General features: G+C 38.9%; 1 protein-coding gene and 1 pseudogene across 1 annotated transcript; one reads left to right on the top strand and one right to left on the bottom strand.

Annotated features, from left to right (window-relative positions):
- Positions 1–10,519: 10,519 nt before the first annotated feature.
- On the bottom strand, positions 10,520–11,892 carry LOC118934469 (PWWP domain-containing DNA repair factor 4-like). Its single transcript, XM_036929974.2, is given in 2 exon segments — positions 10,520–11,170; positions 11,173–11,892. Coding segments are annotated over 2 exon segments (1,371 nt in total).
- Positions 11,893–43,944: 32,052 nt separating this feature from the next.
- Positions 43,945–45,216, top strand: LOC118934490 (receptor expression-enhancing protein 3-like; annotated as a pseudogene).
- Positions 45,217–72,089: the final 26,873 nt, after the last annotated feature.

Below are 72,089 nucleotides of genomic sequence, written 5' to 3' on the forward strand. Positions count from 1 at the left end.
ACTCCCTGTTGGGAGTTGAGATTTGGATGTCATTGGGTGGGCCCATGGAACTCACAAGACATCTGTGCAAATGTCTGCTGGTTAAAATGAGGAAATAGAACTTGGGTGTTTCTTGGATTGTTGGCTCGGGAACTAGGCCAGAAACAATCACATATTGAGACCCCTGACCTGCCTTAACTCTCCCTCCTCCTCATGAGCATTTTAAGCCTGATGAAATCCCTTAAGGTGATCATTTGAGTTAAGAGGGTAAGCCAGAGAGAAAAAGAGAAGAGACACCTATCCTGCTTGACCTTGTGATGGGCCAGGCTGTGTAAAGTGTTAGGGTCTCCAGTACATTTGAAGCTGAGTTCTGTTTTTCCTTTCTGCTATGCAGTCCAGCTGGAGGATCACTTTCTTGTGTCCCATTGGCTAGCTTCCAGCAAAGCTTACCCCTCAGCTCCCTGCACCTGAACAACAGCTCTGTGCCCAGCCACTGACATGGATTTTCTCCCCCTAGATTTCCACAGATTTCTTTCCCCGCTCTGATTTCAAAATATTCTTTTTTTTTACTGTGATCAGAGGGGAATGGGACAGAGACTTTTCCTTGGTCTACCTTGCCTTCATTTTCCCCCCTAAACTGAGATTCTTTGGTGAAGTAGAAAATGTGTCCCAGGCTCTGAAGTTCTCCTGGAGGCCCTAGTTCTGTCTTAGCACAGTGCTTTGGAGGGGGCCCTGAATAAAAATCACATGCCTGAGTACCACCTTTTAAATCACTGTGTCCCCTTGTTTGTGAAGCACAAAAGAAGGTGCTTTCAATGAGTCTTTTGTATTCCTGTTGGCACAATGAAGGTTTCCAAGCTGTCCACCAGCTTTTCTAAAAAAGTTAATTCAACACATGTGCAGTAGGTGTATGTCATTCATGAGTTGTGCTGCCAATGGGTAGGCTCAGCTTTGCAAGTGGATTGGGAGATGTGATGGCTATTGTAGTGGAGTCACCTCAGCCTTTTGTAAGAAGAGGACAAACTGCATCACTCTGTCAAGGCTCTGTGGTTTGGTATGTGAAAGTGAACACCAGGATGCTGTAAGCCTTATGTGGGGGAAGGTGGCTGGGTGCTGAGTCTGTGAGAAACCTTGTTAGCAGTCCTCTGTAAAAAAGTTCTGTGCAGGATGGCAGTATTAAGTGTTGAATTGCTGAAACTGGGTGTGCGCTGCCCACATGTGGACAGCTCTGCGCCCCAGGGGAGGACATGGCCACCCAGAGGCTGGCCTTCTCTGGGAGGAACTCTGCATGCTGCATATCTTAAATATGTCAAGAAATAGAAAGTTATTTAATATTGTTGAGCTGGAGAACAACATAAGGAAAGGCACGTCTAAGCAAGGTGTGTTTGATAAGAATGAGTAGAGCTGGGTTGTAGAGCAATGAGAATGGGGACAGGGAGGCCAGTGAGGAAGATGTGGCAGTGATCCAGGTCATATGGGCCAGGACAAGAGCAATGGCAGTGATGGAGGGAGGAGAAGCAGCATAGATAAAGGAAACCTTAAATAGGGCTTATGAGGATTGGCCAGCTGTGGGGGTGAGGGGATAAATAAAAGAAATCTCACTGATGACCCTAAGTTGTGACTATTCCTGTTTTGTTCCTGATTTTGTTTATTTGTATACACTCTTTTTCTTCCTGATGGCTAGTCTGGCTAGGTGTTGGTCTATTTTATTTATCTTCTCAAGGAACCAGCTCCTGGTTTCACTGATTGATTTTTCTCTATTATTTTATTCTTCTCTATATTATTTACTTCTGCTCTGATCTTTAATATGTCCCTCCTCCTACTAACATTGGGCTTCATTTTTTCTTCTTTTCCTAGTTTCTTTAATTGTGGATGTAGACTGCTTATGTGGCATTGTTTTTGTTTTTTGAGGTTAGCCTGTATTGCCATGTACTTCCCTCTTAGAACTGCCTTTGCTGCATCCCATGGGTTTGGGGCTGTTGAGTTTTTGTTTTCACTTGTCTCCATGTATTGCATGATTTCTGTTTTAAGTTGTTCATTGATTCACTGATTATTTAAAAGCATGTTGTTTAGCCTTCATGTGTTTGTAGGTTTTTGTGTTTTCTTTGTGCAATTTATTTCTAGTTTCATACCACTGTGGTCTGAGAAGCTGCTTGATACAATTTCAGTCTTTTTGAATTTATTGAGGCTCTTCTTGTGGCCTCAATATGATCTATTCTGTGATCATATTGTCATCTATTCTGGAAAACCTTCCATGAACATTTGAGAAGAATGTGTATCTGGATGCTTTTGGGTGGGATGCTCTGTAGATATCTGTTAAGTCAATCTTATCTAATGTATTGTTCAGTGCCTCTGTTTCCTTACTTATTTTCTGCCTGGTTGATCTGTCTTTTGATGTGAGTGGTGTGTTAAAGTCTCCTAAAATGAATGCATTGCATTCTATTTTCCCCCTTAATTCTGTATTTGTTTTACCTATTTAGGTGCTCCTATGTGGGGTGCATAGATATTTATAATGGCTATGTACCTTTGTTGGACTGACCCCTTTGTCATTATGTAGTGTCCTTCTTTGTCTTATGTTACTTTCTTTGTTTTGAAATCTATTTCATCTGATGTTAAGTACTGCAACTCCTGATTTTTTCTCCCTATCATTTGCATGAAACATTTTTTTTCCACCCCTTCACTTTTAGTCTGTGTATGTCTTTGGGTATGAAATGAGTCTCTTGTAGGCAGCATATAGATGGGTCTTGTTTCTCTACCAATTCTGCCACTCTGTCTTTTGATTGGTGCATTCAGTCCATTTACATTTAAGGTGATTATTGATAGATCTGTACTTATTGCCATTTTATTGATTGTTTTCTGGTTGTTTTTATAGCTCTTCTCTGTTCTTTTTTTCCTCTCATAATCTTCTCTTTTTATGTGGTGGATTTCTTTAGTGTTGTCATTGGATCTTTCTTTCTTTCTCTGTCTCTTTCTCTCTTTCTCTCTTTCTTTATTTCTTTCTCTCACTCTTACTTTTTCTCTCTTTCTTCCCTTGACTGATTTTCCAAGTAGTTGATTTTGCTTGTTTTGTTTTAATTTTGTACTTGCTTGATAATTAATTTGTCAACTACCTTTACTGTGAGTTTATTTTCACTGGTGAAAGCTATTTAGCCTTAGGGTCATTTCCATCTACAGCAATCCCTTTAACATATCCTGTAAGGCAGGCTTAGTGGTGGCGAATTCCTTCAACTTTTGTTTATATGAAAACTGTTTAGTCCCTGCTTCAAATTTAAATGATAATCTTGCCAGGTACAAGATTGGAGGTCCTTCTGCTTTAATACACTAAATATATCATGCCACTCCCTTCTGGCCTATAAAGTTTCTGCTGAGAAGTCTGCTAATAGCCTGATGGGATTTCCTTTATCAGTAATCTTTTCTCTCTCTGGCTTCTTTCTGATACTCTCTCCTAATCCTTGATCTTTGCCATTGTAATTATTATATGTTTGGTGTTGTCTTCCTGGGGTTCTTTTTGTTAGGGGCTCCCTCCACTTCCGTGACCTGAGTGCCTATTTCTTTCCCCAGATTGGGGAAGTATTCAACAGTTATTCCCTCAAAGAGACTTTCTATCCCTTTGACTCCCTCTTCTCCTTCTGGCACCCCTATTATGCAAACATTGTTCCATTTGGTTTAGATTGGTCACACAGATCTCTTATTATTCTTTCATTCCTAGAGATCCTCTTTTCTCTCTGTTTCTCAGCTTCATTGTTTTCCTGTTCCCTAATTTCCATTTCATTGACAGCTTATTCAACCCATAATAATCTACTGTTAAATCCTTGCATGGTAAAATGTTTCATTTCAGATACTGCATTCTTCAGTTCTGAGTGGCTCTTTTGTAGGTCTTCTATCTTTTTGTTGGTGTCCTCTCTGAGATCTTGAATATTTTTCTGTAGATTCATGAGCATGTTTATGACTTTTACTTTGAAATCTCTATCAAGAAGATTGATGACTTCTGTCTCATTGGGCCCTCTTTCTGGTGTCTTGTCTTATAGTTTTGTTTGGAATGTATTCCTCTACCTCCTCATTTTATCAGGGTTTCTGTGTTACTTCCTTTGTATTAGATGTCTCTGCTGCTTCCTGACCTATGGGGTAATGGTAATATCTTTATGAAGGAGGCACCCTCTGATGCCCAGAAGCTCAAGGCTCTTTACTTTTCAGTGCGGGAGCCCCAGCTGTTGGAATGCAGTGAGCGGAGCCACCCTCTGCCTGGCCTGCAGCTATGGTGGACCTGCAGAGTTAATGGGGTGGGCAAGCTGAAGTGAAGCTCTTCCCAGGCAGGCCTCGAAGCACCTGACTTGGACACCCATGAGGAGAATGGAGGAGCTCTTTGGGCTGGCTCCTGCAGGCACTTCCCTGGTTGGGCTGAAATGGAGCTGAGAAAGCTGGGAGGGTCTCCCTCTGTCTACCAGGCAGCAAAGTCTGACACTCCAGCTGGGCCAAGTGGGTTTTCTGCTGGCAGCACATGCAGGGAGGAGCCATGGGACTGTTTTGCCAGCGATGGGGATGGAGCATCTGGGGCTCCCGAGAGTTCCCAACCTGTTGGGCTGAGGGAGGGCTGGGGACGTATCATCCACCTGCTATTTCTCCTGTGAAGAGAGTTCCATCCAGCACTCGCCCTTGTGGCACCTCTCCCGCTGCTGGGAAGTCTTTCAAACTGCCTGCTCTGCTTTCATCTCAGAGGGATTGGTGGAGCTTGTGGGTTTTCTGCAAGTGGCTGGGATCTCATCTTCCCCATGTGTTCCACCTGTCTTTGTTGTCCAGCCCTGCTAATCACCAGAACACCATGTAATGTGGACTTGTGCTCCTGGAGCAGGTCTCCTGGGGCAGGTGTTCAGCAATCCTGGGCTCCCACCCACTCCCTGCTCCGTTTCTCTTTCTCCTGCCTGTGGGCCAGGGTGGGGGAGGGCTTGGGTCCCACTTGATCTGGCTTTGCCACTTTACCCTTTTCTGTGAGGTCTTCTCTTCTTCCCCAGGTGTAGATAGTCTGTTCTGCAGTCTTCATGCTGTTTTCAGATTTGGTTATATTTGCTGTATTTTAGTGTTTTATGTGTTTTTGGGAGAAGGTTTCCTCCTTGCCTTCCTACTTTGCCATCTTTTTCTCAGAATCTATCCCCATAGGCTTTCTTCACTCTTTAACATTCCTTTTTATTTTTTTCTCCTCTGGCTGGAAAATTTCCAGTGACCTCTCTTCAAATGCACAGATTCTTTCTTCTGCTTGATGAAGCCTGCTCTTGGTGCTCTCTATTGAACTTTTCAATTTTATTTTTTGTTTTTCTCTGTTGAATTTTTTCATTTCATTCACATCTCCAGCTCTTGGATTTGTTTGGTCCTGTTTTATGATTTCTATCTCTCTGTTTTGGCCTTCCATTTTGTTCGTGTACTGTTTTCCCAATTTTGTTGATGTGTCCATCTGTACTCTTGTAGCTTGCTGAGCTTTCTTACAACAGTTGTTCTGAATATGTTGTCAGGAATTCATAGCTCTCCATTTCTTTGGGTTTGGTAAAATTATTGTGTTTCTTTGATGTGTCACGTTTCCTTGATTTTCCATGTTCTTTATAAAGCCTCGCCTTTCTGTCTTACATTTCAAGAAGCTGTCACCTCCTCCAGTCTTTACTGGCTGGATCTGGGAGAGAAATATCCTCACCAGTCAGTCTGGCTAGAGATCCTGAGGTTTTGAGAACAAACCTTTCCTTATGGATGAGCCTGCTCCACACTTCCTGTTCCATTTTGGGAGGGAATTTTTAAGATTGTATCCCTTCTCTCAATCCTGCAAAGCCAGGCAGCGTGATGAGGGCCCTTCTTTGTTTTCCCCTGAAATGCTCAATTTTGGGAGCTTTCCTCCAACCCCACGGAGTCAGGCCCACTTTCTGCATTTGCTTACTAACTCTCTGCAAAGGCATTCGCTTACTGTCCACGGGAGTGCACTCCAGGAGCTGGCCACTGGGGGAGGGGGTGGGCGTGGGGTATGCAGGGTGTTGAGGGTGTCTGGGCTAACTGGATGGGGGTGGGGAGTGTGCCTGTGCGGTGTCCATAACATCTCACAGAGGGCTTCCTTGCAGATTCCATGAAGGGGTTAGTAGAATGAACCGTGAAGTGGTTAGTACTGTCCCTTTGTTGAGTTCCAGGCCCTGATTGCTGTTTCCCAAGCTTCTCCCCAATTCCTCAGCCATGCTGATCACCTCGCTATTCTGTGAGCGATGAGACAGGAGTGGTCATCATGAGCAGCATCCCACACAGCTGTGGAAGCTGGGCGCTCACTCGCGTGCTCTTACTTTTACCTTTGTGGGAGAAATAATAGACTAAGGGAGCCTCTCTTGGCACTGAGCTGTGCCACCTTAGGTGAGGAGTGACACAGGTGAAGTGGAAACTCTTCTTCTTATCCTCTTGAGTGAGTTTAATCTCTGATTTTTCACTCCAATGGTGTGCAGGCACTTGTCTGCTGGACTCCTGAGCTCTCACAAAGATATTCTCATCTGTGGTGACTGTCAAAATCAATGTTCTCTGTAGGGGTGGGGATTAAGGCAGAAAACTCCTATCTGCCATGTCTTGGCATCAAATGGCTATTCTAGTTATTTATAGTTATCCCACGTTAACAATTCATCTAAGTAACATTAGTCATCTATAGCATTAATGTCTTATTCCAAAAATAAATAAAAATTTAGAGTTCAGAACAGCATGCTTTTCAGCCTCTAGTCTTTATCTCTCCTAATTATGTCTAGTAATTTCTATTTAGCTAGATATCTAGAGGTACACAGTTATGTAAAACTAACTCACTAATTTAAAAAATCTTATTTGTGAAGAATATGTTTCCAATTCCTTGCTTCTGCTTGTTATTCCAATTACCTTTGGGGAACTACTTGCCTAGGCACCACAACTTTTCTGTAGTACTAATTCTTCATTTCAAACAACTTTTCTGTAGTACTTACTCATTATTTCAAGTGATTTATCTATAGCATGAATTCGTTATTTCAACAGTAAATAAAAGTTAGTGTTGAGAAGTGATTTCTAGAATCCTGTTTTCAACTAGTTACTCTAGTTATCTTTAGTCATTTCTCATTAATTAATTTCCTAGGTTCCACTAGGTATATATGAAAACAACCCATTGTAAAACAAGAAATAAGTGTTTACACTTGAAGAAAACAAAAATATTTCAGCTTTTGGACTTCATGTAAGTATTCTAATATTGTCCAGTTTTTTTCTAGTTAACTATTTACCTAGGTCTTAAGATATTTAGGTATTTCTGACTTCACTTATATTTTAAATTACATGTAGTTATGTCTTTAACTGCTTATGCATAGCTACATCTAACCGTTTAAAATATAGTGAGAATTAACTCTATTAGATTATGAATTCAAATGTAGAGTACTTAACATTGCCTTTCACCCTTCCTCTCTTCAACTATTCACTATAACACTCTTTCCTAATCAGAAGAGAGCAAACACTGAATCTATGCAAGTGCCCCCCGCCCCTACCCCGCCCGGGCACCATCACATTCCTTGTTTTAATGCTGTCTTCTCCACCTTCCCTGGGAACAGAATTCAGAGGTAAGAGTCTGGGGCTCACAGAATAAATGTTTTACATGAACAGACTTCCCTGGATATCCTGACCAATTCCTCCTTATATTGCTAAGGAAATTCCTGAATCTGTATCCCCATTACTACAGGCTGCTGTTCCCAGAGTTTAAGGTGCCAGCCTAGGAGCATGTTAGGCCAGTCCTTGGATGTGGAACCCAAAGACACAGCTCTGGGTGCCCATGTCAGTAAGTACTCCCCTACGTGGGCTTATATTTTGTCCTGTCTTGCTGATTCAGTATCTTCAAAATCCATTGGCACATATATTATCCCAACTAACTCAAGTACACATCAGCCAGGCCCTGCATGTCTTCTGAACATGAGGTATTTCCCATCCAAACAGAAACTGTATTTTCCTCCTCGTGCTATGATCTTACCTAGTAGTACTTACCCTTGCAATTGGTTCACTAGCAATGAGAGTTAGCAGGGGCAGATGTTGAATAAGAGAAGCAACATCTGTTCAAGCAGCTGCCTTAGAAGAGGTTTTTGCAGGGCCTCCAAGAACAAGGAGGCCTCTCTTTAGTAGCCCAATTTTAGAGGGCTGCTAATGCCCAGGTGAGGGTTCAGGGGACTCTGGGCAGTCAATATTCTCAAGCTCATCACCTCACGCCAGGTCTTGGGGCTCCACTTTTTCTTTGTCAGATCCATACATGGACATAGAGACCTGTAAATGCTGTGCATGCTGTCTCTGTGCAGCCAGGTCTTTCCCCTCTTCCCCAAAGTGAGACACCCACGAGCTCACAAATATGGGGAAGCCTGGTGCCACATGTGTGCCATCAGTACATATACTGATAACTATTTCTCACTAAGAAGGTGAAGTAGTGCATCCCAGCCACCTTAGGAATCAGATTGTCACCTGGGTCACAAGATCATCATCTCCTTTCTGTGGCACCTGAAACTTATCCTCAGAGCAGAGTCTTAACCACATCTTGCTTGCTCTACTGACTCACAATGCTGTGAAGGACTGAATGAATGACATAGTGAAGACAGTGTCAGCACATAGAGATAGATAGGGTTCCATGGGAAAGCTGAAGTTGAGTCATACATTTGACTCAGAGAGACAGGATATTCCAGAGGGACTAAAGTGTGTTGCTTCAGCATGTAGGGTTCACATAGAGCGTGGAGAGTGTGTGTCTCCAAATACTTCCCAGGACTGTGAGGATATCATGTGTATTGGTGCAGGAAAAATGCACCAGGCCTCTTGGCCTCTGACAGGTGGAGTCCAAAGAGGCCTTTGTTGGGCCTGAAGCTTATACAGTTTGGAAGGCCCTCTTCTAAAAATCACAAAAACGAGCATGAGGGTGAACATTTATTCAGAATGTGAAGAAAATTCACTATGAACTCTAGAAGATGACAACTAGACCACCCAAATTCCAAAATACTACATATATGGATATGTACATACATACACATATATGCATGTGGAGATATGTATATGTATTTGGATGTTCCAGCTATGCAGTTGTATAATTTGAAGTATGATGGAGCAGAGGTTCAAGGTGAAAGATACAGTGCTTTTATTGTGGATCAAAGCAGCTAATTTTTGCACATTTTGAAAGCAAAAAACCCACATGTTATGTGAACACATAGCATGGGTCTGTGAGTGACAGCTGACTCCCTGTAAGAATAAAAATGCACTCAGCTTCATGTTAACCATTTAATGTTTATTTTCATGTCTACTTAAAAGTAAACCAGCTTCTCTAACTTTCATTTTTCTCAAAAAGAAGAAAAAATCTTGTTTCAAAAGATAGGATAAACATTCATGGGCTTCAGAATTTATCTCATAGTGGAGACTTTTTGGTAACCCATTTCCCAGTTCCCAGGTCCTGGTCCATCTGCATGACTTACCAGTCTGCATTTATACTGTTGGAACCTGTTGGAGTTAGTTGGTAAGTCAAGAGATAAAAAAGTCACTTGGTTTGAAACAAATGACTGCTTTTTAGGGGACACAGGTCCAAACCAAAGTGCTTGCTTTCCTACAGTTTATGCCGTCTAGATGGGCTCCTGGCCCTCTGCCTGGACTCCTAGGTCCAGAGTAGCTAGACTGTGTATACGATGACTCTAGTTGTCCTTCACATGGGGACAGATGGCTGTGTGTAGAGGATCCAGTCAGTTAGGAAGACAGCCAGAAGCCTGTCTGTCTGCTTTAGGAAATAACGCAGCCCCTGATGGAGAGCTACTTCCCTAAATGGAATCTCAGGGAAACGTAGAGGTAACAGTCTTTCACAGGCTGACAAAGTGTTTACTGCACGGTGAGGTTTTCATACACCCACCTGTGGACTCCTTGCAGCTGATCTTAACTTTGGATTTCAGATTGCTTTTCCTACAACCACTTGAAGGCAGTGGTCATATATGGAAAAAAAAGTCTCTGTCATTGGTGTCACCTCTCAGGGCTCTTTTCCCAAACAATTTAAGCATGGCAGGGGAAATTCAGGAATCATCTTAAGAGGGGATACAATTATTCATACCGGCGTGTCAGAAGAAGAATGAGAAATCTATGTGATATTTCTGTAAAACACGCACCTTAGATTTTACAAACGATTGTTGCTTAACATCTGATCCCAGGGCTTTTCCATGTAATAAAAGAATACACTTCCCATACTAAAATGTGAAGCACAGTCAAGAGCAATGTTATGAAACTATCTGAAAAATTACATATTCAAAGTAAGTAGAGGGAAGCAAAAGTGTTTGCCATATTTTAACAAACCAGTTTGTGAGGAGTTTGGGAGCAGGAAATGATCATGACAGTGGCACCCACAAGTGCTAGTGATGGATCCAAAATGAATTCAGTGCATTGCCAAGGCCTCAAATTTCCAGAACGTATTTACATGCCATAGATAATGGAAAGAGTACACATTTCATACACACAGGGTTTCTCATTGATGATGTAAATGAGAAGTCTCCCTGCCGAGGTGTGGGCCCATTGGGCCGAGCTACTTAGTGTTGCTCCTTGTTACTGCTCTCTTTCTCACTATCTTTAAGATGTTTTCATCAAATAGTTCTTTTTTCCGGTAATGCACAAGTGGTCCTCCCAGGTACTTTTCCTCTGCCTCCTTGGGCTCTAACCCATCAAGTGCAGCAATTGAGCAAATGATTGCCTCTGGCAGGAGAACTTCCACAACAAAGCTCACTTTGTCATCTCTTCTCAGAGCCAGCATTGTCTTGTCTATTTGTTTGTAGATTTCTTGTAAATGTCTTACCACAACATCCAACTAGTCTTCATCCTGTAGGTATGTTTCAGTGCAGATCACATACCTGCCTGAATTCCGAAATGATGCCAGCCACCTAGACTGTTTCCTGCCTTTTACAATGTCCAGGAGATGGTCGTCGGCCCCCTTTCTTTTCACGATGAAGTCCACTAGCTTCTGGTTTGCTCGGTCTCAAGCAGCCCTTGTCCAGTCAGGCAGAATTTTCTTACAGGGTGTCTTCCCACCCAGAGAGGTCTCCTCCTCAGAATCTTCCAGGTCGGTGTAATTCACCTTTGGGAAGTCAGTCTCCACAACCCACTCGTGGATGGCTTTCCTAATTGGGTAACTGATGTCAGCAGCATAGTAGTCCAGGAGACAGCCTGCAGAAGACCCCTGGCCGAGAGCCCTTCTCTGTAGTGGAAAATCAGGGAGAAGCACCAGTTCACACTCTGCCCGTACACTTTCCTGGCTCTGTTCATTAGCGTTCCTTTCTCTTTGCAATCCAGATGCTTTAATCTTCGAAGAGGAACTTGAATGCCACTCTTTTCACAGAGCATGTTTGCCTCGATCAAAAGCACCATTGCAGTCTGTTCTGCTTGGCTGACACTCTGTACCATGGCTGGCCAAAATGGGTGACTTTGAAATTTAAACCAGACCATCATTCCTCCTTCAATGCAACATGGTTTTTGTGGGAAATCCATGCTCGTTGGCTGTCGCGCTTCCTTGCTGATGTCCTTTTCAGTAGCGGTATTAGGGTTAACAGCCTGTGAATCAACTAAAGATTGAAGTTCTTCCAGTCCCTTCTCAGGCTCTGGTACCTGCAGCTTCCTTTTTCTGTTTTCCCGATGGAGGGATTGATGCAGCCTAAGGTTGGGGGCACTGGAGGATGCTCCCGCACCTTCCAAGCCTGGCTTCCAGGCACCCTCTCCAGGGTGCTCAACATTCCCAGAGAAGGTAGAACATTCAGACGAGGCAGCCAGGGCCTTTGGGCAGGTGTCATGTGCCTCTTCTTTCAGAGCCCTGGGCACAGTAAGGATGAAATTTGCTGGCAGAGATGGAAGGACACCTCCATCTTTAGCATCTGCACCTTCTTCCTTGACCGTGCAATGCAAGGGCATAACTCCTGAAGTACCTCCCTTTTTCTTACCCTCTTTCTCATGATCATCTTCCGAGAGTGATGGGAAGTTTAGGCACATGCCGGAGCTTTGTGAGGACTGTTTGCATTTCCCTTGGAAGAGAAGTGGCGATAGCTGTGTGCACCCGCAATTGGTCACTGTCTGGGGCATCCTCACACCTGGGCCATACCAGCAGTGATTTGGGGTTTTCATTCTTCTTAAGACTCCTCAGTAAGTCCCCTTTGGACCCCCGGTACTTTTTACGAGGCCGATTTTGCGGCCCCTTGGGAGACTGCATAGTGGTCTCTGGAGCACCTGATGCTCTTACCAGACCCCAGTTAGCTCTCTCATTCAGAATCTCCAGTGTCACCGTGAGGGCCCTTCTGTAGGCCGCTTCCTCTCCTGGTGGGACACTGGCCTTTGACTGGACCACTAGTGTGGAGGTAATGGATTCAATCTGAGACTCACCTAGGATCTTTACGTCTGTGCTCTTCACTTTAATTTTTTCATGCACTGAGAGTATTTGAACATCTAGAGACTGTGCCTTTTTCCTGTTAATTTTTGGTGAGATCCCAGATCTGGACAAAACCTTCGCTGGCCAAAGGTGGCCTTTCCAATTGCAGAGGGCATACTCGGCATCCATCATGATTTGAGTTTCCTGTCAAGAGGTAACTAATGACAGTTGGGGGGCCTGGCTGTCATACCCACAGCTATGGCAGGTCTTCCCTAAACCAACGTTCTTCACCACACCTTTTTGCAGAGGACCACCAGGGCTTTCCAGCTTATGTGGCCTGTCTTTCTCCTCCTGAATCTCTCAGGGACATTGGAACTCATGCTTTGAGCGGACTATACCAGAGAGCACTGGAACGTGGGAAAGGGAAACCAGAAATGTATCAGAAAAAAAATTCCTTTTGTGGAAGTAGAAGAATGTTTTGCCAATGAGAAGTGATAAGAGGTAAAACAGGGAAATATAAATAGAGTGTCTTGGCTGTTCTGATACATGGGTAGATACGTGGGCAAGTATTTGGGGAAAAACTTGGAAGATACCAGGAGTGTTTTATAACCCTCCAAAGCCCAGCTTCTGGCCCTACTTGTTACTGCTGAATATTAAAGAGCATCTGTGTGGGGACTTGTGTGTGACGTCCAGTATCTCACTTGTGTTATTGGACATCCTGTGCCTTTGGTGCTCCTGGGGGCTCATCCTAGAAGAATGCTTCAGGTTTTCCTTCCTAGGGTGCTAGGGCCACCCTGTGCACCCAAGGAAGCCAGAGGTGATCTCCAGCCTACAGATACTGGGTGTCAGCACAATGGCGTGTGCAAGAGCATGAGCTTAGAATCCAGAGGTTCATGAAGATCACTGTGGTGGCTACTGATATCCCCCTCCATAAGGATTGCTGTAGGTGCAGGCCACTGGATGTGACCTGCACTTCTTCATTTTTCTGTGCAGACAGATAGCAACTGCACTAGCAGGGGTGAGGATTTAATAAGGTATTTCACTGTTGAATCATTGTGTTGCATACTTGAAACCAATAGAATGCTGTATAGCAGCTATACTTTGATTAAAAAAGATGAAAAGCTTTTCCCTCCCAGCACCAAATCCAAGTAAAGGGGCTGTAGGGCGAGGAGCAAAATAATCACACCCCAAGTTTCAATATGAAACGATTGTAAATGAAGTGTTTAGTAAAGTGGAGAGTCTTACCAAACACTGCATGGATCATGGTAGGTGTGGTTCTGAGAGCTGCGTCCCTTGATCTGCACACTCTAACTGCTCTTCCGGCAGATCCTTTATGCTGCCCTGTGCTTCTCAAGTACACTGTTTTCCCAGGAATCAGATGGCCTCAAATGCAGATGGATACCCAGGGCCAATGCACCTCTAATGTTAATCTAAAAAGGTCCAAAACAGATAGGAAATTAAGCCAGTGAATTGGGGATTGATTCATCATTTTCCCTTCCCCAGTTGTGGAATGCATGCCATTCTGAACTAGAAATGTCAGTTAAACTTCCTATTTTTCAGAACAATGGGAACTACTGCTTTCATGGTAGCCTTTGTCTGTGCTGGACACACCAATCAAATAGTGGCAGCGTGTGAGTGTGTGTGTGTGTATGTGAGAGAGAGAGAGAGAGAGAGAGAGAGAGAGAGAGAGACAGAGACAGAGAAAGACAGAGACAGAGAGGTGGGAGAGACAGAGAGGAGGGGGAGAGAGACACAAAAATGGGGTCTACATTGTTAGTGCTTTTTTTGTGCTTCTGAAGTAGCATTATATGGACTGGCAGAGAATTTAAAATGTGTAGGGATATTATACAGTAGCCAATACGTTATAGATATTCACTCTATAACACTGGGTATGGGCTTCTGACACATTTCCTGTGGATCCATATACACGTACCTGCACATATTGCTTAGGAGAACATTTCTTCACTCAAGAGCATGTTTGTTCACCATTTCGCGTGAATGTCTATTTTTCACATCATTTTTGTGAACCTGTTTACAACATGGTTTCCCGAATATTCAAAAACTTTATGTTAATAAATTTCAAACAGTTAGTGTGCAATGCAGAAGGTGCAGTTGTTCTCTCAATCCCTCTCTTCCCCACCCCCGAAATGCCCTGTTGACTTTTCTGTATACATTGTACAAATACATATTATAATTCACTTACAGAATTTAGCTCATCTGCTATCAGTTTCAAATGATATGTTTCGTGATATGAAATACTGTTTCCCTAATGAATGCATACACATGTGACTTTGTTCACCTGTGTATACTCATAGAACATGAAATAAATGATGACTAAATAATATATACTTTGGGCACAACCTACACAAACTTTGTCTTGTAACAGGGTGTGTGATCGTGCAGAGTTTGCATCCACGGCTTTAGATAACTCAGTGTACCAGCTCTCAGAGCACAGGTGTCATATGAGGACACAGAACAAAAGGGAGAAGGAAAAACAGATGACTGAGCCCTGCAGCAGGGCCTGCCAGACCGTCACAGAAAAGAGGAGTGCCTGAGTCCCCTCAACCCCAACGAGATGGCTACCCCCACCCCCAAGAAACACTCCCCACCACACTCCCCCCCCCACTCTCTCTCTTAGACGTTAGAGACCCAATCAGACACCTGATATTGATGCATGTAACCCGTGCTCTCTACCTCAATCCAGGCAAAGTATGCAAATGTTTCTGCTTCCAGTATAGATGTTCTTTTCAGCTCCTCTTAGTTCCTTATTTTAAAGACACACGTGGAAAATCTAAAATGAAGTTTAAAATTATAAAGTAGGGAAAGTCCTGAGCATCAATAGGCTAGTCGCCTAGGAACACTTACTGCAAATCCATGAGTGCAAGGACTCTTAGTTTTCCCCCATCTATACATACATTCAATAAGATATTAAAACATTGTTTTAAACATTATACAACCTGCTCGAATAGTCTCTCGCATTTACATTTTTGCATATCTTTTCAAGTATGAAACACTTCTAGGGAGTACTTTCCACAGACAATCAGAGTATCAGCTACAGTTATTCTTTTCCAATTACTAAAGCAATGCATCCTTAAGAGAGACAACCAGGAGGCAAGGGTGCTAAATGAAGGTATTAAATAGTCAATGGTCCTCTCATCATATGCTTTGGCTCGTTGTCCAAATGTGTTCCATTAAGGGTTGGTGCATAATCTTGAAGATGATTTTCTTTTCTTGTTTTGTACTAGTAGGGAGTACTACTCTCTTCTCTTCCACTAAAGGCATGTACAGGTAGGTAGAAAGATAGGTGATGTTAGATAGATAGATAGATGATAGATAGATAGATAGACAGATAGAGGCAGAGATCGTGATATGTAAATACTGACCCTCTTTTGCACAGCAGGAGCAATGTGTTAAAAACAGAATACTGAACAGCCCCAAACTAGCTTTTAAAGTAACCCCAAATCCTCAGAGGACTTGGATAGATGTGAAAATGTGTCCAGTGTTTTAGTTGACAATCCGATCAAGCGTGCCTGCCCAGTGAGAAGAGAGAGTGAAATAGACGGGGAACGGTAGCAACCCCACAACCTATGACTTCAACTCCACGATCTATAACTTCATAGTCTTCAAATGGGCTAGCTTCATTTTTCAAGTCCTGATATAACTTCTGCTCTATTCCATTTTCTTCTTGGTTGAGAAATGAAAGAACTTGATGATAAGGAGCACTTATTTCTCCCATCAACAGCCATGATTTTTGGAAGAATTATGCTGGAACCTCTATTCTTTAATCCCTCTACCCAGTGAGGGCCATAATCACTTCTGAAGAAGGAAAGAAAGCAACCCTCTGAAGGTGTTGTCTCAAACTGAGGGAATACTTTTCTTGATATGACAACCCCACCCTCCACGCCCCCCATCCTCCCGCATGGCAGGAACTTTCTTGTCTCCACCCCAACACCCCCTTCCCTACAATTACTACCTACTTATTAGAGCTTCTATTAAGATGTAGGTTTCGTGATTTTGAACTGTCCTCAAGACACATATTTTCATAAAAGGAGTTGGCAGTTCCCTTTCTTATTATAAAGGTACACTATGTAATTTCAGCTATAAGGAAAATACATGCCTGCAACTTTGCAGCACCTGGTGAATTCAGCATAAGCTTTCCCATGTGATTTTTTCTTTAAGACTTCGTTGGGTTTGAATTCCATTATGGAACAGCTGAGTGAAAACCCATGCCTTTAAGCCTTTTCCCTTCACTGGTTTCATAGATTCATAGACCTCACACCTGCTTGGAGATGCGGGTTGATTTTGTACAAATATTTAAGCGGCAGACATCATAAACTGAAAAATCATGAGCTGCCCTCAGTTTTCTCAGGGAAAATTTTGAAAATTAGACTTGTTTCTCACCTACAAACTACCAGCTATGACTCTAAATACACATACACCTTCAAATTACCAAGCTCTGCTTCCCAATTTCTCCTTTAACAAATAAGCAGTTGTGACACCCACTCTTGCAGACACACATGTTCAAGAGCCATCTACTCAGAGGAGAAACATGAGCACTTGAGCAAAGAACTCTACAAAGGCCAAGGTTTCTCATCAGGGCCTTGTTTTAAAACTAGAGTGAATTCTTTCCCGTTCCTTTTGCAAACCCTGGTGGTTCCTCCCGTCCAGCAGGCCAACTTTTCCTTCCAAGATGCTCTTACCCCTCCAGTCCCTATTAACTGCCACAGGGAGACCTACAGTATCCTCCACAACACTAATGGAGTCACCCATGCTGTTAGGGGTAAAAGACAATGGCAGCCTCCCCCTTCCCGCAGGTGAGACCTCCATAATCACTAACATCCAGGAGAGTGAACGAGATGTGTATTTCAGAACCTATTAGTTTCCCTGTGTGGTGCACAAGGAGAAAGAGGTGCCCTTGATTGCAAGATAGGTATCACCCTGTAGGTCATCACAACAGCCATGGGCCTAGGTCAGGCCCTTGCTACCCACGGGGCAAAGACTAAGGAGGATATGTTATGTATTGAGCACAAAGACTGATGAAGACCCTCATGCACTGACATGGAAAAAACTCAGGCAAAAAAGTCTGGCTAGAGACCAATTAAGTACAAATGAAATGCTTTTCATAAAGCCCACACTCACATGGAGAGCAAGGCCATATATTTGTCTTAGGTTACAAAAAGCATGTAAACGGCAAGGAGAAAGTCTAGAAGGGTAAACAGAAATGTCATGACATGGTTCCACTGAGAAGAGAAAAATGGATGGGTGGAAAAGAGAACAAGGATGGAAGTGGGTGGTGAAGGTAGATATTATTTTTCAAGTCATGTTTTTAAACACTACAGGGAGAACACATTCATACATCCACGTGCACCCAAATCTTACTTTGAAGAGATGTTAAGGAGGTATGAAATGAAATACTGGATGTAAGTGAATAAAAAGAAAGTGCATGGAGCAAAACGGTAACATACCATTGCACAGAATGCAGTGAGGATATATCGGAAATGTTTTAAAAGTCTTCGAGGTGTATCTTGTATTGGTCAATGTATTGAAATGTATATACCTAATCACACAAGAGATACTCAATTGCCATCCAAGAAGAGAGAGAGCAGATGTAGAAAAATGAAGGAACAATACCAAACAATTTTCCAAAACAAAAATATCAGGTGGTATATTTGATGTGCCAAAGCACAAGCATAATTCTCTCTCTCTCTCTCCCCTGTCTGTCTTCTCCTCTCTCTTCTTTCTCTCTCTTCACACACACACACACACACACACACACATATGCACACAGACATGGAAACACATATACAAGCAAGCCTACACTCATACAATAAAACTTCTAGAAACCAAAGCAAAAGAACATTAAAAGCAAAGACAGGAAAACAAACACGATTATTAGGCAGTGTCCTCTCGTTATTTTAATTATAGACATCTTGATAGAATTATTCAGAGACCAGAAAAAAGCAAAAAGGGAGCAATGACACAAGAAGAAGGGCACCAAGGTAGGAAGAGCATGCACTTGTAACTCTAGAAAGACCACCCAGGGAACATATAGTGGTGCTGAGAACCCATGACCTCCTGGGAGGAGGAGACCTCAGAGCTTGGGCTCTAGCTTCTGAGGAAAGGGGTCTGCCCAGCACTATGCAGCTCCTAAAGGAGGTCAGGGGAGGTATCCATGAAACCCGGGACTCCTCCCAGTCAGGATGGGGAAAACTGTGGAGCTCGCACGCCACAGTGTCAGGATCTGAGAGGAGGTCCCCGGCCACCTGGGACTCCGATCTCTTAGGAGAGAGTTCACTGGTCTGCTGCCTCTGGTCTTTCTGCAGGTAGTGATGGAGAGGGCCCTTGGAGTTTGGAAGAAATCCACTTTAAGGATTGACTATCCCTGATGAAGTCACATGTTGGGTGAGGGGCCACTACTGAGGGGAGCCTGAAAGGAGCAGGGATTTAGAGGAAGGTACAGCCAGTGGTCTCACTTCCAGACCTCCTGTCACCCTCTGGAGACTGCACTGACTGAGCCTCACAGGCAGTCAGATGGTGGAGGGAGAATGGGGTTGGTACAGCCGGGTCTCAGCACCATCCAGCAGCATGCAGGACTGGAGCTGAGAGGTGTGGCTTTCCTTCACCTAGAACCTGCTTCTTCTGAAGGCATGTCAATGATAAAGAATGCAACAGTACATCCTATAAATGCTGTCTTTTTCTTTAGAAACACAATAAGCACACAAATACTGTACCACTGGCAGCATTCACCTCCAAACATACAACCAAAAAACCCATAACCTTTGAGAAGGAGCTCATATCTACGCTACCATAATAAAGGAGGAGCCGCTTACTGACTTGCGTTCAGTTCACCTAACCATAATTAGTGGTGTGATAACAGGGAATTTGTCTTTTAGAGATGTTTCTTAGTTCATGTCTGTCAGCTACTCAGAGTGAGCAGTGTATCATTACCTGGGCTACACAAAGTAACATTAGACCTTCCAATCCCGCCCATTTGTCTCATTTACAGACTTCAAATTTTCTCCACCATATCATACACATAACTTCACTGTAAGTAGGTGTACCTGAGTAGACTTACATTGTTAAGGGTTCAGAACCTCATCGTTAAGCAGAGGTGTACAGTGAGAAATACCTGGGGATCTCTGCTTTCAAGGACTCAGGTGACTATGCCCTCACACAACAGTGGCCACCTCAGGATGCTGAAACTGGGCTGGTGTATGAAAGACTATTCAACCACCTCAGTCCCCCACAGGAGAAGCTGCCATCTTTCCTTATAAAACAGGAAGGACTAGAGCTCTTAATGTCCATCCAAAGACCACACACTGCAGCACAACATACCACATGCAGGTGCACAAACTCACACTGATAGCAGACACAGACCAGTCTCGATGTTTCTACAGTTACTCCATCTCTCCAGTCTGTAAGTATCCTTGTTAAGTGTTTCTGCCTCCAGGAAAGAATGGCTTACCCCAGTTGTCATGGAAACCAGAATGTCATCAAAATATTCTCCCTGATGTTAGCTTTCTATGGAAAACAGGAAGTACTAATACATACTCAGATGCACAGTGTTGATCTCGCGCTCAGTCAGTTACACCCCAGCCAATCCAATGAATGAATGAACGGATGGATAACTGAATGAAACATTAGAGACAATACCCAATGTTTTCACAGAATAGGCATTGGGGGCAGGAGAGTTTTCACAAAGTGGATTATGGAGGAAATAAAGTAAAAAGCTAACAGCTTCTATTCTCCCTTGAGACCACACACACACACACACACACACACACACACACACACACAAACACACACACACATCTCTCTCTCTCTCTCTCTCTCAGGAGCCAGGTCCTGTTAAGTGCCTCCTTTCAACTTGCCAGGACATATGAGACCAGGTGCATTGGTGCTCGCTTTTCTCCATCAATTTACAATGACCCAGAGAGGAGAAAACGCATGAGGACAAAGCACATGGATGTCAGAGGAAGGCAAACCAAAAACTCAGGCTGTGGCAGGACCACACTACTAATGAATTCTATGCTCAGAGAAACTCTGTGCTCTATTGTGAGAGGTCATACAGCACACACCTCCTCTCTCATAGTCATCCACATTTAGGGGACAGAGCTACCCCGTGATGCAGCTCTTCCTCCTGTTTAATGAGCTCCAGGAGGGCCTTCTGTGGTCAGCCTTGAGCCATGATGTACTGGGAAACAGGGCCTCAGGAGGGGGAGTGCAGTTCTGATTTCCAGGGATTTCCTATTTCCACAATGTAAATACCCTCGTCATGGCCAATTTCAAGCCACCAACATGATGTCACTGGATGCTGATTTGGCAAGTGATGCCCCAAACCAGCTCTCATGAGATGATGGTTTCAGCCAGACCCAGCACAGCCCTGGACCCCAGACTCTAGAGCAAGACAGAGCTCTCCCATTCTGCATTTAATCCACAAGAGTAGGGCAAGCTGGACTTTTCTATAACTGTGTGCCAACTGGATGAAGGTTTTCAACAGGTTCTCAGGGTAGAGGGAAGGGTGAGAGGTATCAAGACCCATCATCTAGCCTATGTAGTTTCTGTGGAGGGCAAATAGTGGGGTGCATTCATGGTCAATCTTTTCAAATCAGAGAGGCTTTCTGAAAGACGTGTGTGGGCTTGAGTCTCAACTCTGCCTCTCCTCAGCTGTGTGCCTTTCACACTGTGCCCTGAGGTCCCTGTTTCTTCACCTCTATTTTTGTCAGATCAGTGAACCGTGTCTCTGCTCTAAGTGGATTGATTTGAGAGCGTCATGAAAGAACACTGGACTTCATCAGTGTCTAGTGGTCATTCCTGGAACCCTAGGTGGGTGGGTGGTCCCTGAGTACCTGTTGGAGGACAGTGATGGCTTCCTTTCCTGTACTCAGTATCAGCGAATCTGGATTGCTTGGTTCCCTTCCATTGAAACAACAGATTGTAAGAGGTGGAATGGAGAAGCAGGTAAGAAAATCCATATCTTCCCAACCATATATGGTCAATTAATATATGATAAAGGAGTCATGGACATACAATGGGGAAATGACAGCCTCTTCAACAGCTGATGTTTGCAAAACTGGACAGCTACATGCAAGAGAATGAAACTGGATTATTGTTTAACCCCATACACAAAGTAATCGAAATGGATTTAAGACTTGAATGTAAGTCATGAAACCATAAAACTCTTAGAAGACAACATAGGCAAACATTTCCTGAATATAAGCATGAGCAACTTCTTCCTGAACCCATCTCCTCAAGAAAGGCAAGCAAAAGCAAAAATGAACTCATGGGACTACATCAAGCTAAAAAGTTTTTGTATGGCAAAGGACATAATCAACAAAACAAAAAGGCATCCTACAGTATGGGAGAATATATTTGTAAATGACATATCTGACAAGGGGTTAACATCCAAAATATATAAAGAACTTACACACCTCAACACCGAAAAAGCAAATAACCCAGTTAACAAATGGGCAGAGGATATGAAGAGACAGTTATCCAAAGAAGAAATTCAGATGGCCAACAGACACATGAAAAGATGCTCCACATCACTAATCATCAGGGAAATGCAAATTAAAGCTACAATGAGATATCACCTCACACAAGTAAGGATGGCCAGCATCGAAAAGACTAAGAACAACAAATGTTGGAGAGGATGCGGAGAAAGGGGAACCCTCCTACACTGCTGGTGGGAATGTAAGTTAGTTCAACCATTGTGAAAGCAATATGGAGGTTCCTCAAAAAACTAAACATAGAAGTACCATTTGACCCAGGAATCACAGTAAAAAATATATACACAATTAGAAATTTAAGAAGAGTAAGATAAAGTCAAAATAAGTATTTTTAATGTATTGAAAGTTTTGATTATTTTATATTTTTGTTAATAAATATGTTAAGGTACAATATACACATAAGGCAAGACTTGTTACTGACAGTGAACATAATAAATTCATACTTCAAATAGTCTTCACAATTTAGAAATTTTTTTTTATAATTTTTAAAATTTGTTTATTGGGTTGCATACAATTAAAGTTCACAAATTTTAGTGTACAATTAGATGAATTTTTACATGTATATACACCCATGTAACCATCACCCATATCAGGGTATCAAACATTCTTACTAAATTTTTTTCCTTTCACCCATCCTCCCACCCCTTCCCCTCTGGCAACCGCCAGTTTGTTCTCTGTATTTATGAGTCTTTTTCAGTTTTGTATGATTGTTTTTCTGTGTGTATTCCACATATAAGTCAATTTATACAGTATTTGTCTTTGTCTGACTTTTTTCACTTAGCATAATACTCTCTTGGTCCATCCATGTTGTCACAAGTGACAAGATTTCACTCATATTTATGGCCAAGTAACATTCCATTGTGTACATGTACCTCATCTTACTTATCCATTCATCTTTTGATGGACTTTTAGGTTGTTTTCATATTTTGGCTATTGTAAATAATGCTGTGATAAACATAGGTGTGCATATATCTTTTTAGATTGGTGATTTTACACAATTTAGAAATTCTGGCTAATTTACACAAATTAGAACTTCTATTTTATCCTACTAGATAAATATATACTAGGTTGGTTTTTTTTCTTAAATTTCTAATGTGGCTGACCGATAATATATTTAGGTCTGTTTAACTGTGGTTTGCTGGCATTTGCATTATTGTTATCATTTTCAGTCTTCCATTTTTTGTAGGACACAAACATGCACATGTACATGGAGTCAGTTATCATTATCTGCAGTAGTTATGTCCTGCAAAGTCACTGTGAACACTGAATTAGCAAATACTGAGACATGGCTCCTTGGTGAAATTTAGGGCTGAGTTCTGAAGAGCCTATGTCACCTGATCAGCTTATCAATAGATAATTTTGTTTTATGTGTGCTTCCGTTTAAAGATACCTTATTTTATATCAACTGCCGATTCATAAACATTGAATTCATGGCCAATAGCCCCACAAGTCATGCCTGAAGTAAACTAATCCAACACACACACACTGTTTTTCCTTAATGCGCATCACAGCCTTCTTATGCTTACAAAACAAATCAGCAATTTAGCACTATGCTTAAGGGCCATTTTAAACAGTGAAGTCACCAATAAAAAGCACAAAAATGCTAAAATCGTGGCAGTTAATAGACTGCAAAAGGGGCACTTATTCACAGTGTAAGAACACCAACAAAAAGGGTGAGAGCACTGCTGTGTTTAATCTCAGCTGAAAATATACATGCATTGAGTGACTCAGATATTTTGCTGTTCTGTACATGTTTGGAATTGATCACAAAGGCCCTGTGAGTATAGGTTTTTGGTGTTACAGATAGATTTTAGGGAGTAGATTAATATGGAATTCATGAAAAATGAAGATCAGCTGTATATATGTAAATAAGTATATGCACAGTTCTCCTCATATGTATACCTATATGTCCATATGCATATAAACACTATATATATAAAATGCTATATAAACTGTAATTTTTATACATACATATATGCACATATATACAAATCCTATATATATATTATATATACTGTATTTTACATTATTATATGCACTTCTGAATATACTTTCACCACAACATGCTATAATAATGTTACAGAAATATCAGAAATTAACAGGACTAGATATGGTCAGTGTTTTCCGATCTTCTTTGTATGAAATGCAGGAAGTTAAACAACATTTTCTGATGTGAAAGAAATGCATTTTCTCAAAAGATCTGTTTTCCTATAGAACCCATAGTTTAATTTTTTATACATGTTTAGCATTTCTGTTAATTTAAAAGAAATTATCCACAGTAATATATAACATTCCTTTGGTCATTAGCCTGTTTGGAAAGCCCACTGGAGTCCAAGAATCTTGGTGTAAATAAATGAGTTCTACTGTTCTTTTTAAACAAAGAAGCATTCCAGCTCTACAGAGTCTTGACGCCTCTCAGAACCAATTTTAATTTGCAGTGTTAAATGTAGAGGTGAAAATTCTGTTACTACAGTGTCTGGCGGGGTGGGTAAAGGGGGAAAATGATACATGGAAAGGTGGAATGAGATGAAATTTTCATGAACTTGTGAAGGCGTGGTGAAAAGCCTGTTGGGTCGGGGTGAGGAGTGGGGTGGGAGTGGTTCAGAACAAACAGTATAAGACTTGTGAAGAGAGGACAAGTTGACCTAAGCTTGAGAGACTAGTTGAAATCTATCAAGATAGCACAGGACAGCTCAAAAGGACTGAAATGGAAAGAAGATAGGTTGACTCAAGGTGAAAAAGACACAGTCTAACAACCCAGTTTAGATCAAAATTCTAAAGTGGCGATTTCTCATGTAGTAGAAAGATTCACAAAGGCTTGAAATGATGGTTAGGTCTTTGCCACAGTTGAATTTTGATTTCACCTGAAATTGCTTTTGACTATGTTAGAATTTTGGTTTGGTTTTGGGAAAACATTTAAATGTGCTTATGGGGAAGTTGGTGGTGAAAAGAATGACAACAGAAAGCTTTGATGTGCCTTTTAGTTTTAGCAAACTTAACACCGAGAAATGCAAGTGTATACCATAATTAATATTAATGAAGTTTAAGAGCAGGCTTTTTTTCCGATATTTAGGAATTAAAATGGATATACAAAGTTTACAAATTGCTTAGATTAATAAGGAATTTTAAATTTGGTATCTAGCAACCAGAAGGTGATGATTCACTTGATTATGTTTTATGTATTTTACTTACTACAGTTTATTATGTTAGAAGTTTATATATATGGTTCTTGAATCAGTCAGCCCATTTCTCCATGTGAAGACCATGGTGCTTTAACATTCCTTCCTCAGTCTCATCAAATTTAATTTTGAAGAATTATCTAGCCATAGATAAATGTGAGGAAGAACCCAGACTCTTGAGCCAGATAGTATCTCAGTTCCACCGGTTTACTAAGTAAGCCCTGGACAGTTTCATTTAGCATTCGTAATTGGTTTCTTCAGCCATTAGAATGAAGGTAACAATGCAACATTGAAAGATTATGCTGAATATCATATAGTATATGTAAATTGCCTGGTGCATGTGATATAGTGAGAATGATCTAGATTTCCCATCTTTGCATGTCTTCTCCTTCTGTCCATCCGTGCTTCTCACTTGGAGGGATATGGGGCACACACCCTAACTTTTCTTGGTAACTTGAAGAAGTTACATTGACATTGTGCACATGTTCACCAAACTGAAATATTAGAACTCAAGCTTTAAACGACCATTTTAGGAAACCATGCAACTTTCTCGGTAACATTTCATTTTCACTCTCCACCAAAATGTTGATCTGTGTTCTTAAAATCCCTTGGCCATTACCACAGCTGGGGATTTCTCATTGCCCATTTCTTCCACTATTGATCCGGTTCATATACCTTGCCTACCTAATTTCAATTTTCTTATATCTCCTTCCCCCATTTTTCTGGCACATCATTCCCACTCTCTCAGACTGTGACTAGAAATTCAGAACCGCTCTCAATTTGTTATGCAAACAATTTACCTCTCTGATTCTTTCCTCTTGCCCTTTCTTCTATGTATGGGCTTTTGCTCTAGGAAAACTCATTTAAATTGCTCTAGGAAACAATGAACAAAGGATTCCAGATGTAAAACTCTCCACTGAAAAATAAATACATTACTGACCTCAGAGTGTCCAGTGAATATGCAATTATAACTCATTATAAAATGCTATGAAAGAACATCAAAGAGTATGACTAAAGGGTTCTATGATTAATTAAAAGGATTATAACAAGATGACTTGATTTAGAATGGTATATCTTAGATTTCATTGAGGAAGTGACTTTTAAACTGTAACTTGAAATATAGGATTCAGCCATCTGAAAAATTGCCAAGAGTTGTCTAGGCAAAGGAAATCAAACCTGTGAAAGCTCTGAGATTGGAAAGAACTTGGTTTATTTAAGGGACTGAAGCCAGTGGGCCTGAAATTCAGTGAGCTGGAGATGGAGTCAATCAAGGTGATGCTAGAGAGTAGCATTTATCAGGCAGGGCATTTGGAGGGGCCTATTCTTCCCTTTTCTGAACATCATCAAAGTCTATTTCAAAATTTTCTCTTTAGTTTTATGCCTATGAAAGATAGTCTTTAATGGACCGTCACTGGTTGAGGTGTCCCATGGATACATTTCTATGTTTGACTTTGATAATATGAGCCATATCAGGTAGGACTTTGTAGGCCATAGTTAATTTTTATATTTTTTTGTAATTCATCCTAAGTACAGTGGAAAGCCTTTGAAATATGAAGAGCAATATCCCAAGATATCTCACTTAACATAGCTTCCTTTTCCTTTACCGTCAAATCCATTCCACCTGTACAAACTTCAGTTCACCATGTTCTTAGAAGAAAGGTGCCCAAGTGTGGTCTGACCAGCAGAGTAGATTCGGTGTACCATTCTTTTCTATATGTTAAAGCCTTCTTAATTTACCTAAGATCACATTGGTTATTTTTGTAGTCACATTTAATTATTGATAAAAAGAATCATAGCATTTAGAATTTCAAAGAGCCATTGAAATATTTTAACCCATTCACCTCAGTTTGCAGATGAAAACACTGCAGCTCAGAGAATGAATTGATAATAAAATCCTGAAATAATGCTCATACAAATTTATAAAACATCTCACTCTATTTTGTACTTGTTAAATTTGAAGAATATTAAATCTCTATAGATTTGGCCAGTTTTCTCAGTCTGCTAAGAGATTTTTGCATATTATGTATGTCAAGTAATATATTTGATAACCCTCTCAGCTTCACTGCATATGTGAATGACCATCTATGCCCCCATTCAAGTCTTTCACAGAAACTGTTAAACAAAATAGAGCAGAAGACAACCTTGGGACACACAAGAGATATTCTAGTGAAATGGTGATCCATTCAGCCTTTTTAAAATTGAAGTATAGTTGACATAATATAAAAGTTTTAGGTGTACAATATAGTGATTCAACATTTTATATATGTTACAATTCAACTAGTTACAGATACTTACCACTCTTATTGACTTGCCCATGTATGTTATACCACAAAACACATTAATCTATTCACTGTACTCCTCATGACAATGCATATTCAACTTAGTAGTGTGAATGCATATTCCGTATGCTTAATGCGGAATAACTTCACTAATTTATTAAAACTTCTTTATCCTTTAATGCCCAGATAACCTCCATTTAGATTTCCTTTTTGCTCTGACGAGTTATATGTAACTTAAACATATTAAATTTGTATTTAAAGTTATATTGCTTTAGACACTTGCCATTTCTACTGTTCTTCATTCCTTCCTGAAGAGTACACCTGCTATCTGGTATCATTTTCCTTTACCTTGAAGATATCCTTTAGTACTTTTTTTTGGTAGTACAGTTTTACTAGTGGTGGATTCTCTTTATTTTTCTGAAAATGTATGTATCAAGCCTTCGTTCTGGTAGGATGCTTCCTATAAATATAGAAATCTATGTTGACTTTTTTCTTCTTTCAGCATCTTAAATATGATGTTCCACTGTCTTTGAGCCTCCATTTCTTTTCTTGATAAGAACTTACTGGTCAGGATTTCCTCTCTCCATTTTCTCTTTATTTTTTCAACAATTTACTTATAATATGCCTAAATGTGGTTTCCTTGTATTTATTCTTCTTGGGGTTATGGGTCTTCTTGAGTCTGTAACTTAATGTTTTTCATCAAATTGAGGAAATATTTGGCTATTGTCTCTTCAAATAATTTTTTGCCCAACTCACTCTCTTCTATCCTTTGAGATTTCAATTGTATATATATTAGATGTTTTAATATTGTCACACAGATCAATGCAGCTCTTTTAAATTCATTTTACTCTCTGTCCTTCAGATTGGCTGCTTCCTAGATTTCTATCTTCAGATTCTCTCTTTCTTCTGTTATATTTTTCTGTTGTTAAGCCCATCCAGGAAATTTTGAATTTTAAATATTGTATTATTTTCAGCTCCAAACTTCCCATTTGGTTCTACTTAATGACTTCTATTTGTCTACTATTTTCCACTTTTCTTTACGTTCCTGAACATAGTTATAACAGCTGCTTCAAAATTCTTATCTGCTAATGCAAACATCAGCTTCATTAACCTCCATTGGTTGTCTTGCTCTTGAATATGGGTCATTTTCTTGTGGTCATAATATGTCTGATACTTTGGAATTTATCTTGGATATTGTGAGAACACATCTGTATCGATGGTGGATTGTCATATTCTTTCACAGAATACCATTTTTTTTCCTATTTGTTAGTAGTCATTTATCTCAGCTGAAGTCAAACCTTAAAATCTGTCATACTTGCAGTTGAAGCAGCTTATATCTTTGTGCAGCTCATTTAGCCTTAGCTGGGTTCTAGAATCAGCACCACAGATGCATAATTCAGCAAGAAATTTGGGTCATGTTTATACTCAGAATTTGTAGGGACCATCTTTGTCTCTTATTAGGCTCTTCTCCTTTCCCTTCCATCTTTTGTGGTTACTCTGAACCATATTCCCTGGTTCTTGAAAGCAATAAGACTACAGGTTTATATCCAAGGTGTAGCTATCCTACATATGTGTGAGGTGTCCGGCCCTCAGGCTCAAAAACATAATAAAAGGAGAACTTAATGCTGTTCCCTTTTTCAAAGGATAAACTCCTCTCCAGTTTCTGTTTGCTTTTTGCCACTCTCTAGTAGCCTTTAAGTACTTTTTTTTTAATGCTTTGTCCACAGTTACAGTTATTATCTGCAGGAAAGCTGTTTCAATAAGAGCTATCCTACCATCATTGGAAGTGGACTACTTGGTAGTCTAAATGGTAAAATTCTTGGATAGTTTTTAGAAAAGTGCCTTGCACAGAGTTAGGTCTCAAAGAATGTACACATTATTATTAATTAAAATAGAAAATCATCTAGGTTCTGCCAATATCATCCAGTAATTATGCTGTCTGCCTAGCTCTTGTGTACAAGTTGTGCTTTCAACATGACAACTGATAGTCCAGCAATAAAAAAGTACAAACTATACCTGGTCCACAATTATTCTTATTAAACAAAACTTTAGGAATATTCTCTCAGGATTATCTTTCATCACAGTTATCCAAACTAGTAAAATGATAAATACATTCATCAATACATTTAATTTACTTTAATAGTCAGATACTTTGTAAAAGAGATGATTCCTGCAATGCTGTTGTTTTCTTTTTGAAATTTAACTTTTTGTGATAAGACCACGTAACGTAAGACCTACTTTGTAACAAATTTTTAAGTGTACAATGTTGAACAGCAGATCTCTAGAGATTATTCATCTTGCTTGCCTAAAACTCCATGAACATTGATTAGGAACTCTTCATTTCCCACTTTCCCAGACCCTGACAACCATCATTCTACTCTATGAGTCCATGAATTTGACTATTTAATTGAGTTGTATTTTCTGAGTGTTTCCTAACTTTCCCTAAGTATGCATGACTCCATAGTTATTCTACATTATGGTGAATTTTCTAATTTAAACACTTTTCTTAATACATCTTTTCATGCTCCTGTTATAATTAATGCAGACATTTTGTATACCCTTTACTCAGTTTTCCCCAGTGGTACCATCTTTCAAAACTATAGTACAGTCTGAAAGAGAGAAATGGCCCAAGACTGCAGCTTGAAACTTACCAAGGATCACGGGAAAATGGGGGCATGAGTAGTTCAGAGGAAATCTCCTCCCCAAAACATATATATTTATGAAAATACAATGAATACAACTATTCTTAAAAGATACACCAGTGGATGCAGAACAACAGCCAGGAAACATCTACATCTGTGAGAATTCAGCATCACACGAAGGGGGTAAGATACAAGCCACGGCCAGGCGGGACCCGAATGCTCCCCCACCCCAAAACTCGGCAGGAAGAAAGGAGTCAGAACGGAGAGGGAGTGAAAGCCCAGGACTGCTAAACAACTATCTCTAGAAATCCACACCTAGAACACAGACACAAGGGGCACGGGGTGCTGGATATTAGAGAAACGGAAAAGCAAAACCTGTGGGCAGATCCCCACAACTGGCATCCCTGAGACAAAAGAAAAGCGAGTGCCTTCTGCAAGTCTTAAAGGGACAGGGACCCCATAGCTGGACGAAGTTGTCCCAGCAGCTGGGAATACCGGGGAAACTTAGGCACCCTAAACAGAGGCAGTGCAGCTCTGAAGCCCCTCACAGGAGTAGGCAGTCTGCCAGTTGTTCCTCCAACTGACGCGGACCCCGACACACGGACCCAGTAGCAGGAGAGAGGGAGGACACGCCGGGGGCAGACTGAACACACCGGGCACGGTTCGCGTGCACCAGCGGCAGTGAAGCCAGAGACATGCACTTCAGGAGAGGCTTCTGCTAGCCCACAAAGGCATGAGCAAGAGGGACCAGGCAAGCTCCCAGGAGCTGACCGGAATCCCATCCCAATGCACAGCCGCCTGGGCCAGAACCAAAGGCCACTGATGCAACACAGCTGCCCAGCAGGGTCGCCGCTAGCATGGAGGAGTGCACCTGGTATGCCTGCCACTCCCAGTAGAGCTCCGCGCTGCTCTGACAGACACCCCACCCACAGCTGCTTAGGAGATTAACCCAGTGGCTGCTGCAGGAGTGCAGGTAGCCGTCACAGGCAGCGGAGAAGGGCAAGGCATCCAGCAAGCAGGAAAGGACTTTCTTCTCCCAGCTGACACAACTGCAACCTGCCTACAGCCACTGCTATCACCGTGAAAAGTCAAAAATATCTGGTCCAGTCCAAGATAGTTACACCTGAGAAAGGATCTTCAGAGGCAGACCTAACAGGTCTCCCTGAAAAACAATTCAAAATAAATATCATAAACATGCTGACAGAGCTGCAGAGAAATATGCAAGAGCTAAGGGATGAAGTCCGGAGGGAGATTAGAGATGTCCAGAGGGAGATCACAGATGTCCAGAGGGAGATTACAGAAGGGAAACAAACTCTGGAAGGATTTATAAGCAGAATGGATAAGATGCAAGAGGCCATTGATGGAATAGAAACCAGAGAACAGGAATGCATAGAAGCTGATGCAGAGAGAGATAAAAGTATCTCCAGGAATGAAACAATATTAAGAGAACTGTGTGACCAATCCAAAAGGAACAATATCTGCATTATAGGGGTACCAGAGGAAGAAGAGAGAGAAAAAGGGATAGAAAGTGTCTTTGAAGAAATAATTGCTGAGAACTTCCCCAAACTGGGGGAGGAAATAGTTGCTCAGACTATGGAGGCACACAGAACTCCTGAGAGACGGGATCCAAAGAGGTCAACACTAAGACACATAATAATTAAAATGGCAAAGATCAAGGAAAAGGACAGATTATTAAAGGCAGCCAGAGAGAGTAAAAAGGTGACCTACAAAGGAAAACCCATCAGGCTATCATCAGACTTCTCAACAGAAACCCTACAGGCCAGAAGAGAATGGCATGATATATTTAATGCAATGAAACAGAAGGGCCTGGAACCAAGGATACTGTATCTAGCCCGATTATCATTTAAATATGAGGGAGGGATTAAACAATTCCCAGACAAGCAGAAGTTGAGGGAATTTGCCTCCCACAAACTACCTCTACAGGATATCTTAAAGGGACTGCTCTAGATGGGAGTACTCCTAAAAAAGAGCACAGAACAAAACACCCAACATATGAAGAATGGAGGAGGAGGAAAAAGAAGGGAAATAAATAATCATCAGACTGTTTTTATAACAGCTCAATAAGCAAGTGAGGTCAGACAGTAAGGTAGTAAACAAGCAAACCTTGAACCTTTGGTAACCACAAATCTAAAGTCTGCAATGGCAATAAGTACATATCTTTCAATAATCACCCTAAATGTAAATGGACTGAATGCACCAATCAAAAGACACAGAGTAATAGAATGGATAAAAAAGCAAGAAGACCCATCTATATGCTGCTTACAAGAGACTCACCTCAAACCCAAAGACATGCACAGATTAAAAGTCAAGTGTTGGAGAAAGATATTTCACCCAAACAACATAGAGAAAAAAGTAGGTGTTGCAATACTAGTATCATACAAAATAGACCTCAAAATAAAGAAAGTAACAAGAGATAAAGAAGGACATTACATAATGATACAGGGCTCAGAACAACAAGAGGATATAACCATTATAAACATATATGCACCCAATACAGCAGCACCAACATATGTGAAACAAATACTAACAGAATTAAGGGAGGAAATAGAATGCAATGCATTCATTTTGGGAGACTTTAGCACACCACTCACCCCAAAGGACAGATCCAACAGGCAGAAAATAAGTAAGGACACAGAGGCACTGAACAACATGCTAGAACAGATGGACCTAATAGACAGCTATAGAACTCTACATCCAAAAGCAACAGGATACACATTCTTCTCAAGTGCACATGGAACATTCTCCAGAATAGACCACATACTAGGCCACAAAAAGAATCTCAGTAAATTACAAAAGATTGAAATCCTACCTAGCAACTTTTCAGACCACAAAGGTATAAAACTAGAAATAAATGCTACAAAGAAAGCAAAAAGGCTCACAAACACATGGAGGCTTAAGAACATGCTGATAAATCATCAATGGATCAATGACCAAATTAAAATGGAGATCCAGCAATATATGGAAGCAAATGACAACAATAACACAAAGCCCCAACTTCTGTGGGATTCAGCAAAAGCAGTCTTAAGAGGAAAGTATATAGCAATCCAGGCATATTTAAAGAAGGAAGAACAATCCCAAATGAATAGTCTAATGTCACAATTATCGAAATTGGAAAAAGAAGAACAAATGAGGCCTAAGGTCAGCAGACGGAGGGACATAATAAAGATCAGAGAAGATATAAATAAAATTGAGAAGAATAAAAAAATAGAAAAAATCTGTGAAAACAAGAGCTGGTTCTTTGAGAAAAACACAAAATAGATAAGCCTCTAGCCAGACTTATTAAGAGAAAAAGAGAGTCAACACACATCAACAGAATTAGAAATGAGAAAGGAAAATCACGACGGACCCCACAGAAATACAAAGAATTATTGGAGAATACTATGAAAACCTATATGCTAACAAGCTGGAAAACCTAGGAGAAATGGACAACTTCTTAGAAGAATACAACCTTCCAAGACTGACCCAGAAAGAAACAGAAAATCTAAACACATCAATTACCAGCAACGAAATTGAATCGGTAATCAAAAACTACCCAAGAACAAAAACCCCGGGCCAGATGGATTTACTTCGGAATTTTATCTGACATACAGAGAAGACATAACACCCATTCTCCTTAAAGATTTCCAAAAAATAGAAGAGGAGGGAATACTCCCAAACTCATTCTATGAAGCCAACATCACCCTAATACCAAAACAAGGCAAAGACCCCACCAAAAAAGAAAACTACAGACCAATATACCTGACGAAGGAAGATGCAAAAATATTCAACAAAATATTAGCAAACCGAATTCAAAAATACATCAAGAGGATCCTACACCATGACCAAGTGGGATTCATCCCAGGTATGCAAGGATGGTATAACATTCAAAATCCATCAACATCATCCATCATATCAACAAAAAGGACAAAAACCACATGATCATCTCCGTAGATGCTGAAAAAGCATTCGACAAAATTCAACATCCATTCATGATAAAAACTCTCAGCAAAATTGGAATAGATGGCAAGTACCTCAACATAATAAAGGCCATATATGATAAATGCACAGCTAACATCATACTGAACAGCGAGAGGCTGAAAGCTTTTCCTCTGAGATCGGGAACAAGACAGGAATGCCCACTCTCCCCACTGTTATTCAACATGGTACTGGAGGTCCTAGGCACAGCAATCAGACAAAACAAAGAAATATAAGAAATCCAGATTGGTAAAGAAGAAGTCAAACTGTCACTATTTGCAGATGATATGATATTGTACACAAAAAAACCCTAAAGACTCCACTGCAAAACTACTAGAACTAATATCGGAATTCAGCAAAGTTGCAGGATACAAAATTAGCACACAGAAATCTGTAGCTTTCCTATACACTAAAAATGAACTAATAGAAAGAGAAATCAGGAAAACAATTCCATTCACAATAGGATCAAAAAGAATAAAATACCTAGGATTAAACCTAACCAAAGAAGTGAAAGACCTATACCCTGAAAACTACAAGACACTCTTAAGATAAATAAAAGAGGTCACTAACAAATGGAAACTCATCCCATGCTCCTGGCTACGAAGAATGACTATCGTCAAAATGACCATCCTGCCCAAAGCAATATACAGATTCGATGCAATCCCTATCAAACTACCAACAGCATTCTTCAATGAACTGGAACAAATAGTTCAAAAATTCATATGGAACCATCAAAAACCCCGAATAGCCAACGCAATCCTGAGAAGGAAAAATAAAGTGGGGGGGATCTTGCTCCCCAACTTCGAGCTCTACTATAAAGCCACAGTAATCAAGACAATTTGGCTCTAGCACAAGAACAGAGCCACAGACCAGTGGAAGAGATTAGAGACTCCAGACATTAAACCAAACATATATGGTCAGTTAATATACGATAAAGGAGCCATGGACATACAATGGGGAAATGACAGTCTCTTCAACAGATGGTGCTGGCAAAACTGGACAGCTACATGTAAGAGAATGAAACTGGATCACTGTCTAACCCCATACACAAAAGTAAACTCCAAATGGATTAAAGACCTGAATGTAAGTCATGAAAACATAAAACTCTTAGAAAAAAACATAGGCAAAAATCTCATAGACATAAACCATGAGTTAGTTCTTCATGAACTTATCTCCCCGGGCAAGGGAAACAAAGGCAAAAATGAACAAGTGGGACTATATCAAGCTAAAAAGCTTCTGTACAGCAAAGGACACCATCAATAGAACAAAAAAGGTATCCTACAGTATGGGAGAACATATTCATAAATGGTAGATCTGTTTAAGGACTGACATCCAAAATATATAAAGAGCTCACTCGCCTCAACAATCAAAAAGCAAATAATCCAATTAAAAATTGGGCAGAGGAGCTGAATAGACAGTTCTCTAAAGAAGAAATGCAGATGGCCAACAGGCACATGAAAAGATGCTCTACATCGCTAATCATCAGAGAAATGTAAATTAAAACCACAATGAAATATCACCTCACACCAGTAAGGATTGCCATCATCAAAAAGACAAACAACAACAAATGTTGGCGAGGTTGTGGAGAAAGGGGAACCCTCCTACACTGCTGGTGGGAATGTAAACTAGTTCAACCATTGTGGAAAGGAGTATGGAGGTTCCTCAGATTGCTCAATATAGAAATATCATTTGACCCATGAATTCCACTTCTAGGAATTTACCCTAAGAATGCAGCACTCCAGTTTGAAAAAGACAGATGCACCCCTATGTTTATCGCTGCACTGTTTACAATAGCCAAGATATGGAATCTGCCTAAATGTCCATCAGTTGATGAATGGATAAAGAAGAGGTGGTACATATACACAATGGAATATTACGCAGCCATAAGGAAAAACCAGATCCTACCATTCACAACAACATGGATGGAGCTGTAGGGTATTATGCTCAGTGAAATAAGCCAAGTGGAGAAGGACAAGTACCAAATGATTTCACTCATATGTGGAGTATAAGAACAAAGGAAAACTGAAGGAACAAAACAGCAGCAGAATCATAGAACTCAAGAATAGACTAATAGTTTCCAAAGGGAAAGGGACTGCGGACGATGGGTGAGAAGGGAGAGATAAGGGCGGGGAAAAAGAAAGAGGGCATTACGGTTAGCATGTTTCATGCATCGGGGGGCACGGGGAGGGCTGCACAACACAGAGAAGACAAGTAGTGATTTTACAGCATCTTACTATGCAGATGGACAGTGACTGTGCATGGGTATGTGGGGGGGACTTGGTGAAGGGGGGAACCTAGTAAACATAATGTTCTTTCTGTAATTGTAGATTAATGATATCAAAATAAAAATTAAAAATAAAAATAAAGGAAATTTACCTTCCAAAAAACAAAAAACTATAGTACAGTATCACAACCAGCATGTTGGATATTGTCATGGATACAGAGGAGATAAAAATAATTGTTCTTTAACTGCATGAATCCTTTTATAGCCAAATCCACTCCACTCTTGTCGCTGGTCCCTGGCAAGAACTAATCTGTTCTCCATTTTTATATTTTCCTTTCAGTAAAGTAAATTTCCATTTACCCAGTTTTATATATAAATAAAATTGTACAATATTTAAACTTTTGGGAATGACTTTTTTCACTCACCACAATTCTCTTGAGATTTATCCAGATTGTATATATCAATAACTCATTATCTTTATTGCTGAATAGCATTCTATGTTATGGATATACCATAGTCCTGTTTAACGATTCATCTGTTGAAATATGTCTACTTTGTTCCTAGGTTTTAGCTATTACAAAGCTGCTCTAAATATCTGTGCACAGTTTCTGTGTGAAAATAAGTTTTATGTTCCCTGGGAAAAAGTACCCAAGAGTACAAATTGCTGGGTAATATGGTGTTCACATAATTAGTTTTATAAGAAACTGTCAAAATATTTTCCAGAATGGCTGTACCATTTTATAGTCCCACCAGCAACATAAGAGTGATCTTTCTCCATATCCTCACCAGCACTTGGTATTGTCACTTTTCTTATTTCAGCAGTTTTGATAAATATGTAGTCATATCTCATTGTAATTTAAATTTGCATTTTCTCACTGGCTGATGATGCTGAACATCTTTTTCATATATTTATTTGACATTTATACCCTTTTTGGTGATATGTGTTCATGCTTTTTGTCCATTTTTAAATTGAATTGTTTTTTATAGCATTGAATTCTTCATATATTCTAGGTTATAATCCTTTGTTGGGTATGTGGTTTCAAATATTTTCTCTGTAGCTTGTCTTTTCATTTAAGAACGTTCTACGAGGCTCTTTCATAGAGCAAAAGTTTGTCACTTTGACCTAGTCCAGTTTGTCAAAGTTTCCTTTTATGGATCATGCTTTTGGTCTCAAGTCTATGAACTCTTTGTGTACCACTAGATCTCAAAGACTTTCTCCTATATTTTCTGTTTCTAAAACTTTTATACAGTTCTACATTTTATATATAAGCCGATGGTGCATTTTGAGTTAATGTATGAAGTGTGAGATTTAGGTCAAGATTCATGTTTTACTGTGGATGTCCAGTTTCTCTGACAATATGTGTTGAAAGGATTATCTGTTGCTCATTTAAATGCTTCTGCAACTGTCAAAAATCAGTTGAGCATATTTTTGTGTGTCTATTTCTGGTTTTTCTACTTTCTACTGCTCTGTGTATAGCTCTCTGTGCCAATATCACACAATCTAGACTGCTGCATCCATGTAGAAGTACTTACTATTGGGTATTGGGTAGTGTGATTCTTTTTCAAGACTATTTTAGCTATTGTCTTACTCTGTGTGGGCTGCTATTACAAAATAACACAGATTTGGTGGCTTAAGTAACAGACATTTATTTATCACAGCTTAGGAGACTAGGAAGTCTTCAGTTAGGTTGCCAGCATGGTCAAGTTCTGGTCACAGCCTTCATTCTGGCACATAGAGAGCTTCCTTCTCACTGTATGTTCACATGCTGTAAGAAGAAAGCACACAGGTGTCTCTTCCCCTTCCCATAAGGGCACTAATTCCTTCATGCAGGATCCACCCTTATGAACTCATCTAAACCTAATTACCCCCAAAGGTCCCATCTCCTAATACCATCACCCTGGCGTTCAAGGTGTCAACAAATGAATTTTGGGGGATGCAAACGTTAAAACCATAATAGTTATTATAGGAACTGTGCCTTTCTTTATAAATTTTAAAAGTATGTGTATGTCCACAAAAATCTTTGTGGGAGTTGATAAGAATTTCATTAAATCTGTGGGTGTGGGTATATACATATGTATATTTATGTATATGTATATGTACACAAAGCACATATATATATATACACACATATTGACTTGTTCTGCTTAATGTAGTCATGTAGTAAGTCTTAACATTTTACCTTCATATCTCACTGTATAGTCTCATTCTCTCAAAGTCTCAAATATTCTTCTGTACCACAAACACTGCTGTCATAAGGGAAATTTCCTCCCAGTTATTACTTCCTTACACACTTTATTGTGAATAAGCAAGATATTCTACTTGGTGGTATGATTTTTAAATTTATCTCCATAATGACTGATTTATCTCTAGTTTATTTTCCATTTTGTGTAGCATTTTATTGTATGACTATATAAAAACATATTTTTCTCTTACCATATTGGTAAGCATTTGTTTTATGTTTCAGTTTCATTCTATTACAAGAAATTCTGCAATGAACATTTCTGGTACATGTTTCCTCATGCATATATGTGAGAGTGTCTTTCAGTCCCATAGCAGGGAGTGGAATCCCTGGGTTATTGGATGTGTGCATCTTCAACTTTATTAATTAGCAAAATGACTTTACTAATCATTTAAATGTAACTCTTATTACATAACCTTCCATCCTAGCCAATTCTTGGTACCTTAGGCTTTTTAATTTGTGGCAATTTGTTGGATAGGAAATATTTCACTTTTAGTTTTTCCTTGCATTTTTCTGATCAATCACGATTCTCACCTTTCCTTCTCTATGTGATGATTACAGGAATGTACATAGTGCATGTACATATGTGTATAAGTATTGTTTTGAATGAATTTCTTAAAGCCTAAGTATGTGGCTAAATAGATAACTGATTTTATAAGTCTGACTTGTATGTTCATTCAATTGTTAGACTCCAGTAGAGACTAAGGTTATTTACTTTCTAAAATTTCTAGGTATGTCAAGTCAGTGTGTGTGTGTGTGTGTGTGTGTGTGTGTGCGTGCACATATGTATGTGCTTATCAGCACATATATATATGCCTGTGTGTCTTTGTCAACGTCTGTGTGCTTATCTTTGTACTTGCACAGTGTATAGGAAAAAATTATCTTATTGACTATTTGCCATAGAATTTAGTGCTTGAAATTTTTAACATCTACGGGACATGATTTGGCGTATATTATATGTACACCTATTTTTCTGTGTTTTTACAAATACACACAAACACCATCTGAAATCTGCACCACAGGCTTTGCATTTATGAAATACCATACTGTTCTGTACTTAGAAACTTGGGTTTTTTTTTGGTAGGTTGAAGTTTCTAAATTCTCTTTCACGTTTTTCCCAGCATCTCTTTTCTCATTTTCTAAAATATTTAGAAAATGAATATGATTAAAATTCTTGTGGAATTTAAATTTTGATTTTTCATCTGTAACTGTCAACTATTACAGATAATTCAATTTCAGCTTTTTCCTGCTTCACTTGTATAATATGTTCTTTCTTTATTATTTATGAGGTATCTGGTGCTGGAAGCAGACTTTTAAGAGACCAAAAATACCCTTCAATGTAAAAGGGCCTGTCAAAAATAGCACACCACATGCACACATACATATACACACGCATACACATGCAAAAATCACAAACAAAATAAACTGTTCCACCATTGTATGCTATGTTCCTCTTTTTAAGTTTTCATTCTGAAATTAGGAAACAGGCTTTAGATTAAACTAGAAAAAAATAAGGAACCTCAAAACTGTTTTCCAGTGGCTGCACCATTTTACATTCAAACCAACAGTGCATAAGGGTTCCACATCCTTGCCAACACTTGTTATTTCTTGTCTTTTTGATCTTGACATTCTGACTGGTGTGAGCTGATACGCCACTGTGGATTTAATTGCACTTCTCTGATGATTAACGATGTTGAGCATCTATTCATAGAAATAGGAATACCCATATGGCCCAGTAATTCCACTTCTGGGTATTTATCCAAAGAAAAAACACAAATTTGAAAAGATATATGCACCCCTATGCCTATTACAGCATTATTTACAGTAGCCAAGATACGGAAGCAACCTAAGTGTCCATCAACAGATGAATGGATAAAGAAGAGTTGGTACATGTTCACAATAGAATATTATTCAGCCATAAAAAGAAAAGACACCCTCACCCCCCCCCCCTGTTTTGAGAGAAATCTTCTGCATCCGTGGATCTTTGTTGCCCTTGTCTAGCTTGGATTAATACTTAGGCTATAGGCACAGACCTGATCATCTACATTTGCCTCTTACAGCACTAAATTATGTTTTCTACCTTTATCTTGCATCTACCTACCACTTCAGCATTTTAGTAAAAAAAAAAAAAATACCAGAGAAATGTGGGATTCACATATAAATCAAGTATAAAAATTAAATGGATAATCATATCTGACTTGATTGTTCATAGTTCATGATGCGTGATCAAAACCAAAAGTTTCTGTGATAGGACTGCCCTTGTACTGTTCACCATGTAAGAACTTACTCACTATGTAAGAACTTGTTCACCACGTAAGAACTTGTTCGTTATGCTTCAAAAGATTGGAGACTGTTGAGAATTAGGCTTGGGGTTGATTAATGATTGTGCATTGAGTCCCCTATACAGAATTTTATTGTTGTTAACAACCATTTGATCAATAAATATGAGAGATGCCCTCTCAAAAAAAGAAAAAAGAAAAGGCACCCTGCCATTTGCAACAATGTGGATGGGTATAGAGGGTATTAATGCTAAGTGAAATAAATCAGACAGAGAAAGACAGATATCATATGATTTCACTTATATGTACAATATATGTACTAAAATAAAGGACAAATGAACATACAAAACAGTTTTTCCCCTCTGTTATAACATGGCATTCATTCAGCCTTGTATTTCCAGTTTGCTTACTCTATGTCCAACATAGTGTTTTAGGCACAGTGAGGAATGCATAGGTCCACAACACAGATCTTGACTCTAAGAAGTTTCCTTGCAATGATACCTACCTAGATAACAGGAACTCCAAAATAGATCATAATGAATGCTCTGTTACAAATTCTCCTGGGACAAAGTGGCACATTTTTAGAAGTGGGCTACCAGGAAGCGAATCTGGCATGGGGTGGGGTGAGTGGAGGGAATCCAGAAGGAAGTGAGATTAAACACTTTGATTTTGCTCACTTGCCTTTACGCTACAGCTACTGTACTTGGGTAAGGAAAAAGCTGGGTTAGATATTTGCAAGTCCCGAGTGGGAGGGCTGTGATCATGCAATCTAGCAGCTGGAGTGTGTTGTGGTAGCTGCTTTCCTTTTCTACTTCAGCTAGAAAGCTAGGAGAATTCGCCTTGTACCACAGGCAGAGGGGGAGGGGAGGAAGAACACAGACTGCTTTCAGCACTTGTGCTTTTGTTAGTTCTACAGAAGAGGCAGAGAAACAGAGATAACAAAGGCTCCATTTCCTTTCTGTGAGAGAAGGCTTTTATCTTTCCTCTTGCCACGATGTCAGTGTCTGGCAAGAAGGAGTCTGATGTGAAACAGATCCGGAGGCTACGCTGGAGGTGGTTTAGCCTTCTCAAGGTTCGCCCAACACTGGAAACTGCCTTCAGCAGGAAGGATATGAGCATAGAGGGACCCGGTTCAGGGCAGGTAGAAGAACTACTCTTGGGACAGTGTACTGAGGAAAAGCAACAGTCCTATCCACAACATACTGGCACCAGTGCTGGGAACTGGCCCCTGCCTGTCAAAGAGCCCTTCAGGATTGGCACCCGCAAAACCTGATAGAGCATCTTCGAGCAAATGAAAATATTCCTAAAGCAATTCCAGAGGAGAATTTGTTCAAAGAAGCTTGTGAGAAACACTCACAAGATTTGGAGATGATGGCTGATGATAATACAGAGGATTCTACAGCGAACTAGGAGTTTTCAATCACATAACTGAAAGTCACAGCCTAGGGTGATTTATCCTCCAAATTTCTCATTTAGTGCTTAACTAAAAGTGCTGTAATAAATGCCAAACTTGTATGCAGCCAGTCAGAATCTCCAAGAAACCCCTTCCTCTGTCTATAAAGGAAAACAGTAATAATACATGCATTTTTATAATTAACGGGACATATGTCTTAGGGTTGTGAGTTTACTTCTTCTGTTCCATTTTGATATCATTAATAGTTCTGTTTCAGTTCTAAGAGGTGTTTATTATAATAACTAATTTCCTGTAAATATCCTCTGTGGCTTGGATGTTCAAACAGTTGTGATTCTTTGTGCAAGTGTGATCACTTAAATAGAACTCTTTCTAACTTTGTGACTTACGCCAATTCTGACAAAATAAAGGCTCTGACTGCTCAGCACATCCTTATCTGTCCCTTGGTACATGGTTGCTCTATTGACACTTGACAAATATTTTGTCTTTATGTGAGAATACAGAACAACTTCCTTTGGCATTTGAGATTTATTTCAAGATGTGTTCGTTTCATAGTTAGTTTGCAATCATGAAAAAATTTTTCATAAAGCAGGTAATGAAATGCTGCTTGCAGCAGTGAGATCTTAAAAGTAGGAAATGAACATGTCTGCTATTTCAGAACAGTAAAATGGAATGAGAAGTAATAATAAAGTATAGTTGCAGTATAGTTTATAAAATATTTGACTTCAACTTTACTTTTGTGTCCACCAGTATTGTTTGAGTAGCACAGAATTATGTTCTTTTAGTATTGTCCAACCTAACTTACCCTAGTAGGTCTTTATGTTTTTTTTTTCTGTTTCATTATCAGGTTTTATTTGCTCAACACGTTGTAGACACTATTGGGTATCTTGGTGATGTAACTAAACAGTAAAAACCTACAGAAAAAGAAGCGTTTTTGATGTGTTTTAAATTATATAACCGTTCAACAGGAAGCTATGCTAATGTATTTGGAAATCTGAGTATTTGGTATGTTGTGTCTCTCTATGTAAGTATAGAGGAGAAAGACGAAATTTTGCTTCTAGATATAATTTTTCCAACATATATGTATGACAGGTCCTTGCTTCCCTAAATTCAAAACATAATATCAGTAGAAAAAGCAACATAGCAGCATTGTGGTAAAAGAGAGATCAGCTGTGCAAGATGATGTCTGTATAGGAACTCAGTCTTCTTGTTGAAATGTAAACATGCAAAAGACTGAAATGACTTGAAATATAGTATTAGAGTGTTTGTGATGCTTAAGATACCTTAAGAAAATGTGTGTATGTATGCATTTGTGTGTGTGTGTGTGTGTGTGTGTGTGTGTGTGTGATTACCCACAAAAATGCTATATAACTGTTGGGACTGAAGGTTCTGTTTAGTACAACTAACTGGATTTCAAAGTAATATGCAATCCATGCTTTCAGATTTAGCAGGTTTTCAAATGACCTCTCCTCACCATGAATGACAATTTTAAAAACCGCTGAATTTGGAGGTTGATATTAAACGTATTTGACTGTAGTAGAGAAAATTAAATTATTCACTGAGAGATCCTGACAAAATTCTTTGAGGATTCTGGAATTGATTTTCCTGCATGAGAATATATTTATAATAAATCAGTTGCTAAAAGAAAATGTGGGATAAAATGTCAAATACAAAGTATCCCTAAGTAATACTTAAAAAAATATATTTATCATTTTATTTTATTCCCGATAGTTTGCACGTTCTGAAATGTTCTGCCAAATATCCTGTGGTTACAGTGGAAAGTTAATATTTTCTTAAAATAAATATAGGAGGACGGGCTGGGGACCGGCCGCCGCATGCACACACCAGGCCCAGCTTCCGAGGAGCCCGCGGAGCTGGCAAGCATGCGGCCTGCCGTTGGTTGCCTGTCCACCACGCTCGGCGCCCACCCGCCCCCGAGGCGGGGTCCGAGTGCCTGGGAAGATGGTGTCCTGGATGATCTCCAGAGCAGTGGTGTTGGTGTTTGGAATGCTTTACCCTGCATATTATTCATACAAAGCTGTGAAAACAAAAACCGTGAAGGAATATGTTTGATGGATTTGCCCTTTATACTGTGATTGAAACTATAGCAGATCAGTTGCTTGGTTCCCTCTGTACTATGAGCTTAAGATTGCTTTTGTCATATGGCTGCTTTCTCCCTATACCAAAGGAGCAAGTTTAATACATAGAAAATTCCTTCATCCACTTCTTTCTTCAAAGGAAAGGGAGATTGATGATTATATTGTACAAGCAAAGGAACGAGGCTATGAGACCATGGTAAACTTTGGGTGGCAAGGTTTAAACTTAGCAGCGACTGCCGCTGTTACTGCAGCAGTAAAGAGCCAAGGAGCAATAACTGAACGCTTACGAAGTTTCAGTATGCATGATCTCACAGCTATCCAAGTTGATGAGCCTGTGAGACAAAGACCATACCAACCTCTACCAGACACAAAACGGAAAAGTAAAATGGCCTCCAGTGAATCAGCAGGTTATGGAATTCCACTGAAGGACGGAGATGAGAAAACTGATGAAGAAGTAGATGGGCCATATTCAGATGATGAGATGTTAACCCACAAAGGGCTTCGAAGATCACAAAGCATGAAATCTGTGAAAACCGTGAAAGGCCGCAAAGAGGTGCGGTATGGGTCACTAAAATATAAAGTGAAGAAGAGACCACAGGTGTATTTTTAGTCATATGCACTTCAAGAATCCCAATACAAATTATTCTAATACATTGACTTTTTTTCTAATATTACATATTCAGGATTTATATATTAAAATATTTCTTTAAATTGTGGCAGTGATAAGGTTTACTTTAATCAGTTTAAAGTTTTTATTTCTTTAACAATTACTTACAAATATGACTATTAAACATAGTTATGAAAAGCATATATAAATATATATGTCAGAAATAATAGGAATTTGTGTTACCAGTTTTCAAATTCCTCAACACTGAGTGCCTGAATATAAGATAAAACACAGACCCACAGTATACTTGAAAAGAGTCTTTTTATGGTTCAAGATACATCAGCCTTTGTGACATTGCATTTACCTCCATTTATGTTATAGACATCATATAAGGATAGTAATTTAATAGGCCTCTAAGCCAATAGTGCAAGGGCATAATGTAAGACAAAGGATATTTATGTATTCTTTAAATTTTTACATTTTCAATACTTTCTAGTTTTCCATCATCAACTGTAAGTTTTTGAAATAATTATTTGAAAACTTGGCATTGACATAGCACTTTTATTCCAGCCTGACTAGTTTTGCACACTTTGTTCATTTACTTATTTTATGACTGTGCATTTATTTTAAGTTTTAAGGACACTATCTTTATTGTTACTTGTCACATCCTGACATGACAAGTTATGCCTTGAATTACATCATGTCTTTTCCTGTGGGTTTCATTTGTTAAACTCATTAGATTGTAATCATATAAAAATATAGGCAATTGTTTAATTTTAACTATTTTTAATTATCTTCTGTACAGATAAGAAATTATGTCGAACAATAGCCAGTTTCCATATGTAGCTCTACTTGGTAGGTGAACTTAGCACGTTTTTGTTATCGTTGGTTACATTTTCAGCTTTTAAAGGTGGTAACTTTTATGAAAGAGTCAGAGATCAGTACAGCATTTAGGTCTCTTCTGATTCATGAAATTATCTAACAGCCAATTCATTCACAAGCTTGGCACTGACACGTGCTACTGATGTATAAATCTGGTTTTGACTAGAATGATTTGAGTCACTTCTCTTCTGGCTGTGATAATTTTCTGAAGATAGGTGTCAGTGAAAAATACAGATGTTAATCTTACATATTAAAAGCTATTAAAATAGACATTAGAAAAATATTTTTTTTTAATCTGAGAGATTTTGAGTGACTGACCTTTAAGGCTCTTTTAGGTTGCACTGATGACTGTGCATTATGAACTCTATGCAAATATATTCTTGCTGATAGTTCTAGTGATCAGTAGTTAAATTTGTACAGTAGTACTTGTTCAGGTAACTTACTTGATTGTTATACTTGTTTGTCCAAAAGAAAAAAACAGTGGAAGAGATTTGTGAGATCTTTGACCTTTCTACCTTTTAAGAAATGAAGCCAGCTGGCAATACATATTCAAGACCTCCTCCAAGTGTTGGCAGAGAAGACAATGTTTACTCAGGAGGACCTTAGTATAATTCATAGTTTTCTCTTGAAACAAGTCTTAAAATATTTTCTAGATTATCTAACATTTTTTATATGTAACACCAAGTAAAAATTCGTTCAACATCTTTTCTCTCATAGTTTAATTCTATGAATATTTTAACCTTTACCTTGGCTAATTTTTAGCCTCTTAGTTTCTAGAAACTTTGTGTTCAGGATTCCTATGAATTCTGATTATAAACTCTTGGAAGAGAGTTTTATTTATATTGACTAGTATTAGATTTACCAGTATAAATGCTACACCATGGTTGTCTTCCCTATGCAAAGGCAATGTCATCTCAAATTGCCTGAAGAGGTCATGTAAGGAGCTTTGTATCAAAAACATTAATTGTGGGGGTGGATTTGTACCATTTTATCTTTTCAAGTCTAATCTCAGTATTAAACCTATTATTTAATTATAGTAAACTCATAAATACTGTTCTAAATTAGAGGAATTAATTGTTCCCTCTTCACTTCTAGAATTAAAATGTCAAATCAAAGACACCAGTCTCAAAGAGGTAATGCATGCCCTTTTGTTTAATTGTTTCTCTTCACATTCACAATGCTTCCTCTGATATATTTCCAGTTATATTTAATATATAATGATGTCATTTTACTATTATTTTGTTTCCCTTCTCTTCTATTCCTTAAATCATGCTTCTTATCTTTTATATGTATGTTACCATGCCCTTTTCTTTGAACTTTGTATAATAAACATACATTTTTGTTTCTTTTAAGGTGGAGCAGGTCATTTTTCATTCTTCTGCTTTTAAGTCTGTTCTTTAAAAAGAGGTAAAATCTATCCCTAGGCCACTGTGCCTTGCTTTCCTACCACCAACACTTGGTGAATGGACATCAGATGTTGCGCAGGCCTAGTTAGGGAGCTGCTTTGGTAGCTGTTAACAGTTTTTCCAGACATTGGACCTGGTGTTTTGTTTTATTATATATACATTCAACTTATTCTATAATATTAACTATTTCAAAAGTTTCTTTTGAAGTAAGAATTGATCTATTCTTTAGTTTACTATATTTTTTCCAGTATAAAAATTAGCCAGAAATAAGCATTATTGTAAAGTAATTAATTATGTAAACCCAACTAGTCCTGCATAAGATTCCCTCCACACAATTCACTATATATATATTGATTTGGCTAGAAAGTGATATTGCCAGCATTACTAATTATAAATACTTGACTATACAGATTGATGGAACAAAATTATTAAAGTGTTTTCAGGGAACTTAATTCATATGTCACCACCAAAGATTTCTACAGTGTTATTAAGTATGTAAATAAATATTCCATATTTCTGTAAAACATTGGTTAGATAAATGTTCATTTGGCATAAGTTTGTGCTTCTGGAATGATTGAATTTCTGTGTTGTTAAAAATAATAGAAGATATATTAAGTATCAGCAATGTGTAATTTTAATTGGAATCAACTAAATTTTTATTTTAATTTATCAGGAAAATTAAGAAGTTAATATGCATTGAAAAGCAATTTCCTAATTTTTCTTCTGTGTAGGCTGATTCATTTAGAAAGCAGTTAGGTAAATCTTCAGATGTTCATTGTTTCTGTGGTATGTAGTATTTCTTCATAAATATCATTTAAGAGTAAAGCTTTCTGAAAGCAAAGTATAGCTTTTTCTCTAAATGTTTTTAAGATTTAATCTTTTTGTAATGTCCTACAGATTAATGTATATTAACTATTTAAACATTGACCATGAGTTAGCATTTTCTCTTTTAACACCTTTTAAATCTATGTACTTTAATAATTAAAAGAAAGCAGTTTTACAAATTTTTAATCTCTTTGTAAAGGCTATCTTTAGTCCTAGTTGGAAGTAATATTGCAAATGTGGGGGTTTTTTGAAAATGTTAATATCAAATAAACTCATTTTATTAGTGAAAAAAAAATATAGGAAATGGTTTCATAGATGTGCCAAGGATATTTTAGCAGAAGGGAAGGGACAAATTGAGGACCTTATTAAGTGAATTATGATGATTCACTTATTTACCATCACCCATTCTGAATTGTTATGTCTTGATTAAGGAGACTTTGAGAAGGAGCTCTCTTATATCCTGCTTCTCTAATGCCTTTCTTCTTCAACAAGATTAGGGAGCAGAAAGGATCCTGAGAAGTTGGCAGCAGCCTGCCATCACCTCAACAGAACTCTTCTGGTTAAGCAAACAAACAAATGAAATGCCAGTAAGTGTGGAGAATTATCATGCTAGTATAAAACAGGCTCTGACATTCGGGGAAAAGTTAGGGTCTTTAAAGCCATCCTCCTCTCTACAAATATATCAGGGAATGAATAGAGAATGGACTATATTACTAACTGCAATATAATTTAATAACTTGCAATTATTCCAAAAACAGATATTAAAGTTAGATTAATATGTTGGTTTGGGGATTTAAAAATCCAAATGTATTCCTATGTGATTGAATTATAAGTGTGTACTTCATTTAGTAACAGCTCTACATCATGACCCCACAGTGTGAGTATGCACATACCAGTATGTTGGTCATCAGAGATCTGGGCTCACTTATTATTTTCTTTTTGTTACAGTTACCTACTAACTCTGCATCTTTGCTTTCCCATAACTACCTTGCTCAGTGCCCTTTATTTTCTTTATCTCACCCCTAGCATTCAAAAGATCAGAAGAAATTTTTTAGCAGTATATTATCATGCTTCTTATATGACAACATTTGGCTATCAATTATATATACATAATAATCATATATATAAAATAGTATTTTAACTGCTCATAAAGAAATAATTGCATAGGCACCCAGGTGTATGTCAGAGTTTTAAACTGCATTGAAGTTATCTCCTCCTTGTGCTTGAGATCATTGATTAAAATGCTGATGACCTGTATGTGGGCCCAGAACAACAAGCTCCAGTACAAAGCTGTGCTGTTTAGTTTTAAGGAATTGGCAGGAAAGAAGGATTATACCCTCATTCTATCTGTTGGGGCTTTAGGTTTTGCAGAATTTACTGAGTGTATGATAGGTGATTTTTCATATCCTTGCCAGAGTTGCTTTGACAAGACTCCAAACTCCCTCCACCTGAGTCCTTTCCAATTTTTAAGAGAGGTTTACCTAGAAAAAAATGAACAGCTATCTTCATATACTGTGATATCCCAAAGAAAGGGAGATTAGATGAATAAGACTTATAATTCATTCATAATTCATTCCACACTTCTAGGTGCCCAGGATAAAACAGGATCAAAACAGAAAACCTGTTTTCATGGAGTATACATTCTAGTGAGGAGAGAGGGGCAATTAAACTAAAACATGTAATACTTAAGTGGTTATAAGTAATGGGAAGACAAAATACAGGGAAGAGAGTGAAGGAGGGATACTCCTTCAGATAGGCAAGACCTTTCTGATGAGGTAACATTTGAGGAGAGCTCTAAATGAAGGGAAGAAATGTCGGACTCAAAAATTTGAAACAAGTGAGAGGTTACTGCTGCTATGCCACAAGGTAGCCCTTAACCATCATGCATTCTTTTCTATTCAGATCAATGCCACATGTCCCCATATAGTCCATGAATTAATGTCAAAAGCATCCTTAACTGGTGAACTCAAAAATATGCCCTGACCTCTTGTTCATTATAGTGATTTTTCAGATCACATGATGTTCCATGGACACATAGGTGACTTCCCAGACATCCTGTAACCATGATGCGATTTTGTCTGCTGGGGATCTGTCTGTTCAGCTAGCAGGCCAGAAGCCTCATGTACAGAGACCTGTGCCATTTATGAAAACAGACACATGATGTTATATTTGCTTTCATAACAAACCTATTCAGAGATGGCGAAAGGCATTGTGCATCTTCATCCACAACACAGATCCATCTGTAATATGGAATATGCTTGGGAAATATTTATGCATAAGAGTAATCCAAAGTCCTAAACAGTGGGACTTATTATAATATTCTTTCCCATAAAGTAGGAAGTAAGCTGTGGGAGTATTTACAGAGAGAGCTTTCCAGGAAGCCAGAAGAGCAATTTTGAGAACCCTAAGATGGCAATGTGCATGATAGGTTCAAAGACAAGGAAGCCAATAAAGCTGGAGTAGAGCCCTGAGTGGGCAAATGGTGAGAGATGATTTTGGATAGGTGACAATAATAACACAACATTAAAAATAATAAGTACCTTTTGTAGGTACATGTTATGTGCCAGGCGCCAAATACTTTACATATATTTTCTCATTCTCCCAAGGAAAATCTTTGAATGTGAAGATGGTACTCACATCTACAAATGATATTTCTCTGGGTATTAATTTTTTGCATAGCTATCATTTTTACTTATCTTCTCACAAGGCACAAATAATATGGTTTCCTAAAATTCAAAGCAAGGCCTACTGTACTTAATTTTGCACTGCATTGCTCAGTAGAAACTATTACTTTGAAGGAAAGAACAAGGAACAAACTACAATTTTATTGTTATTTATAGAAAGTTTAAGGTTAAACCCCTTAGCCTATTTAAACATGCCATACAAAATTATGTACGTTATTTAGTTGCTTTACCAACTTTACAGCATTTTAACAAATAATTTAAACAATGCAGTGATCCCTAACACTTTTAGAGGTGGAATGTCTGTTGGTTGATTTTAAATCCTTGCTGCTCACAGCCTCATTCCTAAGAGTGAGGTACCATGGTCCTTATGTCTCATTCCTAGCAGTGTGGCATTGCATATATATATATATATATATATATATTTATTTATTTATCTCACACATATATATATATTTAAGTTTGCATTTAATTAAAATACATTTAATATTAGAAAAATCTAGGACTCCTGTCCATCTAGGGATGTAGTGATATGTAAGGGGACCTATAGCTATTAACTTTGACATTTAAAGGCAGTATCACTTTATTTCTGCATTTATAAATAACAATAAAGGACTCAAAATGAATGGTACTAGTCAATATGTGACTTCAAAAGCAACATATTAACTATGTCGACTTGTATAACGTTGCCTAAATGTTCAGTCGCTAAATACTTCTTTAAAGTTTTTTTTACGTGTATGTCTTCTTTTTGACTTTTTTTTTTGAGAGGGCATCTCTCATATTTATTGATCAAATGGTTGTTAACAACAATAAAATTCTGTATAGGGGACACAATACACGATCATTAATCAACCCCAAGCCTAATTCTCAACAGTCTCCAGTCTTCTAAAGCATAACAAAAAAGTTCTTACATGGTGAACAAATTCTTACATAGTGAATAAGTTCTTACATGGTGAACAGTACAAAGGCAGTCCTTACAGAAACTCGGTTTTGATCACGCATTATGAACTATAAACAATCAGGTCAAATATGAATATTTCTTTGATTTTTATACTTGATTTATATGTGGATACCACATTTCTCCCTTTATTATTATTATTATTATTATTATTATTTATAATAAAATGCTGAAGTGGTAGGTGGATGTAAGATAAAGGTAGAAAACTTAGATTAGTGTTGTAAGAGAGCAAATGTAGATGATCAGGTGTGTGCCTGTAGACTATGTGTTAATCCAAGCTAGACAAGGGCAATAAATCATCCATGAATGCAGAACATTTCTCTCAAAACAGGGGGGGTGAGGTTCTAAGCCTCACCTATGTTGGTCCCCAATTTCTTACCTGATGGCCTCCCTGCGACTGTGCCTGTCTTAGGTTGTTCCTCCCTTGAGGAATCTTACCCGTCTCTGGCTAACCAGTCATCTTCCGGGGCCATACAGGGAAATGTAAAGTTGGTAAGTGAGAGAGAAGCCATATTGTTTGAAAAGGTTAGCTTTTTACTTCTTTGTAGATTTATGCCCTGTGGCTTCTATGTCCAGCATTTGTCTTGAGGTATCTTTACCACTTGGAGGAATTATGAAACTTGGTAAATTCAATATGAGGCATGAATTCTATTTAACGGTTATAATTAGGAAGGAAGAAGAAAAGCTAAAGATGTAGCAGATGGAAGAAAACATGGTAAGATTGATTATTTCTTTGACATATCTTCTTGTAGAGTAATTTAAGCATGTATAGGTTTTAACTACTAATTAAATTGCACACACACATTAACATAATAGGAATACAGTACATAACCAAAGCAGATCTATAATTACCAGCTATCTCCAGTGAAGCCAAGAAAACCAGTTAGGCACCCTAGGCATTTGTGAAAATTTGTCTATGATATGATGGATATTGTCCAACTGTACTTGAACAGTCTGAGAGAAATCAGACAAATTAAAACAGCCCATTCCTGGGAACTGTTCACATACCATATGTTCTTTTAACAGTAGATAGTCTGTAGTTGTCAGATTTTGGAGTGCTACAACTTGCACTTCTCCTAATTCTTGGTTAAGTTCCAACAGTGTAGATCCAGTCAAATTTGTTGTTTTACTGTATGCACAGGCCAGCTTAGATATCTCCTTCTTCATTCCAATGGCAAGTCCAGGAACCAGTGGGATGAATGCAGCTACAAGTGCAGCATCGCCTGGATCTTTGTTGAGGTTTTTTGATGATCATCTTCTGGTATGACTCTTCCAGAGAGTGCTGATGTTGGAAGTTCTTCCTCATATCGTATCTTAGTTCATTTTCTGGGTAGCCAAATTAGGCTTTGATCCTCTATATAAACACAAACAGACCCTTTGCCCACACTTTGATCTGCCCTTTATACCATTGTGTAGAACTCATTGGAGGTCACCACACAGGACACAGGAACTGTTTTTTTTTTTTATTAAGAGAAAGGAATATTATCAGAAAAGTGTGCCTCCATAGCCGATCCTCTAACACCCTTTAAGTGATCAAAATTAAGGATATTTAAAGCGTGTATTAATCATTGATTTACAGTTAGTTTTATCCTATCATGGAGTAATCCCCCTTTTCTATCTTTTTTTTTGTTATCTTTAATCTACACTTACATGAACAATATTACGTTTACAAGGCTTTCCCCTATACCAGGTCCCCGATATAAACCCCTTTACAGTCACTGTCCATCAGCATAGCTAAATGTTGTAGAATCACTACTTGTCTTCTCTGTGTTGTACAGCCCTACCCTTTCTCCCACCCCCCCATGCATGCGCATATTGACACCCCCTTCTTCCTCCCCCTCCTTATCCCTCCCTACCCACCCATACTCCCCAGTCACTTTGGTACCTGTTATCCATTCTTGGGTTCTGTGATTTCGCTGCTGTTTTGTTCCTTCAGTTTTTCCATTGTTCTTATACTCCACAGATGAGTGAAATCATTTGGTATTTCTCTTTCTCCGCTTGGCTTATTTCACTGAGCATAATACCCTCCAACTCCATCCATGTTGCTGCAATTGGTAGGACTTGCCCTCTTCTTATGGCTGAGTAGTATTCCATTGTGTATATGTACCACATCTTCTTTATCCATTCATCTAACGATGGACATTTAGGTTGTTTCCAATTCTTGGCTATTGTAAATAGTGCTGCAATAAACATAAGGGTGCATTGGTATTTCTCAAACTTGATTGCTGCGTTCTTAGGGTAAATTCCTAGGAGTGGAATTCCTGGGTCAAATGGTAAGTCTGTTTTGAGCATTTTGATGAACCTCCATACTGCTTTCCACAATGGTTGAACTAGTTTACATTCCCACAAACAGTGTAGGAGGGTTCCCCTTTCTCCACAGCCTCGCCAACATTTGTTGTTGTTTGTCTTTCAGATGGCAGCCATCCTTACTGGTGTGAGGTGATACCTCATTGTAGTTTTAATTTGCATTTCTCTGATAATTAGTGATGTGGAGCATCTTTTCATGTGTCTGTTGGATATTTGTATTTCTTTTTTGGAGAACTGTCTGTTCAGTTTCTCTGCCCATTTTTTAATTGGATTATTTGACTTTTGTTTGTTGAGGTGTGAGAGCTCTTTATATATTTTGTACATCAAGCCTTTATCAGATCTGTCATTTTCAAATATATTCTCCAATACTGAAGGGTTCCTTTTTGTTCTATTGATGGTGTCTTTTGCTGTACAGAAGCTTTTCAGCTTTACACAGTCCCATTTGTTCATTTTCGCTGTTGTTTTCCTTGCCCGGGGAGATATGTTTAAGAAGAGGTCGCTCATGTTTATATCTAGGGGATTTTGGCCTATTCTTTTTTCCACGAGTTTAATGGTTTCATGGCTTACATTCAGGTCTTTGATCCATTTTGAATTTACTTTTGTATGTGGGGTTAGACAATGGTCCAGTTTCATTCTCCTACATGTAACTGTCCGGTTTTGCGAGCACCATCTGTTGAAGAGACTGTCATTTCCCCATTGTATGTCCATGGCTCCTTTATCAAATATTAATTGACCATATATGTTTGTGTTAATGTCTGGAGTCTCTAGTCAGTTCCACTGGTATGTGGCTCTGTTCTTGTGCCACTACCAAACTGTCTTGATTACTATGGATTTATACTAGAGCTTGAAATTGGGTAGTGAGATCCAACCTATTTTATTCTTCTTTCTCAGGATTGCTTTGGCTATTCGGGGCCTTTGGTGTTTCCATATGAATTTTAGAACTATTTGTTTCAGTTCATTGAAGAATGTTGCTGGTAATTTGATAGGGATTGCATCAAATCTGTATATTGCTTTGGGCAGGATGGCCATTTTGACGATATTAATTTTTCTTAGCCATGAGTATTGGATGAGTTTCCATTTGTTCGTGTCCCCTTTAATTTCTCTTACGAGTGACTTGTAGTTTTCAGATTATAGGTCATTCACTTCTTTGGTTAGATTTATTCCTAGGTACTTTATTCTTTTTGATGCAATTGTGAATGGAATTCTTTTCCTGATTTCTCTTTCTATTGGTTCATTGTTAGTGTATAGGAAAGCTACAGATTTCTGTGTGTTAATTTTGTATCCTGCAACCTTACTGTATTCCGATATCAGTTCTAATAGTTTTGGCGTGAAGTCTTTAGGGTTTTTTATGTACAATATCATGTCATCTGCGAATAGTGACAGTTTAACTTCTTCTTTACCAATCTGGATTCTTGTATTTCTTTGTTTTGTCTGATTGCCATGGCTAGGACCTCCAGTACTATGTTAAATAGCAGTAGGGGGAGTGGGCATCCTTGCCTAGTTCCCGATCTCAGAGGAAAAGCTTTCAGCTTCTCGCTGTTCAGTATAATGTTGACTGTAGTTTTATGATATATGGCCTTTATTATGTTGAGGTACTTGCCCTCTATTCCCATTTTGCTGTGAGTTTTTATCATGAATGGATGTTGAATTTTGTCAAATGCTTTTTCAGCATCTATGGAGATGATCATGTGGTTTTTGTCTTTCTTTTTGTTGATGTGGTGGATGATGTTGATGGATTTTCTAGTGTTGTACCATCCTTGCATCCCTGGGATGAATCCCACTTGGTCATGTTGTATGATCCTTTTGATATACTTTTGTATTCGGTTTGATAATATTTTATTGAATATTTTTGCATCTACATTCATCAGGGATTTTGGTCTGTAATTTTCTTTTTGGAGTGGTCTTTGCCTGGTTTCGGTCTTAGGGTGATGTTGACTTCATAGACTGAGTTTGGGAGTATTCCCTCCTCTTCTATTTTTTGGAAAACTTTAAGGAGAATGGGTATTATGTCTTCTCTGTGTGTCTGATAAAATTCCGAGGTAAATCCGTCCAGCCCGGGTGTTTTGTTCTTCGGTAGTTTTTTGATTACCATTTCAATTTCTTTGCTCGTAATTGGTTTGTTTAACTTTTGTGTTTCTTCCTTGGTCAGTCTTGGAAGGTCGTATTTTTCTATTAAGATGTCCATTTCTTCTAGGTTTTCCAACTTGTTGGCATATAGGTTTTCATAGTAGTCTTTAATAATTCTTTGTATTTCTGTGGAGTCTGTTGTGATTTTCCATTCTCATTTGTGATTCTGTTGATTTGTGTTGACTCTCTTTTTCTCTTAATAAGTCTGGCTAGAGGCTTATCTATTTTGTTTATTTTTTCAAAGAACCAACTCTTGGTTTCATTGATTTTTTCTATTGTTTTATTCTTCTCAGTTTTATTTATTTCTTCTCTGATCTTTATTATGTCCCTCCTTCTTCTGACTTTAGGCCTCATTTGTTCTTCTTTTTCCAATTTCGATAATTGTGATGTTAGACTACTTATTTGGGATTGCTCTTGCTTCTTCAAATGTGCCTGGATCACTATATACTTTCCTCTTAAGACTGCTTTCGCTGCGTCCCACAGAAGTTGGGGCTTTGTGTTATTGTTGTCATTTGTTTCTTTATATTCCCTGATCTCTATTTTAATTTGTTCATTGATCCATTGATTATTTAGGAGCATGTTGTTAAGCCTCCATGTGTTTGTGAGCCATTTTGTTTTCTTTGTAGAATTTATTTCTAGTTTTATACCTTTGTGGTCTTAAAAGTTGTTTGGTAGAATTTCAACATTTTGGAATTTACTGAGGCTCTTTTTGTGGCCTAGTATGTTTTCTATTCTGGAGAATGTTCCATGTGCACTTGAGAAGAATGTGTATCCTGTTGCTTCTGATGTAGAGTTGTATAGATGTCTATTAGGTCCATCTGTTCTACTGTGTTGTTCAGTGTGTCTGTGTCTTTACTTATTTTCTGTCTGGTGGATCTGTCCTTTGGAGTGAGTGGTATGTTGAAGTCTCCTAGAATGAGTGCATTGCAATCTATTTCCTCCTTTAGTTCTGTTAATATTTGTTTCAGGTATGTTGGTGCTCCTATATTGGGTGCATATATATTTATAATGGTTATATCCTCTTGTTTTACTGAGCCCTTTATCATTATGTAATGTCCTTCTTTGTCTTTTGTTACTTTCTTTATTTTGAAGTCTGTTTTGTCTGATACCAGAATTGCAACACCTGCTTTCTTCTCTTTGTTGTTTGCATGAAATATCTTTTTCCATCCCTTGACTTTAAGTCTGTGCATGTCTTTGGGTTTGAGGTGAGTCTCTTGTAAGCAGCATATCGATGGATCTTGCTTTTTTATCCATTCTATTACTGTGTGTCTTTTGATTGGTGCATTCAGTCCATTTACATTTAGGGTGATTATTGAAAGTTATGAACTTATTGCCATTGAAGGCTTTAAGTTTGTGGTTACCAAAGGTACAGGGTGAGCTTCTTTACTATCTTATTGTCTAACTTAAGTCGCTTGTTGAGCTATTATAAACATGGTCTGTTGATTCTTTATTTCTCTCCTTTCTTATTCCTCCTCCTCCCTTCTTCATATGTTGGGTGTTTTGCTCTGTGCTCTTTTTAGGAGTGTTCCCGTCTAGAGCAGTCCCTGTAGGATGCCCTGAATAGGTGGTTGGTGGGAGGCAAATTCCCTCAACTTTTGCTTGTCTGGGAATTGTTTAATCCTCCCTTCATACTTAAATGATATTCGTGCTGGATACAGTAGTCTTGGTTCAAGGCCGTTTTGTTTCATTGCATTAAGTATATCATGCCATTCTCTTCTGGCCTGTAGGGTTTCTGTTGAGAAGTCTGATGATAGCCTGATGGATTTTTCTTTGTAGGTGACCTTTTTTTTCTCTCTGGCTGCCTTTAATACTTTGTCCTTGTCTTTGATCTTTGCCATTTTAATTTTTATGTGTCTTGGTGTTGCCCTCCTTGGATCCCTTGTCATGGGAGTTCTGTGTACCTCTGTGGTCTGAGAGGCCATTTCTTCCCCTAGTTTGGGGACGTTTTTGGCAATTACTTCTTCAAAGACACTTTCAGTCCCTTTTTCTCTCTCTTCTTTTTCTGGTATCCCTTTAATGCGTATATTGTTCCTTTTCGTTGGTCTCTCAGCTCTCTTAAAATTCTTTCATTCCTGCAGAACCTTTTATCTCTGTCTGCATCAGCTTCTCGGCGTTCCTGTTCTCTGTTTTCTAGTCCATTAATGGTCTCTTGCATCTCGTGCATTCTGTTTTGAAGTCCTTCCAGAGCTTGTTTTATTTCTGTATTTTCCTTCCTTAGTTCTTGCATATTTCTCTGCAAGTCCATCAGCATGGTTATGACTTTTTGTTTTGAATTCTTTTTCTGGAAGACTGGCTAAATCTATCTCCCCAGGTTCCTTCTCAGGGGAAGATGTAGCAGATGCCGAAGCTGTCTGAGTTTTTCTTGTCTGAATCATATTTTTTTGCCTTTTCATGTTGACAGGTGGTATTGACTGTCAGCTGGGAGGGCCAAACTTTTCACTTGCTACTGGCCTTTCTTTACTGGGATAACTGCGACCCCTCGTGGCTTATGTTGGGTAATTGCGTGTAGGCTGGGTCTTTGTGTCTTGCCCGGCTGAAGTGTAGGAATTTTCCTTTCTGTTGGCCTGTTTTGCCTTAGGCTGTTTCTCTGCTTTCACAGCGCCCGAAGGGCTAATGGCCGGTGTCTGTTTGGCTGTTTACCTCCGTGGGGGGTCTCAGAGATTTTGCCCAGGGGGTTAGTGTGCCCGGTTTTACCTGTAATTTCCAGCCACTGGGCTGTGACCTGCGTTGTTTCCATCTAGCTGTTAAATCCCTGTCCCTTTAAGACTTTCAAAAAGCACTCGCTTTTCTTTGTCACAGGGGCATCAGCTTTGTCACCAGTTCTGAGGTCTTGCTGCCCTATTTCCCTAGTTTCCAGCCCTCCACACATGCACTTTGTCTGCACTCTGTTGCGGGTGGCTGGGGCTGGGTGTTTAGCAGTCCCGGGCTCCCTCTCCCTCCCACCGGGAGCTGGGGGAGGTGTGCTCATGTTCCGCCAGGCCGGGGGTTGTATCTTACCCCTTTCACCAGGTGCTGGGCTCTCGCATGTGTGGCTGTAGTCTGGCTCTTTTCCTGTTTCTTCTGGTCTCTCTTTTAGGATTAGTTGTATTTGTTTTATTTTCAGAAATATATATGTTTTTGGGAGGAGATTCCCACTGTCCTACTCACGCTGCCATGTTGGCACCGCCTCCCATGATGGATGACTTTTTGCTGTATTCTTGGATTCAGTTTGGTAATATTCTGTTGTAGATTTTTGCATATGTGTTCATCAGGGATATTGGTCTGTAATTTTCTTTCTTTGTGGTTTCTTTGCCTAGTTTTGTTATTAGAGTGATGCTGGCTGCATAGAGTGAGTTTGCAAGTATTCTCTCTTCCATTTTTCCATTTTTTGGAACACTTTAAAAAGGATGCATATTAACCCTAATTGTTTGGTAGTAATTGTCTGTGAAGCCATCTGGACCTGCTGTTTTGATTTTTGGGACCTTTTTGATTGCCAGTTTGATTTCATTGCTGGTAATTTTTCTGTTCTGATTTTTGTTTCTTCCTGGGTCAGTCTTGCAAAGTTGTATTTTTCTAGGAATTTGTGCATTTCTTCTAGGTTGTCCAATTATTGGCATATAATTTTTCATAGTATTTTCTAATAATTTTTTGTATTTCTGTGGTATCTGTTGTGATTATTCCTTCTACATTCCTGATTCTGTTTATGTGTGTACATTCTTTTTTTTTTTGGAAAGTCTGTCTCGGGGTTTATTGTTTTTTTTATTTTCTCAAAGAACCAGCTGCTGGTTTCATTGAATTTTTTCTATTGATTTTTCTTCTCCATTTTATTTATTTCTGCTCTAATCTTTATTATGTCCCTCATTCTACTGACTTTGGGCTTCATTTGTTGTTCTTTCTCTAGTTTCTTTAGTTGTAATTTTAGACTTTTTATTTGTGATTGTTCTTGTTTCTTGAGGTAAGCTTGTATTGCTATGCACTTCCCTCTTAGAATTTCTTTTGCTGCCTCCCACAGATTTTGGGATGTTGTTTTTCTTGTTTTCATTTGTCTCCATATGTTGTTTGATTTCTGTTTATTTTTCTTCATTGATCCACTGAATGTTTAGAAGCATGTTGTTTAGCCTCAATGTGTTTGTAGGTGTTTTTGTTTTCTTTGTATAATTTATTTCTTGTTTCTTACCATTATGGTCTGTGAAGCTCCTTTATACAATTTCAATTGTTTTTAATTTATTGAGGTCTTCTTGTGGCCTATTATGTGATCTATTCTTGAAAATGTTCCATGTACATTGAGAAAAAAGTATATCCTGCCGCTTTTGGGTAGTGTGTTCTGTAGAGGTCTGTTAAGTCCATTTGATCTAATGTATTGTTCAGTGCTTCTGTTTCCTTGTTTTCTGTCTGGTTGATATGTCTATGGATGTGAGTGGTGTGTTAATGTCTCCTGAAATGAATGTGTTACAATCTACTTCCCCCTTTAATTCTGTTATTATTTGTTTTATATATTTAGGTGCTTCTATGTTGTATACATAGATATTTATAATGGTTATATTCTGTTGTTGGACTGATCCCTTTATCATTATATAATGTCCTTCTTTGTTTTGAAATCAGTTTTGTCTGATATAAGTACTGCTACTCCTGTTTTTTCTCCTTATTATTGACATGGAATATCTTCTTCCATCCCTTAACTTTTAGTCTGTGTATGTCTTTGCATCTGAAAGGAGTCTCTTGTAGGCAGCATATAGTTGGGTCTTGTTTATTCATTCTGCCACTCAATGTCTTTTGATTGATGCATTCAGCCCATTTTAACTTAAGATGATTATTGATTGATAGGTAGTTCTTGCCATTTTATTGTTTTCTGCTGTTTCTTATGTCTCCTCTCTGTTGCTTTCTTCCTGTTATATTATTGTCTTGTTATTAATAGTTTTCTTGAGTGTTGTAATTGGATTTCTGTCTCTTTTTAAAATTCATTTACTTTTTTTGTGTGTGTATTTATTGTAGGCTATAGTTTTGTGGTTACCAAAGGCTCTAGGATAGCTTCTTTAGTGTATAATAGTCTATTTAAATTGCTGATTACTCTGTTCCAAACACAATCTAAAGGTACTTTTTTCCTTCTTCCTTCTCCACATTTTTTGAATTAGGTGTCATAGCCTACACTTTTTGTGTATCCTTTGACTGATTTTATGTATAGTTGATTTTGCTTCTTTTGTTTTGTTTTAATTTCGTACTTGCTTGGTAATTAGTCAGTCTACTACCTTTATTGTGGGTTTATTTTCATTGGTGAATGCTATTTAGCCTTAGGGTCATTTCCATCTGCAGCAGTCCCTTTAACATATCCTGTCAGGCTGGTTTTGTGGTGGTGAATTCCTTCAACATTTGTTTATCTGGAAATTGTTTAATCCCCACTTCAAATTTAAATGACAGTCTTGCTGGGTAGAAGATTCTTGATTGGAGGTCCTTCTGTCTCAGTACATTAACTATATCATGTCATTCCCTTCTGGCCTATACAGTTTCTCCTGAGAAGTCTGCTGATAGCCTGATGGAGTTTCCTTTATAAGAAAAAATTTTTTCTCTCTCTGGCTGTTTTCAGCACTCTCCTTTTCCTTGATCTTGCCATTTTAATTATTATATGTCTTTGTGTTGTCTTGCTGAGGTTCCTTTTTTTAGGGGATCTCTGCACTTCCATGTTAGTATGGCATGGATGTGGCTGACTTTCTGTCTGGCCTTTGTAGTGGTTTGCTTCAACTTCTGCCTTTGTGATCAGCTTAGGAGTCTCTATTGAGCTCACTGTGGCAGGACCACCCTCTGCTTTGTCTGCTTCAATGGCAGCACTGAAGGTTTAATGGGTGAATGGGCTCATGTGAGGCTCTGCCTTGGCCAGAGGCATAGCCCTGGCCTTGGACACCCATGAAGAGGAATGAGGTCTTGTGGCTGGCTCCTGCAGGTTAGGCTGAAACAGAGCCAGAAAGCTGGGAGAGTCTCCCTCTGCCTGCCAAGCAGCAAAGTCTGATGCTGATGCTGAGCCAAGAGGGTTGACTGTCAGCAGCATGCACTGGGAGAAGCATTGGGGCTGCATTGCCATCAAGGGGGATGGTGCATCTGGGGCTTCTGAGAGTTCCCGATATGTTGGGTCTAGAAAGGGCTGGGGAGGTATCCTGTACCTGCCCTTTCTCTTGAGGAGAGAGTTCCCTCCAACCCTCACCCCGTGTTACATCTCCCACTGCTGGCAGGTATTTCAAACTCCTGCCCCTGCTTTGGGTCTCAGGACTGGTGAACCATGCCTACCCTCCACTGACTGGAGTTTCAGCCTCCCAGTGTTCCACCTGTCCCTGGTATCCAGCCCTATTAGTCACCAGGACCCAATGTAATGTGAGCTTGTGCTCCTGGAGCAAATCTCCAGGGCCAGGTGTGCAGCACTCCTGAGCTCCAACTCTATCCCCACTCCATTCCTTTTCTCCCACCTGTAAGCTGGGGTGGGGGTAGGGCTTGGATCTTGCTTGATCTTGGCTTTGTCACTTTACCCTTTTCTATGTAGTCCTCTCTTCTTCCTAAGGTTTAGGTGGTTTGCTCTGAAGTCTTCAGATCATATTGAGGTTTCTTTGTATTTGCTGCATTTTCTTCTTTTGTTTTTTGGAGGAAGGCTCTGTCTTACCTTCCTATCCTGCCATCTTTTTCCAGAAGTTTTCTCTTTTCTTAAATTATAAGGACTTACATCAGAAAACTTGAGAGGAAGTGTAACACCACATTATACAAAGCTGCCCCTGATCTGATCTTGTGTTTAAGGTACTTCTCATTCTGGTCATTGTTGTAAAAACCTTTGACTTTTTCAGTTTTCATTAAAGAGCAAAGCTCTTTAAGTACTAAAATAAAACAAACCACATGAGACCCTTCATTTATTTTCCTATTTTATGAATAATTATCCCTAAAATAAACATTTACATTTATTTGAGAAGAGAGTACTACACAGCAGATACAAGAATTTGTAATTTTAATGAGATTAGCAATTTCAAAAAACCAAGAACATAGATATGATTTATATCACATATACAATATAATATACAGTATAGTATAATGTTAATACTTTGAGTCATTATATGTATTCAAAGTCTTAGCATTACTAAGAACATACAGTTGACCCTTGAACAAATTGGGGGTGAAGAAAACCAACCCTCCCACTTTTAACTCCCTAAAAACTTAAGTATTATTAGACTGCTGTTGACCAGAGCCTTAATTATAATGCAGTTGATTAATAAATATTTTGTATGTTATATGTGTTATATATTGCATTCTTACAATAAAGTAAGCTAGAGAAAAGGAAATGTTTTTTTAAATTGTTGCAGATCTCCAAAAATTTTTCCAACATATTGACTGAAAAAATCCACATGTGAGTGGACCTGTGTAGTTCAAACCCCTGTTGTTCAAGGGTCAACTGTATACTCCTAGTAATGCTAAGACTTTGAGTCATTTTGGTATAAACTATTTTCATGCTGTTCTATCTGGAATCTTCTACTCCTGAGGGCTTCTCATAATTTTCCAGTATCTGTAGCATTAACCTGAGCGTACTAAGGAGAACATAAAACTATTTATTTCTAAATTCAAACTTTAGTCATCATTTATGTTTAAATATAATTATGTTTCAATTTTCCTCACAGAGTCTCCAGTTTCTTTTATGTTTCCTATTTGGAAACTAGCTTGTTCCCTTCTGCAAGAAATATCATATTTGTGGTAATTTCTTTACCTTTGTTTCACTTGATTTTTGTTTTATTGCTTTATCATTGTTTTGTATCTGATTTTTACATTCAATGAGCTATTTTCCCTTGGCCTCAGCAATACTAAATGCCCTGTTTTTATGATATTTTTCATAATTTTCCATGTCTCTTCAAAATGTCCACAAAGTAACATGGCATTATAAAAATATACCCAATTGATTTTCAGAGCGAACTGTGACTGAAAAGCAATGGAAATTTGCCAGTATTAGTTTATTTGAATCAATATCTATGAATATTAAGCAGACATCACTGAAAAATCAGACCTGAGTTTGTACATAACAGTACTCTCTTGCTGCTGTGCCAAATGCAAACCAATTTTCCTTCTGTCTCTTGTTCTACTTTATGCTGCTAGCTGCAAACATAGAGAATAATTGGTAATTGTTATGGACAGTAGATAAAATGTGACTTTGTAGTTTATTATTTGTTTTTACTAGAAGAATCATTATTTTCATAGTCTACTTCAGTCTGTATTTGATTTGCTCAAAATATCAGGCATCATTTATTTTATATAAAAGCTAATAGGAATGAAAAAACACACTGATGAAATGGCTAATATACTGAAGAGAAAAATTAATTGAAATGAAAAACACAGTTTATCTTCAAGGTATGTGACGCAACCTAAAGTGTCCATTGTTTTCTGTAAAAAAGCTATTTATGGCCCCAGACCCAACCCAAGTAAAGTGTGTTCGTGTCCTGGGGCATGTTCCTACCACACCCACAAAAAAAGCCACTTTAGGGTGTACTATGCAGTGAGAGTATCAGATTTGAAAGGCTCGTTCTACCACTTACTTGTGTTATAACCTCAATTGAGTTATTTAACTTCTTTGGGGCCTCAGGTTCTCTCATTTTTGTTCTTCTTTAATTAATTAATTAATTAATTTTGTTGTCATTAATCTACAATTACATGAAGAATATAATGTTTACTAGGGTCCCCTCTTCACCAAATTTCCCCCACAAACCCCATTACAGTACTGTCCATCAGTGTAGTAAGATGCTGTAGAATCACTACTTGTTTTCTCTGTATTGCACAGCCCTCCCCATGCCCACCACATTATACATACTAATCATAATGTCCCCTTTCTTTCTCCCCACCCTTATCCTTCCCTTCCCTCCCTTTCTCCCCAGTCCCTTTCCCTTTGGTAACTGTTAGTCCATTCTTAGGTTCTATGATACTGCTGCTATTTTGTTCCTTCAGTCTTTCTTTGTTACTATAGTCTTTGGGTTTGAGGTGAGTCTCTTGTAAGCAGCATAGAGATGGGTCTTGCTTTTTTATCCATTCTATTATTCTGTGTCTTTTGATTGGTGCATTAAGTCCATTTACATTTAGGGTGATTATTGAAAGATATGTACTTATTACCATTGCAGGCTTTAGATTCGTGGTTGCCAAAGGTTCAAGGTTAGCTTCTTTAGTATCTTACTGTCTAACTTAACTCACTTATTGAGCTATTTTAAACACTGTCTGATCATTCTTTATTTTTCTCCCTTCTTATTTCTCCTCCTCCATTCTTTATATGTTGGTTGTTTTATTCTGTGCTCTTTTGTGCTTCCTTTAACTGCTTTTGTGGGTAGTTGATTTTATTTTTTGCCTTTAGTTAGTATTTGGTTGGTCTGCTTTCTTTGCTGTGATTTTATTTTCTCTGGTGACATCTATTTAGTCTTAGAAGTGCTCCCATCTAGAGCAGTCCCTCTAAAATACCCTGTAGAGGTGGTTTGTGGAGGCAAGTTTCCTCAACTTTTGCTTGTCTGGGAATTGTTTAATCCCTCCTTCATATTTAAATGATAGTAGTGCTGGATACAGTATTCTTGGTTCCAGGCCCTTTCATTGCATTAAATATATCATGCCATTCTATCTGGCCTGTAAGGTTTCTGTTGAGCAGTCTGATGATAGCCTGATGGGTTTTCTTTTGTAGGTGACCTTTTTCCTCTCTCTAGCTCCCTTTAAAACTCTGTCCTTTTCCTTGATCTTTGCCATTTTAATTATTATGTGTCTTGGTTTTGTCCTCCTTGGGTCTTTTCTGTTGGGAGTTCTGTACACTTCCATGGTCTGATCTATTATTTCCTCCCCCAGTTTGGGGAAGTTTTCAGCAATTATTTCTTCAAATACTCTTTCTATTCCTTTTTCTCTCTCTTCTTCTTCTGGTACCCCTATAATGCGGATATTGTTCTTTTTGGATTGGTTACACAGTTTTCTTAATATTGTTTCATTCCTGGAGATCCTTTTATCTCTCTGCATTAGCTTCTATGTGTTCCTGTTCTCTGGTTTCTATTCCATCAATGGCCTCTTGCATCTTATCCATTCTGTTTTCAGATCCTTCCAGAGATTGTTTCATTTCTGTAATCTCCCTCCAGATGTCTGTAATCTTCCTCCAGACTTCATCCCTTAGCTCTTGCATATTTCTCTGCAGCTCCATCAGCATGGTTATGAGCTTTATTTTTAATTATTTTCCAGGAAGACTGGTTAAGTCTATCTCCTTTTCAGCATTTGCCTCTGTGATCTTGGTCTGTATCAATTTCATCTGCCTTTTCATGGTGATAGATATGTTTGTGGGGAGCTGGCACATGTGTTGGGTAGAGAAAGTCCCTTCTTGCCAGTTTATGGCCTTCCTCTCCTGGGAGAACAGTGGCCTCTAGCGGCTTGTGCTGGGCAGCTGCATGCAGACGGGGCTTCTGATCTTGCCCGGCCACTATGGAGTTTATTTAGCTCTGCAGTTGCTGTGGGCGTGGCCTGCCTCAGGCTGCTGCTCCAATATGGCAGAGCCACATCAGAGGGGGAGCAGGCAGGAGGCTGTTTATCGTGGTGAGGGGCCTGTGAGCTGTGCTGTGGGGGTTTGGGTGCCCAGAGTTCCCCGGGATTCACAGCTGCTGGGCTAAGTGTCCCAGGGCACTTCCATCCAGCTGTGGGGTCCCTGTCCCTTTAAGACTTTCAAAAAGCACTCGCTTTTCTTTGTCCTGGGTGCACCAGTTGCGGGGACCCGCTCACAGGTCTTACTGTCCTATTTCCCTAGTTTCCAGCACCCCATGCACGCACTGTGTGTCTGCGCTCTGGTGCGGATGGCTAGGGCTGGGTGTTTAGCAGTCCTGGGATCCCTCTCCCTCCCCACTCTGACTCCTCTCCTCCTGCTGGGAGCTGGGGTGAGGGACTCTCGGGTCCCGCCGGGCTGCGGCTTGTATCTTACCCCCTTCACGAGGTGCTGGGTTCTCGTGGGTGTAGATGTAGTCGGGCTATTGTCCTGTGTCTTCTGGTCTCTCTTTTAGGATTAGTTGTATTTGTTGTATTTTCAAAAATATATATGGTTTTGGGAGGAGATTTCTGCTGCTCTACTCCCACCACCATCTTGGTTCTCTCCCTCTCATTTTTAAAATGGGAAAATATGTCTACTTATTTCATATGTGGTAGATTGAGGCAGTAAATATAAAGTCATTGGAATAGTACCTCACATATAAATATTCAAAAAATGTCAACATTATCATTTTACATTTTTTGAAGAACTTTCATCATACCTCATTCATCTTATGTGGTAATGCAAGTTATTAAGCATTTAGTTTTTATAAGAAATAGAAACTGCCTCCTAATTATCTAGACATTGTTTAGTCATTCAGTTAATTATTATAATAGGTATAAATCATTGTTATTTTACCAGTTCCTTCATTTGATTTCTCATTTGAGGATATTTCCACATTATCTTAATAATCTAGCCAATTACTAACATCCTTCCAGCATTTGTAGAAGTAGGTATCTGGAGTACTAATGTTTAACAGATAACATGTTTTAGTAGTCCAGGTCCTGGATGGAATGTGAGAATTTTAATGATCCATTTTAATATATCATTTTGTTATTTAGATTGTGAGAAAATCAAACTTAACAAAATGTAGTATATAAGATAGTAAAAAGTTTTAAGTCCATTGTGGATGTTCTACAAGCACATTTTGGAACATGAATGCAATGAATGTTTTAGAACAGGGGCAGGTAAACTTTTTCTGTAAAGAAGAGAGAGTAAATATTTTGGACTTTACAATCTATACAGTCTCTGGTGCAACTATTCACCTCTGACTTTAACATGAAAGCAGCCATAGATAACAGTATGAATGAGTATGACAGTGTTCCAGTAAGAAGAACGTATTTATTGACATTGAATTTGGAATTTCATATAATTGTCCTGTGTCCTTTTGATTTTGTTAACCATTTAAAAACGTGAAATCCATTTTTAGCTTACAAATCATACAAAACTGATGGATGGCTGTATTTGGCCCACAAGCCATACCTTGTCACCCCCTTTTCTAGAAGCGTTTTGTGAGAAATGAAGGGATTGTTTTCTACAACAGAGAACCATAAAAAGTCTATAGTGCTGACAGCCTTAACTGGGATACTTTAGGCCTGGATATTCCTGCTAGCTCAATCTTGCTCATTTTTCAGAAGTGCTTTGATTTGACACTTTATTTAGATTCAATTTTGTGTGTCAGGGTGCTCTTACTGTGGTTAAAGAAGCAAAAATTATTCTGAATGCAAGTTTATACTCTGATACAAAATAGGAAATGAAAGTCAAGAAAATATATTATTGCTATTACTATTGCTATTATTTATTTATATTTTTTTTAGGAGAGCAAGGCAGAGGCTTTTATTTATAGGGAAATCAAGAGGACAGAGCTCCTGGCTCAAGGGGACAAGAGAGTCCCAAGAGAGTATATTACTGTAAATTCCTCTCATGTCTGGAAAAACAAAATCACATAAAAGTAAAAACGCCCCTAACACTACTACTTAATTAATTCATTTGATAAACATTTAGAATGCATAATATATCCAAAGCACCTTGGCTGAGAGAATGATGTATAGAATGACCGCTTTACAGTTGCTTTCCATCTAGCATAGAACATAAAATATGTATAGCAATAGGTATAGTGCAAGATGGGATGTAATAAGTGCTGTAGTAGCAGTATATCCAATAAGCCATAGATAATGTTAGTATTTTGTAAATCAGAAAAAAAAGTTAATAGTACTGTACCCTTACTATAAAAAAACTGTACCCTTACTCCTAGTATGTTAACTACTGATGCATTTTGTTGTGTGTGTGTGGAGAAGAGGGTATCTGTGTCCATGTGTGATATGTTTATTCCTTTGGATTATAATTAGGTGCCTTGCTAGAAAAAGCTAGCTGTTTCTCTGTACCAGGGAAATGTTTATGAAAGGTAAAGTCCAGATACTTAAAGTGAGTGCTGCTGACCAGGATTTGCTTTTTCAGCCCAATGACAATTAATGCTTCAGTCTTGCTTCTAGACTTCTCATGGTGGCCCCTTAAGGAGGCAGTGTATAATTTGAGGAGTAATAGAAAAACACCTGATGGCTCAAATATGCCAACCTTATCCATCTTGCTAATTTCCACATTTATTTTTGAAGATTACTTCCTCTTTTTCAAGGCTGTCACTGTCTCTGTAAAGCCATAAATAACCCTTGCTTCTCTTTACTGGTTTCAATAAGGATCATGTTTATTTGCAGGTCTCTTTTTCTCTTTTCCACAAGTTAGGTTAATTTTGCCACAATCCAAATGTGGGTAAAATTGTAACATTTCCAGAATATCTCGCCTGGCTTTAGTATATCTGCATATCAATAGTCGTTCAGAGGTGGAAAGAAGTATGGCTTTAGTGCATTTGCATCTTTCCTCAGGGGTGGAGAAGTTATCTCCATATCTACTGGTGATTACCTGGGCAACAGAGGGCTTATCTGTACCTGAGAGGTGAAGGGGAGGGCTGGTGTGGTTGCTGCTTGAGCAGAGAAGAAGGCCTGGGACTGCAATTTGTGAGCAATAAGCAGGTTTTAAACTTTATTTTTCCCTTTGACTGATTTTAACTTTTAGGGGTATTTTGCCCCGGGATTTCCTTTCCACATACTGACACCAAATAAATCAATGCTGTATCAAAATGGATACTTAAAATTTCTCATATTCCATCTACTGTTTAAGTTACTAGCAGATGTTACTTTGTAAGCAGTCCCATTCCAGAAATCAACTTAAGCAAATGAGAGAATACTTTAATTTGATTTAAACCTGAAATAGGGATATATTTGGAAATATAATCCAAAAGACAGGAAAGAAACTTTATCAAGAAGAAATTCTAGAAATTACCACCATATTTTGAAAATTAGAAAACTGTCTTACAAGATACTTAACATTGTGCTAGTATAAAAACAACGGTAATGCAAATAGATATGTTACCAAAGTTCTTAGTTGTGATGAACTGACAACCAAATTGCAGAGACATGACTACACATATTTTTGTAGGAATTTTCTAAAATAATTTTTTATAGTCACATTATCAAAGTAAGATCAACTGGATTCTTGATCAAGACTCATGTAAATCTTATGCAAGACTGTTAATGGAGTGTTCACTTGTTTAAAAGAAAGCCTTTATTGGGGAGCTTGGAAAGATGGCAGAGTAGGATCCTGAGCTTCCCTCCTCCCATGAAAACAGCAAGACTGCAACTACATTAGTGCAACTCTGAAAACCACCCTGAAGGCTATGAGAACAGCTCTTCAATGCTAAAGATATAATGAAAAAGACATTTGAAGAAGGGAAGGGGAGAAGCAGAAATGCATTTTGGAATCAAACCCCTGGCATGGCAACCTGCAAGTGGGAGAGATACCACAGGCATGGAGGTCCTCCCTGAGAAGCAAAGGAATCAAGCTACATCAGGCACCCCCTCCCCACCTCCCCAGGTATACCCCATAACATCTGGGGTTTGAAAATCATGAGGGCTTACCTCAGGGAGCTTTGAAAATCAGCACTCAGGAAGAGCCAGAGGGCTGTAGGAAACTGGGATTCTGCTCTTAAAGGGCCAGTGCTCTATATCACTAACTCTGAGACCCAGCACAGACACCGCAGTTTGAAAAGCACTTGGGTTATACACAAAGTAGATTTATTAACTAATTTAGGTATGTGCCAGAGTGACAGAGATCTGTAGAAACCTAAGTGCTGATTGATGAGTACCACGTTTCTTGCCCTCCTTTAACCCAGCTGGCCCAACAGTGGCGGAAGCCAGTTCTGGACACTATCTACCTTGATTGTCACACTCACTGTACCTTGTCATTCCCCTGTGGACTTGCCCCACCCAACCTACAGGCCCTGGTAGGTGTCCCTGCAAAGCAGCCCCCACCTCATCATGCCCTGCAGGCAGCCTCTGTTGGGTGAGGCATCCCATAAAAGTGACTACTGCCCCACCACATCAGTCAGGCAGCTCTGACCAGAACTGGCACCCCTCCAATGCAAATCCTGCCCAGGGGACAGGTGGTAGCCAGCCTTGCCTATCAAAACACCCATGGCAGTTGTGGACAGTCCACTCAGCCAGCTGTGCCTGGGGCTAACCCAACCCACTAGCACACCTACAGCAACTGCCACTGGGCCTTGTCCAGCCACACCAAGGAGAAGTCCTACCCATCTGTGTGCCCACGGTAGTCAGGCTGCTCATTTCAGTCAGCCAGGTTAGGGGCCACCCATGCCCACCAGCATGCCTGCAGCAGTCACAGTGTAGTCACAATGCAGAGGACACATGCAGCCCACACAGGGGACACCACTGGAGAGCCTGGTACTAGTGATGAAGGGGGATTATACTACTGGACTGCACAGAATGCTTTCTATACAAGGACACTATTTTCAAGACATGAGATGCAGCTGACCTACCTAATGCATAGAAACAAGCACAGAAAGTCAGATAAAATGAAGAGACAGAAGAATATATTCCATACAAAATAATAAGATAAAATGTCAGGGAAAGAACTAAACTAAATGGAGACAAGCAATCCACTTGATACAGAGTTCAAAGTAATGGTCATAAATGTCCTCACCAAACTTGAAAGAAGAATAGATGAACTCAGTGATAACTTTAACAAGGTGATAGAAAATATTAAAAAGAACCAATTAGAGTTGAAAGTACAGTAAATGAAATTAAAAATACACTAGAAGGAATCAATGGCAGATTAGAGGATGAGAAGAATGGATCAGCAATCTGTAAGACAGGGTAGTGGAAATCATCCAAGCTTGAACAGCACAAAGAGACTGCAATTCTTAAAGATAAGGATATATTGGTACATCAGAAGTCCTAACATTCACATTATAAGAGTCCCAGAAGGGGAAGAGAAAGAGAAGTGGTGGAAAATTTGTTTGAAGAAATAATAGCAGAAAAATTTCTTAACTGGGGGAAGGAAACAGACATCCAGATCCACAAAACACAGAGAGCTCCAAACAAGAAGAATTCAAGTGGGTTTACACCAACACACATAATAATTAAAATATCAACACCTAAAGATAAAGAGAGATTCTTAGCAGAGGCAAGAGAAACCAATGTGCAAGGGAAACCCCATAGGCTATAATCTGTTTTTTTTTTTCAGGA

Source organism: Manis pentadactyla, chromosome X, assembly GCF_030020395.1.
Source record: "Manis pentadactyla isolate mManPen7 chromosome X, mManPen7.hap1, whole genome shotgun sequence".
NCBI classification, from domain to species: Eukaryota; Metazoa; Chordata; class Mammalia; order Pholidota; family Manidae; genus Manis; species Manis pentadactyla.